This window comes from Suncus etruscus, chromosome 15 (assembly GCF_024139225.1).
Source record: "Suncus etruscus isolate mSunEtr1 chromosome 15, mSunEtr1.pri.cur, whole genome shotgun sequence".
Taxonomy (NCBI): domain Eukaryota; kingdom Metazoa; phylum Chordata; class Mammalia; order Eulipotyphla; family Soricidae; genus Suncus; species Suncus etruscus.
The window spans coordinates 86051702-86122633 of NC_064862.1; the positions used below are offsets into that span (position 1 = coordinate 86051702).

A 70932-nucleotide genomic window follows, 5' to 3' on the forward strand; every position below is an offset into this window, starting at 1 on the left:
TGTGAGTGCCCTCAGAAATGAGGTGCAGAGCCTGAGTGAAAACACAGCGGCCTTGCACAAGGCCGACCTGGGTTTGATCCCTGACATCCTATACCGTCCCCTGAGCCTGTCAGGAGTGATTTTTGTGTGCAGAGCCAGGAGGAACCTCTGAGCAGCACTATGTGTGTCCCAGAAACAACAGCAATAAAAAAGAAACAGGGTGCAGGGTTGGGGAGACAGTACAGAGAGTAAGGCGTTTGTGTGCCTTACTCATGGCCCAGGAAAGTCTGCTTTACACATCCTTGATGCAGGTTTGGTCCCTGGCATCCCATATGGTCCCTTGAACACTGTCTGGAGTGATTCCTGAGTGCAGAGCCAGGAGTAAGCCCTGAGCATCTCCAGCTGTGGAGGAAAAGAAAGAAAAAAGAGGGGCCAGAGAGGTGGCACTAGAGGTAAGGCATCTGCCTTGCAAGCGCTAGCCTAGGATAGACCGCAGTTCGGTTCCCCGGCATCCCATATAGTTCCCCCAAGCCAGGGGCAATTTCTGAGTGCATAGCCAGGAGTATACCCTGAGCGTCAAACTGGTGTGCCCCCCCCCAAAAAAAATAACCCAAAAAGCAAAGAAAAAAGAAAAGGAAAGAAAAAAAATTAAAAAGGAAAAGAGTAGGGAAGAAAGGAAGAAAGAAAAAAAAGAAAGAGGGCTGGAGAGACAGCACAGTGGTAAGGCATTGACTTACTAGGAAGGACGGTGGTTCGAATCTCGGCATCCCACACAGTCCCCTGTGCCTGCCAGGAATGATTTTTGAGCACAGAGCCAGGAATAACCCCTGAGCACACAGGGTGTGGCCCCTAAACAAAAAACAAACAAAACCAAAAAAGAAATATTCACTCAGGCATGGAGTGGAAGCCAGAGGAAGCTCCTTGCTGGGAGTATTTTAGGTAGTACAGTCTCCAAAGCAAACCGAACCCCAACAATGCTGAACTTCCCACCCATGCATCCACCAGTCCAAAACTGCAGCAAAAGTGACTCACACAGGGATTAAGTGATCTTTATCAGACAAATACGGGAGCCACACCTTGCTTTGTTTCTTGATCAGTTTCTCTTAGATCTCTTAGCTCCTGGAGAATTTTTGTTTGTTTGTTTGTTTTGTTTTTTGGGGGGTCACACCCGGCAGCGCTCAGGGGTTACTCCTGGCTCTACGCTCAGAAATCGCTCCTGGCAGGCTCGGGGAACCATATGGAATGCCGGGATTCGTGCCACCGTCCTTCTGCATGCAAGGCAATTGCACTACCTCCATGCTATCTCTCTGGCCCCTCCTAGAGAATTTATGATTTCTTGAGTACAACCAGGAGTGATCCCCAAGCACAGAGCCAGGAGTCAGCCCTGAGTACCACCAGGGATGATCTCTGAGCACGAGCACAGCCAGATATGGCCCCCAAACCAAATAAAATAATACTAATAACAATAGTAATAATAATGGGCCTGAGTGAGAGCACAGAGGGGAGAGAATTTGCCTTGCACATGGCTGACCCGGGTTTGACCCTCAGCATCCCATATAATCCCCCCAAGCCTGCCAGGAGCATTTCTGAGTGCAGAGCCATGAGTAACTGCTGAATGCCACTGGGTGTGATCCCAAAACAAAAACAAAGTAGTCATAAATATTGAACAAATCAAAAGGAGCCATCATCTTGTCTCTTTTAATGACTGACTCTTGTTTCAGCGTGTCAAAATAAATTACACGAGAATCTCATATCCTCAGGAAATGCAGAATATTTGTCTCTTTGCAAGTCAGTTTTACCACTTCTTGTTTTGTTTTTTTTGTTTTGTTTTGTTTTTTTGTTTTTGGGCCACACCCGGCAATGCTCAGGGGTTACTCCTGGCTGTCTGCTCAGAAATAGCTCCTGGCAGGCACGGGGGACCATGTGGGACACCGGGATTCGAACCAACCACCTTTGGTCCTGGATCGGCTGCTTGCAAGGCAAACGCCGCTGTGCTATCTCTCCAGGCCCAGTTTTACCACTTCTGAGAAAGCCTGGCAGAGGGGTCGTGGCCCGAAGGTTTGTGGAACTAAACTCATATTATTCCAATATTCATGGGACAAAAAAGCACCTGGTTCAATGGTAAGTAGACGCCCCTTCAATAATGGGGCCACTTTTGTTACACAATCACTAACAATAGTCATATTTTTTTAAAGTTGTACCAATCCCCGAAGAATCTATCTCCTTCACCATGAGATTTTTCCCCTAAGATGGGGTGTGTGTGTGTGCATTCAAAGAGAACCCTCAATTTGATTTCCAGCACCCCCAAAAGTCCTCTGAGTGCTGCGAGGATTGATCTCTAAGTACTATTGGGTGTGATTTCCCCTACCTGCCCCCCAAAAGTCTGATTGCTGTGCTGAGGGTCTGTCCAGAGAGACTAGGAGGTAAAGCATTTGCCTGGCATGCAGCTGACTCTAGTTCTAACCCTGGCATTATATAAGGGTCCCCAAGTACCTCTAGGGTTCCCTCCTGAGCATAGAGCTAGGAGTAAGTCCTGAGCACCACTGGGTATGGTCCCCAAAACCAAGACAACAGAGATAATTTAGAAACATCCACAAAGGAAAAAGGGTGACAGTGATTTATAGATCTTCCTAGAAATGAGCAGGTGGAAAGGTGTGACTCCCTTCCCCCCCAAAAAAAAGGATAAACAGGGACTGAGGGATTCAAGGAATTGAGCACAGACTTTTTTGGTTTTGTTTATGGGCCATATCGAGTGATGCTCAGGGGTTACTCCTGGCTCTGTGCTCAGGGATCACTTCTGATATTGCTTAGGGGACCATATGGGATGCTGGAGATCGAACCTGGATTGGTCATTTGCAAGGTAAATACTCTCCCCACTATACAATCTTTCTGGCCCTTGGGATGAGCACAGACTTTGCCCTCAGGGTCCAAGTTCAATCCCAAGCATCACATGATGTTCCAGGACTGTGTGTGGGTGAAGCCTCATTGATCCCAGGTCTGTTCTGTTCCTGGGTTTCCTCCTCCCCAAACCTGGGGCCTCACACTATTAATCTGAATACCCCTGATTAGATTGGGACAGATTCCAATTTCAGAAAAAAACATATTCCCTGCCCCCCCCCCAGGGGCTGGAATGATAGTACAGTGGGTAAGGTGCTGGCTTTGTACCTGGTTGACCTGGGTTCAATTCCTGACATCCCATTTGGTACCCCCAGACCCTGTGTCTCATCAGAAGTGATTCCTGAGCTCAGAACCAGAAGTAACCCCTGAGCACCATCAGGTGTGACTCCCCACCAAACAAAACCGAAGAAGAAAACGCATTTTTTGTAGGGTACAGAACCAAAAAGATACCAGGGTTCAAACCCCAACCACTGTATCCGGTCCCCAAAATATTGGAAGTCAGTCCCAGCATCTCCATCTATGACCCAACACCCCAGAAATAAATAAAATAAAAAGAAGAAAAGAGAAAGAACAGAGAGTACAGATCGTTTAGACACAGGCTATTTTGGGATGTAGGATTCAGGAATTGGACCGCTGGCTTCAAAGCAGAAGCAATCTTAATGGGCCGTGAAATCTTAACTCCAAAGTCTGGAACAAACCTTTCCTGCTATCTTAGGACCAACTGTTCCTTAGGACCAACATTTACATGCCAGTCTGGAAACTGGGTCTTGTCTTTTCTTTCTTGATTTTGAGGCCACAAATGCTCTTGCGGAGGGATTACTCCTGGCAGGCTCAGGGGACCCTATGGGATGCCTGGGATAGAACCCAGGTCAGCTATGTGCAAGACAAATGTCCACCACCCCCGCTGTGCTATCTATCAGTCTGGCCCTACCGGCTGGTCAGCCTGCTATTAATGAAGCTGTTAATGATGGGAATGATAATGATGATGATGATAATGATGATGATGATGATGACACACACATGCACCCCACAAGACAGCCCAGGATGCCCACAAACAAAAATCAAACAGCAAAAATCAAACCTAAGCTTGCTTGCCTAGCATAGAAGAGGCTTGGTTGGGCCTCATGTCCCCTCTCCAGGAAGTCAGCCCCAAACACTCCATGCTCCAAAGTCAGTTTGGGAGAAAGACCTGAGCAGAGCGCTCAAGGAATTACCCAGGTGCCATCTCTTCCCACCAGCCTGGCCCCTTTCCTCACCACACTCCCACTTTGCCCCTGAGCTCCCACCTGATATCTCCTTCAACCTTGGTACTCTCCCCACCATCTTCTATGGGGGTTTTGCTTTTGATCTTTACACCCAGGGGTCCAGAGAAGCTTCCTCTCATGGGGGAGGGTGTGTAGAACCCTCCTGTTCATTTTGGGAGGAAGAGGAACACTGGTTGGTTTCAGAATCTTCCTGGCTTTGTGCTTAGGAGTGATTCCTGGTGGTGCTCAGGCATTGAACCCAGTACAGCTGCCTGTATGCAAGGCAAATGCCTTCCCCTATACTGTCTCCCCAGCCCCCCCATTTCTTCGTCCTGTGTGCCCCAGAGTAAAGTGGGGCACACATGGAAAATTCCCAAAGTCACCCTTGAGAAGATGAACTTCAGGGCTCACTCCTGGCAGTGCTGGGGTGGAGTGGGATGGAGGGAATTGAACCAAGGTCAACGTCATTCGATACCAGTACCCTCCTGTTGCAAGTCAGCCCTTGATGGGGTTGACTGATGAAGGGATGGAGGATGAGGTCTTTCCCCTTCAGCTCGATGCACGCGTCTGCCACCCTGTCTAGCAGATAGTTCTGAGGTGAAACGGTGGGTAAACAGCTCGCAGACAGTCAGGCTTGTGGAAATATTAGCTTTATTCGGTGGGCAACACTGAAGTCCAAAGCCTCAGCATCAGTTCCTGCCAAAAGCCTCTCGCCTTCCATAGACCCTTGTTTTTATCCCCCAGAATCAGGTACCACCCCAATGGTGGGATCAGATACCACCCAATGGTGGAAGCAGAATCAGGTACTACCCAAGGGTGGGGGCAGAATGCCAGGTCACACCCTAGGGTAGGGCACAATCACCGATCAGGTTAGGGTCAGTCACATAATAATCTCCTAAAATATTTACATACATAACACCCTCCCTGCCATCCTGTCTCTCTCTCTAGCCCCAGCTCTGGGTGGCAGAATAGGAGTGGGGTGAAGTGAGTTGTGCAAGTGAACAGGAGCTGGAGAGACAGGCAGAGGCTAGAGGTTTGGGGTATCCCAACTTGCTCTTCCAGCCCTGCCACTCTGCATCTTCCTTCCCATTCATCTTCCTGGGAAATACAATCCAGAGCCTTGAAAGCAATGGTCTGGGGGAGTGGAGGTGGGGGGACACAACCAGCAGTTCACAGCTTCCCACACATTCAACTCAGTAGTACAAAAGGAAAACCAGGTTTCAGGGCTCATTCAGACCAAACCCCAAATTCTTCCCCCACCTCCTCCAGGCTGCTGCAAACCCTTTGCATCAATCATCTTGCCTTTTTTTTTTGGGGGGGGGGTTGGCCACACCCTGTGACACTCAGGGGTTGCTCCTGGCTTAGGGGACCATATGGGACACCGGGGACACCGGGGATCGAACTGCAGTCCGTCCTAGACGCCTTACTGCTTTTTGCCACCACTCCGGTTCCCCCCCCCTTTTGGCTTTGTTTTGATTTTGGCATCATACCTAGCAGTGCTCAGGCCTGACTCCTGGCTCTGAGCTCAGGGATCACTCCTGGTAGGATTCAGGCAACCATAAGGAATGCTGTAGATCGAACCCAGATCAGTGGCACTCAAGGCAAGCACTCTAACCACTGTGTTTTCTGTGTCTCAGGTCTTGTCTCTTCTCTCTTCTCTTCTCTTCTCTTCTCTTCTCTTCTCTTCTCTTCTCTTCTCTTCTCTTCTCTTCTCTTCTCTTCTCTTCTCTTCTCTTCTCTTCTCTTCTCTTCTCTTCACTTCTCTTCTCTTCTCTTCTCTTCTCTTTCTCTTCTCTTCTCTTCCCTTTCTCTTCTCTTCTCTTCTCTTCTCTTCTCTTCTCTTCTCTTCTCTTCTTTTCTCTTCCTCTTCTCTTCTCTTCTCTTCTCTTCTCTTCTCTTCTCTTCTCTTCTCTTCTCTTCTCTTCTCTTCTCTTCTCTTCTTCCCTTCCCTTCCTTCCCTTCCCTTCCCTTCCTTCCCTGTCCCTTCCCTTCCCTTCCCTTCCCTTCCCTTCTCCTTCCCTTCCCTTCCCTTACCCTTCCCTTCCCTTCCCTTCCCTTCCCTTCCCTTCCCTTCCCTTCCTCTCCCTCTCTTGCTATTTTCAGAGTTCAGCTATGGCACTACTAAAACTGTAGGTGTGTGTTTTATCTTTTGGAGTATGGAGGCTTTTTTTTTTTTTTTTTTTTTTTTACATTCTTGGCAAGAGACCCAAGAATAGCATTATTGGGTCATACTGATATTCTATTTTTAATGTTTTGAGAAGTCTCCATACTGTTTACCACAGAGGTTGAATCAATTTGCAGTCCCAGGGAAAGAAAATGGAAGTCAGGGAGCCCGAGCCATGGTACAGAGAAAGGGCACTGGCTTGGCAAGCAACCAACATAGATTTGGCATCTCAAACGGTCTTCCAAGCACTTCAGGAATGAGTCCTAAATGCACCAACCTGAGCACCAACGGTTGTAGTTCCAAAAACAAACAAACAAACCAAAGAAAGGATTCCTTTTACTTCATATGCTTACCAATAAAATGTTTCTGATTGTTTTTTTTTATAAGGATGGCTTGCTATACCCAGCAGTGCTCAGTCCTTACTCCTGGCTCTCTGCTCTGGGATCAATCCTGGCTGGGCTTGAAGACCATATGGAAATCCTGAGATAAATCAGGTCTGCTGCATGTAAGGCAAATGCTCTACCCACTGAACTATCTGTCTCTCCAGTCCAGAAAATGTCTTTCCTTCACCCCATGCCCTTCATTCCTTTGGCATTGGTGAACTGTTCATTTTTTTCAAGGCTCTCAATTGTAAGTCAGTGGTCTTGAAAGCTTGCCTGGATTTTCATACTGGTTTCAGTGTGATAATCTTTTGAAGCCAGAAACTGAATTGCTTCCTTCCATCTTCTTTTTCAGAAACCTGCTTTTCAAGGAGTTTTATGAAAGTCAATGGTATTTCTTTGAAAATTTGTCCTTGGGATACTTTTGAAATTATTTTTTTTTGGGAGGGGGCTCACCTGACTATGTTCAGGGGTTATTCCTGACTCTCTGATCATATGAAATGCCAAGGATCGAGGTCAAGTTGGCTGTGTGCAAGGCCAGTGCTCTAACTCTATTATCATCCCAGCCAGCAATTGGAATTTTGAAAGGAATTGTACTGAATTGTACTGAATCTGTACAATGGTTGGATGACATTTTGACTCTGTTGATTCTTCTTCTACTTTATAAACATTGGATATTCCTCCATTTCCCAGAGTCTTTCCTTCCTTCTTTCCTTCCTTCCTTCTTTTCTTCCTTCCTTTCTTCTTTTCTTCTTCCTTCCTCCTTTCCTTCCTCCCTTCCTCGCTCCCTCCCCCTCCCTCCCTCCCTCCCTCCCTCTCTCCCTCCCTCCCTCCCTCCCTCCCTCCCTCCCTTCCTTCCTTCCTTCCTTCCTTCCTTCCTTCCTTCCTTCCTTCCTTCCTTCCTTCCTTCCTTCCTTCCTTCCTTCCTTCCTTCCTTCCTTCCTTTCCTTTCTTTCTTCTTTCATAAATGGTGGTGCTCAGGGATTATTCCTGGTACTGTGCTCAGGGATCACTCCTGACAGTGCTCTGGGGACCATATGGATTGCAGAGATGGAACTTGGGTCTATCATTTGCAAGACAGTACTGCTGTACTATCACCCTAGCCCCACTTCTGTTACATTTAACCGACTTGCAGTTTTCAGTGTATAAATCTTTTTCCTCGTTTTTTTTTGGGGGGCACATCCAGTGACACTCCTGCTCTGCATTCAGAAATCACCCCTGACAGGCTTTCGGAACCATAGGAGATGCCAGGGGATGGAACCCAGGTCAGTCCCGTGTCAGCCGCGTTCCAGGCAAAAGCCCTATCGCTGTGTTATCTCTCCTGGCCCAAGATTGGCTCTATTTTCAGTTCTGCCTGGCAAGAAGGATGTCCTGGCAGGACTTATCTGCCCAGCAATATGTCTGGCCCCTGCACCTCACCCCACCAAAATGTCACTTCTCCTAAGGGACCATCAGGCTCCCAATTCTGAAGTTGACTTCCTGGGTACGCCTGAACACACACACACACACACACACACACACACACACACACACACACACACACGCACGCGCGCGCAAAGGGTGGGGTCGGGCAGAGAACTTGTAGTTCAGGGTTCAAAGCAGAACCTAGAAACAGGAGCTGGATCCACGCCCTGAGCCCCTTGGGGCAGAGGAGATGGAGAAGGGGAAGGAGTTAGGGGCGGAGTCATAAGTCATCAATGGGCGGGGCCTACACCGAGGCTCAGTCTTCTGGGGCGGGGCGTTGTCAGTCGGGGCGGGGTCTGATTGGGGGAGCTGATGTCTGATTGGAGCACAGCCCTGGAGGGCGTGGCCGGAGTGAAATTTACCAAGGGGCTTGTCCACAGAGGGGCTTAGGGGCGGAGCTTATCCGGCCAGGGGCGTGGCCTTTCGGAGAAGGGGCGTGTCCAGCAGCTGGGGAGCAGGTCCGAGACGCAGGTCGGTGGTGCAGAGAGTTCGAAACCCCGGAGGACCTTTGGCCCGGGCCCGGCCTTTCTTGGACCCGCCCCGTGGCCCCTAGGCAGTTTCTCTCACCCCGTACCCCCAGTCTCCAGCCGGGTCCGGAGCCGAGGCGGTGCCAGGAGGGAGCTGAATTCAAGGCTTGGCGAGGGCTGCGCCTGTCCCCAGCATCTCCACTGCTGCGACCGGGTTCCGGAGCCGGCCCTCGCCGCCCTGCACACCTGCGCCCCCCAGGTAGGTGACCCCCGGCACCCCGATGTCTCTGGAAGGCCACCCGCAACTCTCCAGCTCGGGCTGTGCCTCCGCGATCATGGCGTCGGCGGCTGCCCCGGCCCGTGCCTTCCTTGCCTGGCCTTTTCGGGGACTCCCATAGGCACCCCCCAAGCCCGAACCACCTGCTCGAGAGCGCCCCGGTGCGTGTGGGGGCTCTGAGCACCGCTGCCAGGCGGGCTGGAGGCCAAGGGAGGCGCGCTGGGCAGGATGACGTGGTTTGGGGGGAATCCAGATGTGGGGGGTTGTGGGGGCCCCCCAGCTTGGACCCCTTGGGTTGCTGATAAACACCTTTAAACCATCCAGCTCCGGATGGCACCCGGCTGGGGGAGACCCGACGCGACAGGGAGAGGGAATCTGGCACCAGGAGTGATTTCTGCATACGGGGAACCCCAGGGCACAGTCTCTCGGACAGCTGTGTATAGGGGAGAGGGAGTTTTTACAAAGAATTAAAAAATAATAATAAGGGCCCGGAGAGATAGCACAGCGGCGTTTGCCTTGCAAGCAGTCGATCCAGGACCAGCGGTGGTTGGTTCGAATCCCGGTGTCCCACATGGTCCCCCGTGCCTGCCAGGAGCTATTTCTGAGCAGACAGCCAGGAGTAACCCCTGAGCACCGCCGGGTGTGGCCCAAAAACCAAAACCAAAACAAAACAAAACAAAACAAAAAAAACAACCAGTGGGGCCAGAGCGTGTCAGTACAGTGGGGAGGGCGCTTGCTTTGCATGGGGCTGACCCAGGTTCCATTCTGGGCATCCCATATAGTTAGTTCCCTGATCACCACCAAGGACTGATTCCTGAGCACAGAGCAGGGAGTCAGCCCTGAGCAATGCCAAGTGTGGTCTAAAGAAAAAGGAACAGGGGCCTGAGAGATAGCATGGAGGTAAGGCGTTTGCCTTTAATGCAGAAGGACGGTGGTTCGAATCCCGGCATCCCATATGGTCCCCCATGCCTGCCAGGGGCGATTTCTGAGCCTAGAGCCAGGAGTAACCCCTGAGCACTGCCAGGTATGACCCAAAAACCAAAAGAAAAAAAAAGACAAAGGAACAAAATCCCCCCAATCAAAAAGCCTTTCCTCCTCTGCTGCTGCAGGCCTGAGATGAGGGAGGTGGGCGCTTTGGCTAGCAGATGCCCATGCAAGAAGTGTGGGGCCCCCTCTGAGCCCCAGAGCAGCGAGTGCCACGTGGCTGTGTTATGTTTGAGGAACAAGGAGCTAGGGCCATGGGCAGAAGAGCCCCGAGGACTCTGTGGGTTTGGATGGGACAGAAAAGGGGTCTGGCAAATGGGTGGGGACCCCCAGACTTCCCTTCTTGTTTAGAGTACAAATTTTTTCACCTGGGCATCAGGAAGGGAAGCAGTGCCTTTAGGAGCAGAGATGGAGAAACTTCTGGAACTGGAGTGGGGAGGGCATTTGTCTTATACAGGGCCGACCAGAGTTTGATCCCCAGCATCTCATAGGTCTCCCCACTTCCCAAACAATGCCAAGAGTGATCCTGGAACCCAGAGCCAAGAGTAAACCCTAAGATAACCTACCAGTTGTGGCTCAAAAACCAGATAGTAGATTAAACAAGTAGATAAGTTGATAGATAAAGAGAGAGTGAGCGATATAGATAAAGAGAGGGAAGAAAGGGCCCGGAGAGATAGCACAGTGGCGTTTGCCTTGCAAGCAGCCGATCCAGGACCAAAAGGTGGTTGGTTCGAATCCCGGTGTCCCATATGGTCCCCCGTGCCTGCCAGGAGCTATTTCTGAGCAGACAGCCAGGAGTAAGCCCTGAGCACTGCCGGGTGTGGCCCAAAAACCAAAAAAAAAAAAAAAAAAAAAAGAGAGGGAAGAAAGCCTTAGCAAGATAGATAAAGAGAGAGAAGAAAGCCTTAGGAGAGTGCAAGGGAACATTGCTTTTTTCATGCACTGAAGTCTATGACTTTGGAGACACCATGATAGCATAGTGGGGATGGCACCTGCCTTGCATGCAGCCAACTCGGGTTCAATTCCCAGCATCCCATAGAGTCCCCTGAGCCTATCAGGAATGATTCCGGAACCCAGAGCCAGGAGTAAGCCATGAGCTCAAAGCGTGGCTCAAAAACAAATCCCCGAACAATGCTTGCTTGGCCCAGTGCCTGCAGGGAACCCCACGAGCTACTAGTGTGTGACTGGAGGTGACCAGGGGCTACAGGCCATGGTCCGTCTTTCACTACCCACCACCCTCACCCCAATACCAACAGGAACAGGAAAGCAAGCTGGTGAGGGGGGAACTCATGCCTCTTTATCTGGGCATTGCATGCTGTCTCCCCTTTCCTGATCTCTCTCTCTGTCTCTGTCTCTCTCTCTCTGTCTTTGTCTGTCTCTCTCTCCACCTCCCACCCCCCCCCCCAACCTGCTCCTACCTGTTTGAGTTTGAGCCCTCAAGCTAGTGACCTTACTTCCTCTGAGCTGTACTTTAATTGCCTGTAAAATGGGCACCATGGCACTTACATGTCCAGGAGCACTGGAACTGGTTAATGAGTATCTGGGGCCCCAAGAGTGAGGCAGAGGGAAGGATGGAGGGAGGGGGAAAAGAAGGGGGAGAGGAGAGTGACCTGCTTTAACCTGGGAAGTGGTCTGGGAGGTCCTCCTGGCAGAGGTGACTCAGCATGATTGGCAGAGAGACCAGCTCAACCAGCTGTCTCGTGAACATGTGAAGGGAAATTAAGATGCTGCTAATAGCAGGGAGGGTGTTTGCCTCACCTTGGGCTCGATCCCTGGCATCCCATAGGGTGCCCTGTGCCTACCAGAAATGATTCCTGAGTGCAGAGCCAGGAGTCACTCCTAAGCACTCTGGATATGGATCCCCCAAAAGAAAGATTCTTTTTTGTTTGTATTTGTTTTTGTTTTTGGGCCACACCAGGTGATGCTCAGGGGTTACTCCTGGCTATGCATTCAGAAATCGCTCCTGGCTTGGGGGACCATAAGGGATGCCGGGGGATCAAACTGCCGTCCGTCCTGGGCTAGCACACGCAAGGCAGACAGACGTCTTACTGCTTCCACCACCGCTCTGGCCCCAAGAAAGATTCTTTATGTCATAGAGAAGCTGCTCATAGAATCCCCTGAGAAATGCTTGGTGGGGAGGGGAGGGTCAGAATCTAGATTTGGGAGGGGATGAAATTGTTTTGGTTCCAGATAAGCTGGGAGGGATGGGCTGGATTCATTCAGGTGTGACAGAAGTGGCCCAGTGGGTACATGGTTTGCAGCTGAACAGACAACCCTGGACTTGATCCTTGACATCACAAGTAATCCCCTGGACCCTGAGTCAGGCCTAGCCCGGGGACCTCAACAAACAAAACCCACATGGGTGTGTTTGTTAGTCATGCCTTTAAGTGTGCACGCACATTGTGGAGCAGGGATGTAGCCAGCCTGCGAGTCAGGACCATGTGGCAAGATGCTGGGGTGCAGGCAGGCCAGGGCTATGGAGCTGGCGATGGGAAAGATGAAGAGGGAGTGGCGGGGAAGGGCAGAGGAAGGAACCCTGGAGTAGAGCAGCCAGATGTGAAAGGAGCTGAGTTTTGGGGAAGTTCGCTGGCAGCTCCGGGAATCCCCCCAGAATCTATGAGGGTGGGTGCTGAACCCCCCTTTTGGTTCCATTTTGTCACCTGGGCGCCTCTTAGTCCTTCTGAAAATGGCCATTTTATTTTTTTATTTTTTATTTTTGGTTTTTGGGCCACACCCGGCGGTGCTCAGGGGTTACTCCTGGCTGTCTGCTCAGAAATAGCTCCTGGCAGGCACAGGGGACCATATGGGACACCGGGATTTGAACCAACCACCTTTGGTCCTGGATCAGCTGCTTGCAAGGCAAACGCCACTGTGCTATTTCTCCGGGCCCGAAAATGGCCATTTTAGACTCAGCCTGGCTCTGCAGACTGAGACACTCCCTCAGTCTGGAAGGTAGATCTTGGTTGATCACATCTTGGTTCATCTGTTCCTGTCTCTATCAGTTGCTTGCTCTATCTCGTGCCCCATTTCCTCTGGGGCTTCCCCAACCCCAAACTCCTGACTGTGTTGGCAGGAGCCAGCCCCTGAAAATTGGTCCTTCTATGTGACTCCATCTTCCATCTACTTCAACCTGTGTTCGTTCCTTCTGCACTTGTGTGTGTGTGTTGCCTGCATTGGGGTTGCTTGGAAACTCCCCATCTTTGTGATGTTAAAGTGTGTCAGGGGAGTCTGGAGAGCCACAGGAGCAGACCGGGAGGAGGGAGGCGAGCGGGAGCCTCTGGGCAAGGTGCTGACTCCCAGCATGTGGAAGTTTCCAGAGGACCCCTTTCCCCTCCTAGTCCAGTATCTGAGGCTCCCGGAAAGTTGCTCTTGCTGTCCTTTGCGGGGGGGGGGGGGGGGTTGTTCCTTTGTCCCCTGTGTATTGGAACCCAGTGGCCAGGTAGTATTCACTCCTCTCTGGTTTCCCTAGAAGACTTTTTGGAGAAAGCTTGTGATGGGGGGTATGACAAGAAGGAAGAAAGCAGAGATGCGGCAGGCCTAGGATGCAGCTTGGGGTTCTGGGGAGAGAGACAGAGTGGGAACAGGGTCCCTAAGGGATGAGGCTGGTTGGCAGGCAGTGCCTGGCTGAGCTCCGAAGGCAAAGAATAGAGCAGGAAGGAGAGGGGAGGGGGCCCCAGTGGCAGAGCGCATGCAGGCATGTACCAGGGGCCTGGTTTTGAATGTGGCACAGCCTACGCCACTCTGAGCACAAGTGGGAAACTCCTCAAATAAAGACAAATTGGGGCCAGAGCAACAGGACAGCAGGGAAGGCACTGGCCTTGCACATGGTGACCCAGGTTCAATCCCTGGAATCCAACAGGGTCCCCAGAGCACGACTAGGAGGGATCCCTGAGCACAAAACCAGGAGTCAGTCCTGAGCACTATCACAGGTGTATCCTGACCCCCAAAATACAGATCAGGAGCATTTTTTATTTTCAGGTTTTTGGGCCATACCCAGCAGTGCTTAGGGGGTGATTCCTAGCTCTGTGATCAGAAATTACTCCTGGTGATGTTTGGGGGACTCTATGGGATGTCAGGAATTGAACCTGGATCAGCTGTGTGCAAGTTAATTGCCCTCTCCACTGTGCTATTGCTCCAGCCCCAGATCAGGAATATTTTGAGAGAGTCCTATCATCATGGTCTCTCCTTTTCCAGGCAGATAAGAAACCGCTCCCTGTACCCTTAAATAAACAAGCACTAGTCATCTCTCCAAAATATCCCTTCCCCACTGTCTCTTAAATTCTGATGCTTGGGCTAGAGAGACAGCACAGCAATAGGGTGTTTGCCTTGCATGCAGCCAATCCAGCACAGATGGTGGTTCGAATCCTGGCATCCCATATGGTCCCCTAAGCCTGCCAGGGGTGATTTCTTTTTTTTTTTTTTTTTTTTTTTGGTTTTTGGGCCACACCCGGCAGTGCTCAGGGGTTTCTCCTGGCTGTCTGCTCAGAAATAGCTCCTGGCAGGCACGGGGGACCATGTGGGACACCGGGATTAGAACCAGCCACTTTTGGTCCTGGATCGGCTGCTTGCAAGGCAAACACCGCTGTGCTATCTCTCCGGGCCCGCCAGGGGTGATTTCTAAGTGCAAAGCTAGGAGTAACCCCTGAATGCCATCAGGTGTGACCCCAAAAACAAAAACAAAAAAACTTAAATTCTGAAGCTTGGGGCTGGAATGATAGCTCAGTGGTAGGGTGATTGCCTTGCACACGGCCAACCTGGGACAGACCTGGGTTCCATCCCCAGCATTCCCTATGGACCCTGAGCCTGCCAGGAGCAATTTCTGAGTGCAGAGCCAGGAGTAAACCCTGAGCACTGCTGGGTGTGGTCTTCCCCCCAAAAAACCCCCAATCCAAAAACAATATGCCAAAGCTTCAACAGCTTACAGGGATGGGGGGAGAAGAGAGTGATAGAAATATGGGGAGGGTGCTTACCTTGCATAAGGCCAACCTGAGAACCATCCCCAGCATCCCATAGGGTCTCTTGAGCAACAAGCCAAGAGTCATCCCTGACTGGGGATGGCCTGCGGTGGCCCCAAAACAACAACAACAACCCCCCCCCCCAGAAGGTGAGGTCAGATATGAGGTTGTGTAGATTCAGGATGAACAGACTATCTCCCCTGATACTCTACTCCCCAGCATTTTGTGCCAGCTCAGTTCATGGCACAGAGACAAAATTTCTCCCCTGTGACCCCATCCTATGGGTACTTTAAGGGCATGGAACAATGACAGGGCACAGGAATAGAAGAGAGAGAGTAAAGCACTTCCTTATCTTTCAGGCCTTCCACCCCACATCCATCTCCTGGATCAAATAAGGGTTCTCTCTCCAGCACTGCTGGGGGGCAATCCTGAGCACAGACCCAGGAATAATAGCACTTGAACACCCCAGAGTGTACTACAACCCTCTTCCATAAAAGGGGGGTAAACTCTGGGGTCACCTGCAGCTGAGGTGTTGCTTAGGAACCTTCTCATCTGCCCACTCTGTCCTCTGCCTCGGTTCGATGGAGGTCTCACTGTTCCCTCAGTCCTGCATGCCCCAAGGCCTTTGCACAGACTGTTCTCCCTGGGAGAACTCACCATCCCACATAAGCTACACTCACCTGTCCCAGGAAACTCTAGGCTTTTCTGTTGGAAACAGCTGGGCTTGGCTGCTGATTTTTCTTCTTTTTTTTTGGCAGGGGTTTGGGGGTTTGGGGCAGGTTGAACTAAATTAGTCATGCTCAGAAATTACTGCTTTAGGATATTACTCAGAAGGGCTCAGGGGGCTGGACAGTGTTGGGGATGGGGCCTGGGGTCTGCTCTCAGCCTGCCTTCTTCCCTTCCTCAAAAAAAAAATTTTTAAGGGGTTGGAGCAATAGCAGAGTGAGTAGGGCATTTGCCTTGCACATAGCCGACCTGGGTTCACTTCCCAGCATCCCATATCCCCTGAGCCTGCCAGGTATAGCCTAAACACCAACAAAACAAAACAAAACAAAACAACAAAAATAAACAACCCCCCCAAACAAAAACAAAACAAAACAAAACAAAAAACCTTAAGGGGCTGGAGAGATAGTATAGGGGGTAGAACACTTGCTTTTCATGTGGCCAATCCAGGTTCAATCCTTGTTATTTCATAGGGTTCCCCTGAGTACTAGCAGGAAGGATCCCTGAGTTAAGAACCAGGAGTCAACCCTGAGCATCATTGGGCATGTCCCCCAAACTCTTAATAAATTAAAAAGGGGCCAGTACAATAGTATAGTGGGGAGGGCGCTTGCCATGCACGTAGCTAACCTGGGGTTGATCCCTGGCATCACACCATAGAGTCCACCGAGTACCACCAGGAATGATCCTTGAGCACAGAGTCAGCCCTGAGCTTCACCAAGTGTGGCCCTGAAATAGAACTGAAGACCCCACCTGGGGCAGCCCTGATCTCCCAAATGAGGTTACTTCTCCCTGTTGTCATGGGGTTGGAATCCTGGACCATGTAGTTGAGCAGCAGTCTCCCTGTCTCCCTACTGTTCTCTCCTTGGCTTGTGTGTGTTTCCTGGAAGATGAGGTTCCTGGAAGACGAAGCCATTAAAGAGGCCACCCACTCATAGAACTGGGTGAGGTGTTTTGTCTCTGTCATGTTTATTCTCACAAGGTCTCAGTTCCTCAGTTCAAGGGCAGAGTGGGGTGCTGAGGCAGAGCTGGTTTTGAGAAGATGCTGATGTCCCCCAATCTTCCTCCCCCCACCCATACACACACCATTATTACCCTTCCGCTCTCTCAGAGCAAACTTTCTCCAAGAGCCACACCTCAGATTTTTTTTGGGACCATAATTGGCAGAACTCAGAGCTTACTCCTGACTCTGTGCTTAGAAATTACTCCTGATGGGACCAGAGTGATATCACAGTGGCAGGACATTTGTCTTGCATGCAGTCGACCTGGGACAGACCCAGGTTCGATACCCGGCATCCCATATGGTCCTCTGAGCCTGTCAGGAGTGATTTCTAAGCTCAGAGCCAGAAGTAACCCCTGAGCAGCATCGGATGTGGCCCCCAAACAAAAACAAACAAACAAACAGAAATCACACCTGGCAGGCTGGAGATGAAACCTGAGTTGGCTGCATGCAAGGCAAATGCTCTCCCCACTGTGCTATTGCTCTGGCCCCACAGTTGGGTTATTATTAATTTTTTAGTTACAGAGTTGTTCATGATTGAGTTTCAGTCATACCACATTCAACATCCTTCACCGGGGCACATTTCCTGCCTCCAATGTCCCCAATTTCCTCCTCCCTCCCCCCTGCTCTCTCCCCTACCTGCCTCTGAAGCAGAATTTCTCTCTCTCTCACTCTCTCTCTGTCTCTCTCTCTGTCTCTGTCTGTCTCTGTCTCTCTGTCTCTGTCTCTCTCTGTCTCTCTGTCTCTGTCTCTGTCTCTGTCTCTGTCTCTCTCTCTCTCTCTCTCTGTCTCTCTCCTTCTCCTTTTCCCCTTTTAGACACTGTGGTTTACAATACTGTGTATCACTTTACTTTCTTTCAGCATCCTGTTCTGGTCCAGAGCAATCATTTCCAACTCTCATGGTCACAGTGCTTCCTTCTATGCCTTCCTCCACTACGAGACTAACCTTTGCTGGTTTTACTTATTTATTTTTGGGCTACTCCAGTGGTGCTCAGGGTTTACTCCTGGCTCTGTGCTCAGAAATCACTCGAACCCAGCTCTGTCCTGGGTCAGCTGCATGTAAACAAATCCCTATCACTGTGCTATCACTTTGGCCCTGCTTGTTTGGATTTTGGGCCACACTTCTGGTTGTGCTCAGGCCATCCTCCTGGCTTTGCACTCAGGAATCACTCCTGGCAGACTCAGGGGATCCTATGGGGAATCGAGCCCAGGTTAGCTACATGCAAGGAAAATGCCTTCCTATTGGGCTATCACTGTGCCCTGCTCCCAAGGTTGACCTGTGAAGTCACATCTCTCTCCCCTCCCCTTTCCTGGGCTCTGTGTTCCTGAAATTCCTGCCCAAGCAGGGGATTCCCAGAGCAACCCCAACACTCCCCACTGCCCCCATTCCTGGAACTCAGACTCTCAGGCTCTGTCCCACACCTTAGGGCACATGCGTGTCCCAGATACCAGCCCCAGCCACAGGGTGATGTGTGTGATGAGGATGGGAGTAGGGTGGGTGGGAGGGGACACATCACCCCATTGGAGACGCACCAGTCACGTACTGAGAGTACTCATAAAAGCTTTGCCTTTTTTATTTTTGGTTTGTGGGCCACACCCGGCAGCACTCAGGGGTTACTCCTGACAGGCTTGTGGCCCCTATTGGATGCCTGGGATTCAACCCGGGTCTGCCACATGCAAAGCAAATGCCCTCCCCTCTGTGCCCATAAAGGCCATGCCTCTGGGATATCCAGGTCTTTGCTCCCAATCTCCTCCTTTGCCCAGTCTGGGGCCCATGTTGGTGCCAGCCTCTCCCCAAACAAGGAAGGATCTGGTGTGAGCTGGCAGCCCATGTGTGGTGCCCATCAGAGCTGAATATTGTTTTGTTTTCATCGCTTTGATTTCACTTGCCCTTATCTGCATGTGATGCTTGGGCTGGCTTTCCTGGCTGGAGTGAAGAAACTTACCGTATCTTTAGAATAAATAAACTTCAGTGGGGTTGGGGGGAAGCCAAAGAAACAAACAAACAACCCCCCCCAAATAAAACAAAACCTAAAACAAAACCTAAAATAAACAAACAAATATTCAATAACTTTTTTGGGGCCAGAGTTCAAATTGCCCTGTGTGGATTCCAGGTTGATCGCCCCAGCACTGTGTAATCTTTGGAGTACCTCCAAAGCAGCTCCCCAAATTTGCTTTTCAAAAAAGTCCTGGAGGCCTGAGAGATAGCATGGAAGTAAGGCATTAGCCTTGCAAGCAGAAGGTCGGTGGTTCCAATCCCGGTATCCCATATGGTCCCCTGAGCCTGCCAGGAGCGATTTCTGAGCATAGAGCCAGGAGTAATCCCTGAGCGCTGCTGAATGTGACCCAAAAACAAAACAAAACAAAATAAAAAAGAAATCTTGGAGATGGAGAGATGACTCAGTGGGGGTGGAACCACACTTGATTTGCCTGCAGGAAATTCAGGATTAATCCCCAGTCCTGCTGAGTCCCCTGAACACTGCCAGCAATGTCTCCCAAGCTGGAAGTAATTCCCGAGTATAGCCTCCTTATAAATAGGGGGAGGCCAGAGAGATATACAGAGGATAAGGCACTTGCCTTGCACATAGCTGACCCAGATTGGATCTCTGGCACCCCAAAGGTTCCCTGAGAGCTTTTCAGGAGCCATTCCTGCATGCAGAGCCAGGAATAACCTTTGAGTACAAGATGGAGTGGAGAGAAGGGGTGGGAGGTGGAGAGAAACAGAGAGACAGAGAGAGACAGAGAAAGAGACAGAGACAGGGAGAGAGACAGAGAGAGGGTGTTTGCCTTGTGTGCTACCGACCCAGGTTCAATCCCGGCATCCCATACGGGTCCCCTGAGCACTACCAGGAGAGATTCCTGAGTGCAGAGCCTTGAGCACCCTATTCCCCCCCCCCCCCCAAAAAAAAAAAAAAAAAGAATGCAAAGGCTGGGAGATTTTGTTCGGGCTGTCAAGGGCTCAGAATCATGCTTCCAGCCTCGGCTCACCTGTGTGACTCAGTTTCTCTGGGACTTGGGATGATGCTATGAGTGTCGTGGGCCACACCTGAGCAGGCATGTCCTACACCTTACCCGCCCCGTCGTTGGGCAAGGCCCGCAGTCCCAGAAAAGCCGGTAACTGTGCTGGTGGGGCCCCAAGTTGGTTGCTTGGTACATGCCAGGAGCATTTGCCTGGCAACAGTATCCATCTGGGAAAGACCCCGACTTTTTTTTTTTTTTTTTTTTTGTTTTTTTGGTTTGGGGCCACACCTGAAGGCTGACTCCTGCCTCTGTGCTCTGGAATCCCTCCTAGTGATGCTCACGGGACTCTAGGAAACTCTGGAAATGAATCCTGGGTTTGCTGCGTTCAGAGCAAGCGCCCTTGCTTGCTGGCACCAAAGGGCTAATTTATCTTGCCTGGAAATTGGTTTCACACATGAGGGCTGGTGCTGGCTAGATACACCTCTTAGAGGGCTGGGAAGGTATTACAGGGGTTAATCGAACCAATCCAGGCTCAATTCCTGCCAGAAGCAGGTGGGTGCAACCCTCCAGTACTGTCAGGTACAGTTCTAGGGGACCCTGAACCCCGCTGTGGTGATTCTCCCATTGAAGGCTACAAGCAGCATTAACCCTCAGGCCCTCATCCATCCTCAGTGGATGGATGTAGGTTGGTGGGGTGAGAATGAAATGAAGGGGATCCCACCTGGGCTCTGATCCCCCACCCCTTGCCTCAACTTTCCTTCAGAGCAAACCTCTCTTCTCACTTCTCTCTCTCCCCTCCAGTCCCTATTATTGCATGTCTTATCCACTATGTTTTATTTTATCTTTATTTATTTATTTTTTGGGCCACACCCGGCGGCGCTCAGGGGTTACTCCTGGCTATGTGCTCAGAAATAGCTCCTGGCAGGCACGGGGGACCATATGGGACACCAGGATTCGAACCAACCACCTTAGGTCCTGGATTGGCTGCTTGCAAGGCAAACACCGCTGTGCTATCTCTCTGGGCCCTATCCACTATGTTTTATTATGAACCATAAACATCATCTATGTTTGAACCTTGTTTTTCCTTTGGATTTTGGGGCCACACCTGGAGGTGCTAAGGGCTCGCTCCTGACTCATGCCTGGTGAGGCTCCAAAATGGGAGAGCAATCTCTAGGGAGTACTGGGGATTGAACTCAAAGGCAAGTGCCTTTCCCTGTTTTGTTGTTGTTGCTGTTGTGTTTGTTTGTTGCTTTGGGGCCACACACACACACACACACACACACACACACACACACACACACACACACACACACACACACACTGCTCAGGGCTGACTCCTGGCTCTGCACTCAGGAATCACTCTTGGTGGGGCTCAAGGAATTTTATGGGATGCCGGGATTGAACCTGGGTCGGCTGCGTGCAAGACCAACACCTTTCCCGCTGTGCTATTGCTCTGACCCTCCAGTAAGTGAAATCTTGGTAATTTTCTTCCATTTTTAAAGAACTCACCTGGAGATTGCCTTGGTGGATGTGGTTCAAGGATTAGTGAGAAATCGTCATCATGTAGCAGAAGAATTTAGAACATTCTTTCTTCTGTTCCCAGACACCACCACCCCCCCCCCCCGCACCCCCAGTGAATGTGTGGTACTTCCACTGTTTCTTTTTCTTCTGCCAGTCCATTACTTTGAAACTCTCTAAAAATAATGTATGTGGGAAACTTCACATTGCAAACCTGAGAGTAGATTAGAATTCTCTTCTGAGGTTTAGCGAGGAACAAGATCTTCTCTTGTCCCTGCTAGTTCTTTGCAGGAAATGTGACAAGGAACAAAACCTTCTGTTCTCCCTGCTGGCTCTTTGCAGGAAATGTGACGCGTGTGACCCAAATTCAGGAATAGATGTAAGCAGAAGCAAGGTTATCTAAGAACCCCCAGATAGGGGCCTGAGTATTATTAGCACAGCGGCAGGGCATTTGCCTTGCACGCAGCTGATCCAGGACAGACTGTGGTTCGAATCCCGGCATCTTATATGGTCCTCTGAGCCTGCCAGGAGCGATTTCTGGGTGCAGATCCAGGAGTAACCCCTGACCGCCGCTGAGTGTGTCCCCAAAACATAAATAAATAAGTAAATAAATAAATGCAAAAAACCCAAAAAGAATTACTGGGGCTGGAGCGATAGCACAGTAGTAGGGCGTTTGCCTTGCACACAGTCAACCCTGAACTGACCCTGGTTCGATTTCCGGCATCCCATATGGTCCCCTGATCCTGCCAGGGGTGATTTCTGAGCACAGAGCCAGGAGTAACCCCAGAGCACAGCCAGGTGTAACCCAGAAACCAATTCCCTCAAAAATATCCCCAGATAAAGCTCTCCTTGAGGCCAGAGTGATAGGAAAGTGGGGAAGGCGCTTGCCTTTTACACGGGTTTTTGGTTCCTGGCACCCCATAATGTCCTTGAAGCCCTGCTGGGAGTGATATATAATTATATATGTAATTTTTAATTATATTATATTAAAATATTACTTATATTAAATTCATCTTTTTGGGGTTTTGGGTCACAGCGGCGGTCCTCAGGGATTACTTCTGACTGCATTCAGAAGTCGCTCCTGGCAGGCTTGGGGAACCATATGGGATGCCGGGATTCGAACCAGGGTCTGTCCTGTGTTGGCCATGTGCCAGGCCAAATGCCTTACCGCTGTGCTATAGCTCTGGCCCAACATTCATATTATTTATATCATTTTATGTTATTAAATTAATTAATTATATTAGTAAACCAATAAATAATATTAATAAGACTGGGAATGATACCTGAGCATAGAGCCGGGAGTAAACCCTGAGCATTGCCAGGTGTAGCCAAAAGCCAAAATAATAACAACTTATTATTATTATTATTCTTTTTTTTTTTTTTTTTTGGTTTTTGGGCCACACCCAGTGACGTTCAGGGGTTACTCCTGGCTATGCGCTCAGAAGTCGCTCCTGGCTTGGGGGACCATATGGGACGCCAGGGGGATCGAACCGCGGTCCGTCCAAGGCTAGCGCAGGCAAGGCAGGCACCTTACCTCTAGCGCCACCGCCCGGGCCCCTTATTATTATTATTCTAATAAGGCCCTCCTTGCATTATACCAGCACGAGAAATATCACAGTGGCTCAAGTGTATTAGAACCTCAGGAAATTATCCCATTCTGGGGAGCAAATTTGGGTCCTCACAAATGCAAGCTGGGGCTCCATCCCTGGGGCTTTCTTTCTGGCCCTAAATAATACCATTTTCTCCCATTGGGGAGACCCATGTGGTACTTACTTCTAAGTACTCTAGGTACTTGGTTTTGTTTGGAGGCCACATCCATTCATGTCCAGGGCTGACTCCAGGCTCTGTGCTCAGGGGTCATGAGCATCAGGGATTGAACCCAGGTCAGTTGTGTGTAAGGCCAGTGCCCTCTCCACTGTCCTCACAGTCCAGCCATGGTAAGCTTTTCTACAGCCCATTATCAGGGCATCTCCCATACAGAAGAGGAATCCCAGAGATTCTGCTTCTTTTGGGTGCAAAGACCCAAGGCTGCCAGGGCTAGAGGGCTGCAGGCTTCAGAGGCCCAAGGCTCAAAGGGGCCTATGGGGCCCAGCTGCTAGATGGAGCCCAGAGCCCACTCAGGGATGCCAACATGTAGAAACCGCCTGTCTGGGACAGAGAGAGAAGAGAGGAGAAAGAGAAACCAAGTACACATTTTTGTTTCTTTGGTTTTGTTTTTGGTTTTCGGGTCACACCCGGTGATGCACAGGGGCTATTTCTGGCTATGCACTCAGAAATCGCTCCTGGCTTGGGGGACCATATGGGACGCTGGGGGATCAAACCACAGTCTGTCCTAGGTTAGCTGCGTGCAAGGCAAATGCCCTACCGCTTGCGCCACTGCTCTGGTCCCCAAGTACTCTTTTTATTCCTCCTGGAATCTGAGGCCTGCTGCCACCGTTCTGGGATCCTGCTACACTGAGGATGGGGGCGGGGGGGCGTGGATTCATCAGCCAGAGGTAGCCAGGGAGAGCCTGGGTTCAAAGAAGAAAGAGAAAGTAATAGGTACAAAGCAGGCAGCATCTCTTTGATGCAACCCCTTTGATCCAACAGGTGCTGTTCTGGTCATTCTCCTGCCCCCCCCTCCCAAAAAAAAAAAACAGTCCAAGTTTTTCCTTCTATACCCTGGCACGACAGGGGGTGTGTCCAGGTGCAATAGTCATTACAGTGGGGTTATCCAAGGGGTCTGTTCAAGTCCAACTGCCATACATTTGCTAGATGTTGGTGTCCCTGGGTGGGTTCTTGGCCCTGGCAGCTGGGCCCCATAGACCCCTACAAGAGTCGTGGCACCTGACCCTGGCAGCCTTGGGCCTCTGCAGCCTGCAGCACTGCAGCCCTGGCAGCCTTAGGCTTTTGCAAATAGCACCTTTAACAGGTCAAGTAAACCCTGGCTTCTATAAGGATTTCAGAAAAAAAGAAAAAAGTAAAAGCAATTCTCTTGGTTTAGAGCTTCTAAATGAACTATCAAGAAGAGAAATGCAGGTGCTGGAGCAGTGGCGCTAGAGGTAAGGTGTCTGCCTTGCAGGCGCTAGCCTAGGAAGGACTGTGATTCGATCTCCTGGCGTCCCATATGGTCCCCTAAGCCAGAAGCGTGCATAGCTAGGAGTAACCCCTGAGTGTCAGTAAGTGTGGCCTCAAAAAACAAAAACAAAAACAAAAACAAAAAAAAAAAAAGAGAAATGCAGCTGACAACCACCATGGCTTTTTTGTTTGTTTGTTTGTTTTTGTTTTTTTTTGGTTTTTGGGCCACACCCGGTGATGCTCAGGGGTTACTCTTGGCTATGTGCTCAGAAGTTGCTCCTGGCTTGGGGGACCATATGGGACACCGGGGGATCAAAACTCGGTCCATCCAAGGCTAGCTCAGGCAAGGCAGGCACCTTACCTCTAGCGCCACTGCCCGGCCCCCCACCATGGCTTTTGTAGACCATCCCCTGAATGAATTCCACTGATTGCTAAGGATAACTCTCCATATATATATAAAAAAACAAACAAAAACCATAAAAGGTGGAAATCCTGAAATCCCAGAGGTTCTGCTTTGTTTGGGGTCAGACCTGCTGGTGCTCAGGGCTGACTTTTGGTTCTATGCTCAGGGATCACTCCTGGTGGGTTTCAGGGGAACTTTTTGGGGTCCCGGGAATCAAATCTGGGCGCAAGGCCAGTGCCCTCCCTTTTGTCCATCACTTTTGTCCCTTCACCTTTATTAGTCCTTTGCTGTTTCTATTGTTCTGTGTGTGGGGCATCCTCTGGAGCTGCTGGGAGCCACTCCTAGCTCTGTGCTCAGGGACCATCTGTAGAACCGAGGATTAAGCCAGTATCAGCCACATGTTGGGCAAAAGCCGAAACCTCTTTTCTATCTCAGCAGGCCTGGGGTGAAGAAGGCCCCCAACCCGTGTTCAAGGAACGCACAGGCCACTTCCCTCAGCCAACCTGGTTAGTTCAATGTTTGGGTCCAGTGGTATATGTGTGTGTGTGTGTGGGGGGGGTGACAAGGATACAGCAGCAGTGCTTGGGGTGGGAAGTGTCATGTAAGAGCAATCGAACCCTGACCTTGGCACGTGCCATTCTGTGGCTTTTTTTGTGCTACACCCAGTGGTGCTCAGGAGTTATTCCTGGCTCTTCACTCAGAAATTGCTCCTGGTGGGGCCAGAGAGAGCACAGCGGTAGAGCATTTGCCTTGCACGAAGCTGACCCAAGACGGACCTGGTTTTGAGTCCCTGCATCCCATATGGTCCCCCAGCCCTGCCAAGAATGATTTCTGAGTGCAGAGCCAGGAGTAATCCCTGAGTGCCGCTGGATGTGGCCCCAAAACAAAATACAACAAACAAAACAATAACAACAACAACAGAAGAAGAAATTGCTTTTGGCAGGCTTGCGGGACCTTATGGGATGCTGAGGATAGAACCTGGGTTAGCGTGTGCAAGACAAAAGCCATATCAGCTGTGCTATTTTTCTGGGCCCTCCCGTCTGTGGCTTTGACACACTGCTATGGCCTCCCTTGCCCAGTTTCTTTTTTTCTGCTCTTGGAGTGTTGGGATGATGGGTTTGTATATACTGGGCTCTGATTTTCTTGTTTGTTTTTGTTTTTTTGGGCCACACCCGGCGGTGCTCAGGGGTTACTCCTGGCCGTCTGCTCAGAAATAGCTCCTGGTAGGCACGGGGGACCACATGGGACACCGGGATTTGAACCAACCACCTTTGGTCCTGGATCGGCTGTTTGCAAGGCAAACGCCGCTGTGCTATCTCTCTGGGCCCTCTGATTCTTAAATGCTGCTTTGGGGGGGCATTTGCACATAGGCTTAAGTGGCATTCATAATGATCTTTTTGCATTTGGGTTTATAGTGCTGTGGGGGACCTCGCATGTTTGGCTTGAAAGGAAGGAAGGAGGGCCCAGAGAGATAGTACAGCGCATTTGCCTTGCAAGCAGCGATCCAGGACCAAAGGTGGTTGGTTCGAATCCCGGTGTCCCATATGGTCCCCCGTGCCTGCCAGGAGCTATTTCTGAGCAGATAGCCAGGAGTAACCCCTGAGCAATGCCGGGTGTGGCCAAAAAACAAAAAAAAAAAAAAAAAAAAAAAAAAGAAAGGAAGGAAGGAAGGAGAGAAGAAAGGAAGAAAAGGAGGAAGAGAGGAAGAAAAGGAGGGAAGGAAAGAAGGAAGATTGGTTTATATTCTTGATCCACACCCAGCGGTACTCATGGCTTGCTCCTGGCTCTGTGCTCAGGGCTCACTCCTGATGGGGCTGGGGTGACTATGGGGTGCTGGGGTTCTGACCCAGCTTGGCTGCTTGCAGGCCATCACCCTACCTGCTGCCCCACTGCTCCAATTTCCTTCTTCCAGTTTTGGCCCAAAGCTGCTGGAGGGAGGTGCTCTGGAGGAACACAGACTTTAGGACAAGGTGTTGCTTATCTTTTTTGTTTGTTTGGTTGGTTTTTGGGTCACACCCAGAGGTGCTCAGGAGTTACTCCTGGCCCTGTGCTCAGAAATCGCACCTGGCAGGCTTAGGGGACCATATGGAATGCTGGGATTCTAACCACCAACTGTCCTGGGTTGGCTGCATGCAAGGCAACGTCCTACCGCTGTGTTATTGCTCAGATCCCCCAGTGTTGCTTATTTTGATTGTTGCTCTGCCATCTGGGCACCAGCCTCTGCCAAACTGTCTGCCTCACCCGATGCCTGTCCGGTGACACCTCCTGACACTGTGGGTGTCATTATTCTGATTGTTCTAGTGCGGTGAGCCTCCTGCCTCCCATGCATATACCTGTCAGCTCGGCACCCCACCCCGCTGGGTCTCCCCCTTTTCCTCCTTCAACCTCTCAGACTTGATTCTCAATTCTCCCTGTCTCGAGCCCCACTTCCACTCCCGAGGCAGGAGCTGGAGTCCTAGGGCAGGGCGCTGGCTGACCCAGGTTCAGTCCCTGCACCCCCTAGGGTTCCCCTGAGTCCTGCCAAGAGTGATTCCTGAGCAGAGAGCCCAGAGTCAGCCCTGAGCACTGCAGGTGTGACCTCTCCTAAAAGAAGAATGGATGGGCCCGGAGAGATAGCACAGCGGTGTTTGCCTTGCAAGCAGCCGATCCAGGACCAAAGGTGGTTGGTTCGAATCCCGGTGTCCCACATGGTTCCCCGTGCCTGCCAGGAGCCATTTCTGAGCATAGAGCCAGGAGTAACCCCTGAGCACTGCTGGGTGTGACCCAAAAACCAAAAACCAAAAAAAAAAAAAAAAAAAAAGAATGGAGAATCTAGGCATACAAGTGCCTTGAGGGGACATTGTGGGGGCACTGTGCACCCTACTCTGGGCTGCCTGAGCACCCTGTGTTTGGGGACCCTCCCATGTTGATGTGTGAAGGAGTCAAGGAGAACATGGACCCAAGGTCATGCCTGTGTGAAGGGCTGGAACCCCAAAACTGGGGGGTTTGTAGAGAGCTGCTGAGGTCAGGCTGGGATGGGCAGAATGAGTGAGTACCCCAAGGTGACCCTCACCCAAAGTCTATGACTGGCTGGGCTGGGACCAGCTCTTGGTGGCTGAATCACATGCGAGTGCCTCAGGAGTCAGATGACAGGGTTTGGAGGAGAAAGGGAGAGATGGTGAGAGATTGGGGAGGGAGGGAGGGAGGAAGGAGAGAGAGAGAGAGAGAGAGAGAGAGAGAGAGAGAGAGAGAGAGAGAGAGAGAGAGAGAGAGAGAGAGAGAGGAGAGAGAGAGGAGAGGAGAGGAGAGAGAGAGAGAGAGAGAGAGAGAGAGAGAGACTGTGTTCTTGAGTGCGTGTGGCTGTGTGTGTGTGGTTTGCACTGACTGTGACTGTGTGTCTCTGTATGTGTTGATGTATGTTTCTATTTATCTCTGTGTGAATGTGTCTCTTTGTGTGTCCTGTGCATCTCTGTGCGTCTGTATGATTGTGACTGTGTGCATCTTGTGTGCTTGTTTGTATTTTGCGTGACTGTGTGACTATGCCTGTTGGTATGCGTCTGTGCGCATCTGGTCTGACTATGTGTCTGTGAAACTATGACTGACTGTGTGTGTCTTTGTGTTCTGTGTGTGACTGTGTGTACACAGCTACTACACTAGGTACAGATGGACCTCCTGTCCCCATTTCTGGTGCTGGCAGAGGAACCAAGCAAACCTGCCCCTTAGGGCTTGTCTACTGGTGATATTGGGGTGTTGGGGTACAGAGAGGATCAGGTGTGCCCTCTCACTTCAGACACCCCTGGCTAGCTACATCGAGGATTTTTTTTTTTTTTTTTTTTGGTTTTTGGTTTTTGGGCCACACCCTGTGACGCTCAGGGGTTACTCCTGGCTATGCGCTCAGAAGTTGCTCCTGGCAACATATGGGGACCATATGGGACGCCGGGGGATCGAACCGAGGTCCGTCCTAGGCTAGCGTAGGCAAGGCAGGCACCTTACCTCCAGCGCCACCGCCCAGCCCCCATCGAGGATATTTTTAGCCCTTGAGATGGATTATCTGCCTGGCTGCAGGTGATTGTGCAGGCTGGGCCAGATGCCAGGGATGGTGGCAGTGAAGGAAAGGACAGGCAGGCTGCTCTGAGCTGGGCACCTTGCCCAGCACTTCTTCTCCCCCCCACCCCCAGCTCTTCTGACCCAGCTTTGCCTGGACACATTAGCTGGACCTTCTTGCCCTGGCAAATACCAGACCTGATCCCTTTTAGAATGTTCTATACTCTTTTTTTTTTTTTTTGGTTTTTGGGCCACACCCGGCGGTGCTCAGGGGTTACTCCTGGCTGTCTGCTCAGAAATAGCTCCTGGCAGGCACGGGGGACCATATGGGACACCGGGATTCCAACCAACCACCTTTGGTCCTGGATCGGCTGCTTGCAAGGCAAATGCCGCTGTGCTATCTCTCCGGGCCCTGTTCTATACTCTTGGCCTAGGTGAAAGAATAGTGGTGAGGGCTCTGGCCTTGCATGTGGTAACCCAGGTCCGATTCCCAGCATCCCATAGGGTCCCCCAAATTCCTGCCAGGAATGATTCCTGAGTACAGAGCCAGGAATCACAATCCTGAGCACCACTGGGTTTGGCAAAAACAAAAACAAAACGTTCTAGACTATCCCCCAGCTACTCAGGACTCTTTCCTTACGGTCCTGGGTCCCATTGGCGTGTCCTGGCCCTAGCCTTGTTCCTGACCATATGACCAACGATGTCCCCTTGTACCATTTTTTTCCCAAGAATTTGGATTCTTATTTTTTTGTTGATGGTGTTTTGGGGCCACACTCAGTGGTGTTTAGGGCTGACTCCTGACTCTGAGCTCAGGAATAACTCCTGGCAGTGCTCAGGGGACCCTATGGGATGCCAGGGATGGAACATGGGTCAGCTGCATGCAAGGCAAAACTTTCCCTGCTGTGCTATTGCTTCAAATCCAGGCTTTCTGCATGCCAGCCTGTGCCCTAACCACTGAACAACACTCCTAGCTTCCTAGCACTCCATTTAGCAGGTGAAAACAACTGAGACCCAGAACTCGGGATCATGCCTGACAGCATTCTGGGCTTCCTCTGACTCTGCATTCAAAGATCAGCCCTGAAAGGGGATCGAACCTGGGTCATCTATGTGCAAAGCAAATGTCATCCCTACTGTCCTATCATTCTACTGCATCCTCTTTGCTCACACCCATATATTCTTTTTTTCTTTTTTTGGTTTTTGGTGTTTGGGTCACACCTGGCAGCACTCAGGGGTTACTCCTGGCTCGACACTCCAAAATCGCTCCTGGCAGGCATGGGGGACCATATGGGATGCTGGGATTCGAAACCACCAACCTTCTGCATGCAAGGCAAACACTCTACCTCCATGCTATCTCTCCCCTCACACCCATATTCTTTACTCTTTCAACCTGTGTTTCCCCATCAGAAGAATAAAACTCCCAAAAGTGCAAATGGGATCGCAGTTAATGGTCTGTGTGTTCAGAATAAATTGGTGCCCGAGGCTGCATTGGAAATGGGTGTTCTCAAGCTCTGGGTCACAAAGATAAAAAGCTCTCATCATAAATCTGTCCTGCATTGCGTACGTCTGAAAGATTTATTGTGAAACGATGACTCATAACTCCATGGTGCCCATTGCCCAGATCCCAGCACAATCTTCTCCTCTCCATCTCCCCTTCCGCTCTCATGGTCTTCCACAAGCTCCTACCTCCCTTGGGTGGGGGGGCTCAGAAGGGATGCCTCCACCTCTCTGCTGCAGAAACCCAGACTTTTCTCACTTTTTTTTGGTGGAGGACATACTCAGCAGGTCCAAGGCTGACTCCTGGCTCTGAGCTCAGGGATCACTCTGATGGGGTTTGTGAGACCCTATGGGGTGTCAGGGATCAAACCCAGGTCGGGCACATGCAAGACAAGCACCCTGCCTGCTGGAGATGGTAAAGACTGCTTTTTCAGCTTGAGGGGTGACCTCAGTGTGTCCCCTGGAAGAAAACCTCCCTGCCTTTAATTTCCCTGCCCCTTCTTGTTTGCTACTCCACTTCCACCCACATAGGGTTAGCTCCTTTGGTGATGAGTCTCTTTGCTTTGGGGGGTAGGGGTCAGTGTGTTCCAGGGGGAAATAGAATGTCTATTGTGTCCCCAGCCCAGACTGTTGAATGGAAAGGTGGATACTTATGGACAAATGGAATGGACTGATGGTTGGATAGACAGACAGATGGATGGATGGGTGGGTGGATGAATGAATGGATGGATGGTTTTGATCCATCTCTCTCCCATGTCCCAGTAGAGGGAACATTGTTTGGATTCTTCGATAAAGCATCTCTCTTCCCTCATATCAGCTGAAATGGTTTCAATATAGCTACTGCTGAAACACTGCCTCCCCCTTGCCAGTTTACTGCTGCATTATCTAACCAGCTTGGAATAACCAGGGCAGGAACGATGTGTCCCAAAATCCTTCTACTCTAAGCTTGGGTAGAAATAGCTTCCTGGGCCCGGAGAGATAGCACAGCGGCGTTTGCCTTGCAAGCAGCCGATCCAGAACCAAAGGTGGTTGGTTCTAATCCCGGTGTCCCATATGGTCCCCCGTGCCTGCCAGGAGCTATTTCTGAGCAGACAGCCAGGAGTAACCCCTGAGCATCGCCGGATGTGGCCCAAAAACAAAAAAAAAAACCAAAAAAAACCAAAAAAACAAAAAGAAATAGCTTCCTGTCACATAAGGACTTAAGTAATAGTGGGCTGGAGAGATAGTGCAGGGGTAAAGGGATCTATATTAAGCTGCATGCAGCCAATCTCACTCCAATCCCCGACACCCCAGAAGTTCCCCAGACATGATCTCTTAGGACAGGGTCAGAAGTCAACCCTGAGCACTGCTGGGTGTGACCTAAACACCAAAAGCCAAACCTTGCCTCTGGATCCCTGAGATTTGGGGATTCCAGGAGGATCATTTTGCTGAGTTCCCCCACTCACTAGAGCCTTTCCCCAGGATGTGGTCCACCCTGAATGAATGGTTCTGGTGGGAGACACTCTGGCTTCCATCCGATGTCAAATGGGCTGACCTGGAGGACCGTGATGGCCAGATATATCCTCACCCCCGGGACCTGCTGGCCTCCCTGCCCACGGCACTCGCCCTGCTGGCCCTTCGCTTCGTCTTTGAGAGGTGAGTGTTCGCCCTCAGGGTCCTGCAGCCAGTCCCCACGTGTCTGTATTTTGTACTTATGTGTATGCATGTGTGTCCCATGTATGTACTGTGAGTCAATCATGAATGTGGTTGCATTGTATGCGTGTGTGCTGTATATCTGTGTTCATGTATCTACATACATGTTTGTGTCTTGTGTGTTTATCTTTCATGGGTGACACCTGAAGTGAGCTGCTTCTCCATCCTCCCTCCTGCCCTCAGCTGTCCCCCGCTCTGCCTTCTGGTACTTGACAGATGCTTGATCAGAATAGGGGGGTGCAGTTCAGGATCTTGGGGTATCTTCCGCAGAGCATGTATCCTGATGGCTCCTCTGGAGGCTGGCGGGTCATGGAATAAACCCAAAAAAAAAAGCCTCTCAGCTCACCCCACACCATGGGCTGGACTCCCACTGCCCCTGCTGAATTCACTGTCCCCCCTAGATTGTTCCCCATCACCTACACCAGTCCTTCTACTCTTTCCTGGCCTCTGACTCCTTGCCCTTGCCCTAACATCCAACTTTGCCCCTCCTCCCTGTTCAGACCCTTACCACCCTGCCCATCCTAACACCCCTGGATTCTTTTGGCACATTCTGTCTTCCCTTCTACCTTTCTGGAGCCAGTGCCATATGCGTCAGTTTCTCGAGAACCTCCTGGTGGCCACCTTGTGGGACTTCCTCTTTCATCCTGTGACCCAGATGCTGTTGAAAATTGACATTCTGGCCTGGAGCGACAGTACAATATGGAGGCACTTGCGTTGCATGCAACCGACCTAGGTTCGATCCCCAGCACCCCATAGAATCCTCTGTGCCCCTCCAGGAGTGATCCCTGAGCATAGAGTCAGAAGTAAGCCTAGAGAAATGCCGGTTGTAGTCCCACCCACCTCTCCAAAAATAAAACAGTGCCTTCTGACCCCATCAACACTGAGTCTGAAATAAGGTCCCATAGGGTGCTGTTCTCAAAGGATGATGAGGGCCTGGAACCTTGGGGCTCAACTCCCAGGCTGGGGCACCCCCTGGTGTGCTGACTGACTAGGGCCTGGCTGTTGTGAGTCTCTGCCCTGGAATGGGGTGAATGTAAGGGGGAGCCCCAGTCTGCTGCTGGGCAGCCCAGAAGCCATAAGACAGACGATGGGGAACCACTCATCCCTGATTATGCTGAAAGGGACCCCATGTATTGTGTTAATCTTTTGTTTCTTTTGGGTCACAATGGGCATTGCTAAGGTTTTCCTCTGGCTCTGCACTCAGGAATCACTCCTGATGAGCTTGGGAGGACCCTATGAGATGCTAGGGATCTAACCCAGGTCAGCTGAGTGCAAGGACAGGGCCCTGCCCACTGTGCTCTGGCGTCATCCCCAAGTCGTATCAATTACACCCATGTCCCATGCCTGACGCAGCTTTTCTGCTCAGCATAGAGTATCCACAAGCAACCTCCCCAAGATGTAGCCTCCTTTCACCTGCTCCATCTGCCCTGCACCCCCAGATTTGTTGCTCTGCCCCTCGGCCGGTGGCTGGGGTTGAAAGATCAGCTTCGGCGGCCAGCCAAGCCCATCCCTGTGCTGGAGAGACACTTCATCACAGCTGGACCGAAACCCAAGAAGGTGCGAGCCCAGAGCCTCCCAGCCTCACCTCCCAGCAGCCCATTCCCCACTCGCTGGGGACCCCATCATGGCCCCCATTGCCGAGGAGCCTATATTGGGACAGGTGGGGTGAGGAGGAGGTACCCTTACTTCTATGATCCCCTTACTCCCATCTACACTATGGCTGCCCAGTTGGCAGAGTCTAGCATCCCTAGATTGGTACCCAACATCGTTTGAGCAGTAGAAAGGACTGGATTTGAACCCCCAAACCCTGAGTTCTAGAGACTCTTCTAGTCTCCCTTTCTTTCCCATTCCCAGTTCTGCAAAGCAGGGACAAGCTCTAATTGCTTCCTAGAATCAGGGTGAGACCTGATTCTTCTTGGGAGCCCTGAAGGCCCCCCCCCCCATCCTACTCACTTGCCCAGGAGTGAAGGGCCAGAAAGATATTGCAATGGGAAGTGCACTTGGCTTACACATGGCCAACCTAGGTTCGAATCTAGGCATCCCATAACGTCCCTTGAGCACCTTCAGGAGAGGAATTCAGAGCGTAAAGCCAGGAGTCAGCGCAGAATATCACTGGGTGTAAGCAATCCTACCCTCCGAATAAAACATGAAAGAGGCTGAGTGTTTACCTCCTGACACCCACCTTCATAAGAAGATCATCTACACTAGAAGCGGGATGTGGGGATCTACAGACCAAAGCAGGGACAGGGGCCCCGAGTCACCCCATCACCCTGGTTCACCCCGTGACCCCCTTTCAGGCCCAGTTGGCGCTTCTGGCTGCCCAATGTGGGCTCACACAGCATCAGACTTGGCGCTGGTTCTGTAGACGCCGCAACCAGGACCGGCCCCCACTGAGCAAGAAGTTCTGTGAGGCCAGGTTAGCCCTGGAAAGGGTGGGGGAGCTGGGAAAGGGTTGTCAGGGGAGGCATCTGGGGGGCTATTTCTGTGGGCATTCTCTCACATGCACCCCACCCCTATGTGTGCAGCTGGAGGTTCACCTTCTATCTTTGCTCTTCCATTGGTGGTTTTTTCATCCTGTATCACGTGAGTGTTCTGGTGTTACTGAGATGAGGGAAAGGGGAGTCGAGATTGGGGGACGGGCTTGAGAAGCAGGCTGTAAGTCAGAGAGAAAAGGGTATAGTGAGGGGTGGAGGGACAGTACAAACGGGGGGAGGCACTGGCTTTCTAGAGGGAAGACCTTGGTTTTGTTTCCAGCACATGTAGGGGGGGTCCCTGAGCCTCACAAGAAAGTGATCCCTGAGCAAAGAGTCAAAAGTAACCCTCTGAGCACTGCCAGGAGTGATTCCTTGGTGTAGAGCTGGGAGTATAGCCTGAGTACGACTACAGAAAGAGAAAAAAAGAAAGGTAAGGGAGAAAGGAAGGAAGGAAAAAAGGAAAGGAAGGAAGGAAGAAAGAAGGAAAGAAAGAAAGGAAGAAAGAAGAAAGAAAGAAGGAAAGAAGGAAGGAAGGAAAGAAAGAAAGAAAGAAAGAAAGAAAGAAAGAAAGAAAGAAAGAAAGAAAGAAAGAAAGAAAGAAAGAAAGAAAGAAAAAGAAACACATGGTGACTGTACCCTTGCAAAGCATCTTAAAGAGTCTCCTGCAGGCCATAAACTGGGGATACTGTAGCTGGGACCTAACATAAACATCAAGAAACAGGATGCCATAGGTTGAGTAGGAGCTGGGTCTAGACTTGAAACAGAAGGTGGGTCTCCATTCATGTGCCTTCTCCCCTTTCCTAGGAATCCTGGTTGTGGAAACCAATTATGTGCTGGGACAGTTACCCAAACCTGGTGAGTGGTGAAGGTTCTGGAGGCTGGAGGTCGGAGTTGGGATTCTTGTAATAGCCAGTGGAGATATCTCCGGTCTATTCAGCACTGTCATTGGACCTCAGTGCCGTCTGTCACTCTATTTTGCTTTCCCCTTGCTCAGAAGAGGGGCCAGGCTCAGCACACTTGAAGCAGGAGCTGCCATTCAGGTGCTCTTGATTACCTCCAGAGATGGGGGGCTCATGCCTTCAGCTCTCACTGGGATTCTGGGGTGCTGAGCCCAACACACACAAACACATACACGCACAGAGCCATGAGCTTCGGAGCTAAACTGCTCCACCCCACCACAGCCCCTGAAGCCCGCCCTGTACTGCTGGTACCTCCTGGAGCTGAGTTTCTACATCTCGCTGCTCATCACGCTGCCTTTCGACATCAAGCGCAAGGTGAGTGAGGCCAGGTGGAGAGCCTGGCTGGCCAGTGGCCACTTCACTGCCAGCTACATACTTGCCAGCCCCTGCCCTATCCCAGGAGAGAAGCGTGGCCGCACCCCACGCTCTCAAAGCCAGTTGGCGGGATCAGAATGGCCCCTCCCTGCCGCTGGCCATCCAGGGTCCAGCCATGACCCTCCATCTCCCGCAGGACTTCAAGGAGCAGGTGGCCCACCACTTCGTCACCATCACTCTGATCGTCTTCTCCTACAGCTCCAACCTGCTGCGTATCGGCTCCCTGGTGCTGCTTCTACATGACTGCTCCGACTACTTGCTGGAGGTGGGCACGGGGGGCTGCCAGCCATTCTACCTGCTCTTGCCAGTGTCGGAGATGAGGCTCTACCTCCCTAAGGCTACTGACATGAGGCTCCTCCCCTTAGCTTTCCTGGGAGATGAGGCTCCGCCCCTCTCAGGCTAACTAGATTATGCCATCCTGCCCCTTTAGGAAACTAGTTTCTGAGCACCCCCCACCCTTGAGCAAAGTCGTTAATGAAGCCATGCCCCCTTTAGGTTACTAGTTGATGAAGTCTCCTCCCCTCACAGCCTAATTTTTAAACAATCGTAGGCAGTGCAGAAAGATTAGTTCCTCTCCCCAAAACTCCCCTGGTCCTGCATCCGTGATGTTTTTGCCTTGAACCAGAGCTCTATCACCTCCTGGGCTGCTCTGTCCTGTCCCTCTGAGCACATGTCTCCCCGTTGCCCTCCTCAGGCCTGTAAGATGTTCAACTACGTGCGGTATGAGAGAGTGTGCAGAGCTTTCTTCTATACCTTCTCCTTCGTCTTCTTCTGCACGCGTCTGGTGATCTTCCCCACCCAGTGAGTCAGTTTTTCCTTGCAGAGTGGGATATGGGCTGGTCGAGGGGGTCGGGCACCGGTGGTGCCTCTTTCTCTCTTGGAACTCTGGCCCAAGGCGTGGAACATGGCACCTGGCCAAGAAGGCAAAGATGGGCACTAGCTCGGTTGACTGGTGAAAGTCCTGACTGCCAACCTTCAGCCCAGCCAAGGCTCAACCTACTATTCTTGGTCTTGGTTGGCTAGAAACAGGCAGGGAGGGTCTGGAGCCGTAGAATAGTGGGAGGGCTCTTGCTTTGCTGCTCCTCAGCATCCCCTTGGGGTCCCCCAGCCCACTGGAAATGATTTCTGAGTGAGCTCTGACTGAACATTGCCAGGCATTGAAGACTCAAAGAAAGCAACACTCGACTTCACTCTAGGGGTCAGTAGTGATCCATGGACATTGTTGGCATGAAGGTGACACCTGGCAAGGTAGAAATGCCCAGAAGGAGGCAAAAGGGAGGAGGGCGGCGGTAGTGAAGCTTGTCCCCCACCGCTGACTGTAGGATCCTGTACACCACCTACTTCGAGTCCATCGTGGGCAGAACGCCCTTCTTCGGCTACTACTTCTTCAACGGGCTCCTGATGATGCTTCAAGTCCTGCATGTCTTCTGGTTCTACCTCATTCTGCGCATGTTCATCACCTTCGCCTCCAAGGGGGAGGTAGGCTGGGCCATGGCAGAAGTGGGGCTCTAGAGCATAGCCAATAAGGGCATGTGGGCAGGACCAGTTTAGGGGGGCTCTATAGCTTCACCATGAAGGATCATGTAGGCAGGGTGAGTTGCACCAGGGACACCAGTTGCACCACAAAGAGCCAGGTGGGGAGGGCAAGGGTAGAGGGTGTGGCTGGTCAGCTGTCCCTCCTATGGGATTTCCTTGGTCCCCTTTACCTGAGTTCTGTCCTTTCTCTTTCTTGTGCCGCAGATGAATGATGTTCGCAGTGATGCGGAAGAGTCAAATTCGAGCGATAGCGAGGTGGTCAAGAAAAATCCTTCTTTGCAGAATGGGGTGGCCCACCGGCCAGGGGTGATCTCAACCTCTGATGGGCCTCGGAGCCGGGCAGCAACGCATCAGGCCAATGGACACATGGGGCCACGTATTAGCTGAGCAAGGCCTGGCCCGGAAAGGGTGGACAGCTCCCCACAAACTGGCCAGCTGGACTGGTGGTCCTGGGGACCAACTTGAGCCAGATGGGAAGGCCCCAGGGTGCTTGGGGCCATGTGATCCTGCCTTGATGATCCTGCCCAACCTCTCTCCTTTGGGATGAAATGGAGAGAGGGAAGCAGGTGGGGGTTGCCCTAGCTGTAAAGGGTGGGGGAGGGGAATAAAACTTGAGTAGAGTCAAATTCTCTGCCTGAGACTTCGGTCCCTGCCACACAACCTCTTATTTCTCTGAGGAGACTTCAGGGCTCAGTTTGCAAATCCCCTTCCCTGCAGACTGGACAAAAAAGCTACTTCTGGGGCTGGAGAGATAGCATGGAGGTAGGGCATTTGCCTTGCATGCAAAAGGACAGTGGTTCGAATCCCATATGGTTCCCCGAGCCTGCCATGAGTGATTTCTTAGCGTGGAGCCAGGAGGAACCCCTGAGCACTGCAGGGTGAGACCCAAAACCAAACCAAAACCAAAACCAAAACCAAAACAAAATCTACTTCTAGGCACCTCCTTAGTTCCCTCCAGTCCCAGAATATGGGCCATTACCGGAAGTTGCAGTTCCTCATTCTACCACCAGGGGCGCAATGCTCAGAGTCCTGCAGGCTCAAACCCAGGGTAATAAGGTTCAGATTGCGGGTTCATGGAGTAATGAAGTACTCCCAAAGGAAGTTCGGTTTGAGGTGCCTCCTATTCCTGTTCAAGACTGGGCTGCTTCCCAGTCCAGCCCTCTGAGCTACCCGGAAATGTCTACTTTTCAAGATCAGCATGGGTGAGGGCCAGTACTCTAGAGAGAGGGATAGTTTACAATGTCATGGGTGGTGCAGAGTGTGGGGTGTTACTGGAAAGAGCTTTGAGAGAGGAGGGAAAGAGGAAGAGGGGAGGAAAAATGGGAGAAGGAAGAGTGAGAATGGAGAGAAAAAGAAGGGAGGGGTGCTAGTTTCCTCTAAAAGAAATAAACCAAGGGACAGAATAATAGGACAGGGTGTTTCCTTTACATGTAGCCAACCTAGCTTCGATCTCTGGCATCCCCTAAACACTGACAAAAGTGATTTCGGAATGCAGAGCCAGGAGTAAGCCCTGAGTATTGCTGGATTTAGCCCCAATCCTCCCTCACCCCCAGGAAAAAAAATGAAATAAAAAAAGCAGAAAGATACTCAGGTTTTTATTTTTATGTTGTAGTTTCTGAGTCATACCCAGTGGTGCTCAGGGTTTACTCCTGGTAGGCTCAGGTGACTCTATGAGATGTTGAGGTTGAACCCAATTAGACTGTGTGCAAGGAGGCAAGCACCCTTCCCTGCTCAACTATCTTCCCTGGCCTGAAGACTCAACCTTTTAAAATGTCAGTTCAGCACACTGCATGCACCTGACCCAGGTGCATCTCTGGCACCCATCGGGTTTCCTAAACTCCACCAGGAATGATCCCTGAGCACAGAGCTAAGAATAAACCCTAAGCTATGTCTGGGGTGGCACAAAATTCAAAGTAAAAATTTAAATTAAAAATGAAAGATCAGATACTTCTATGTAAAACACAGGAGCATAAACTTGCCAAGAGAACCCAGGAGGCAGTAAACACTTGGGGTGTGGTGAGGTGAGCATTTCCTATCAGACCATAGGCCTCCTAGAAAGGGAAAGCAGTGAAAGCTCAGCATCATTAAAATTTAAATTTCTATTCACAAGATGCTATCAGTGGTGGGTATAAATTAGATGGAGCAGGGAAGCAAATATTTGCGGGAGCTGATAACAGACAAGTTCAGATAGAACGGAGCTGGTTTCTAGAGAGCTGCTCACCATTGGAAGAGACAGATTGATACTTGACATATTTCACCCTTAACTTTGTTTAGATTATTCCCTGGGTGACATTCTGCATTTGAGGTCATTATACACAAGGTCACCTGAGGTTGCTGGAAGGATGCTGATGCCTGAGCACTGCCAGTGATGACCAAAAACTAAAAAAAAAAAGAAAGAAAACAAAACCATTAGGTTAAAAAGGAACCAGGTATTTTATTGTTTATTTTTTATTTTATTTTATTTATATTTTATTGTTTATTATTGTCTTTATTATTTTATGTTAACTTTTTACTTTTTATTTTATTTTAATTTTATTGAATATTATTATTATTATTATTATTATTTGGTTTTGGAGCCACACCAGTGATGCTCAAGGGTATGCACTCAAAAATCACTCCTGGCTGGGGGAACATATGGGATGCTAGGGATTGAACCCAGGTCCGTCCTGGGTCAGCCGTGTGCAAGGCAAGCATCCTACCATTGTGCTATTACTTGGGGCCCTATTTTTATTTTATATTTTATTTTTACTTTATAAACATGGTAGGTTACAAAGTTGCTCCTAGACAGTTGTTTCTAGATTTCTGTATTAAACACCAGTGTAAGCTCCCTCCACCATAGTCCCCATTTTCCCACTCATCTCCAAGCCTGACTGGGAAGAAATAATTACTTCTTACAATGAAATATGGTAATGGAATTATTGAGAGAATAAAAATAACCATCCTCAGAAACCCTCAGGAATGATCCCTGAGTAAATAACTCCTGAGTATCACAGGTGTGGCCCCAAATACCCTGTGATCCCCACCCATCTTCTATAAAGTAGCCTGAGTTTAATTCCCTCCCGCACTACTCTCGGCCCTATTTCTAGTCAAGTTATACAAAGACACACACAAGGCCAACCAACATAACACACAATTTTTGCTGAATTCAAACCAAATTCTACCAATTCTAAGGGGGTTGGCATTCTTCCTAGAATTTCTCTTCATGTTCTGACCAGACAAGCTAGAGAAACCACAGAACGACAGACACACAGACAGAGACACAGAGTGATGGAATTCTCAGTGGGAGTTAAACCCACAGGAGCTCCTGTTGCATCAACCCCACATATCACCCCAGCGCTGGACACAAAGACAGAAACAGACAGACAGAAGAGACAGATAAATTCTCACAGGACTTTCTAACACCTACTGGCCAGTCCATGTCAACTGTCTCAGGGGCGAAGAGGCTCGATTCACACCACCAATGCAGACCCTGGTAGCACTGGGCCTCTGCAGCCTGCAGCCTTGCAGCCCTTGGCATCTCTTTGGTGGCTTTGGGCCACTGCACACAGCAGGAGTCATTCAACATTCAGTGTTTGAGCATTCCCTGCTTAAACAAACAAACAAACAAACAAACAAACAAACAGAGTGTGCTTGCTTTGGTTCTGCTCAATTCTGTTTGAAAAGCTGAGGGCTCAGAATCTCTCTTCAGGGCCAGAACTTTGTGTGACTCAGTTCCTCCAGGACATGGGCTGTTGTTAACACCTTGTTAAACAGAGAAAGAGTAAAAGAATTATAGACCATTCCTTACTCGCCCCATCATTGAGCTATGCTCACTGTTCCTAAATAAAGAGTTATTGTCTCATGGAGCCCCATATATCTGCTTGGTACATGCAAGGAGCAACTGAGAGGCAGTTTATTTTCAAGTCATGCCCAGGATGGCAAGGAAGAACATTTTTTGGGTGCAGATTTGAGTCCCTACCTGGAAGACGGTAGATACATCCCAAAGATCACTGGGGAGAAATCTGCAATGTAAGACTGTTAGGGTCGGGAATTTCTCCCCATCTCCTAGTCGATGTCTTAAGCTGTTTCAAAGAGGACAAAGACCATGCAAACAGCAAAGGTGGTTTATTTACTGGCCAGGGTCCCCGCCAAAAGCAAGAGACCACGACTCACAATTTTGACAAGTTTGTATAAGGTTGCTTTGGAAGGTACAGCATCAGTATTATCTCATAGACCAGCTGTGATCTTAAAAAAACATAGTAACTCAGGCATCCTAACTCAGTCAGAAGAAAGGAACATTTATCACAACAAAGAAACGACCATAAAACTTAACAGTGTGGGGTCCGGAGAGATAGCACAGCGGGCCTTTGCCTTGCAAGCAGCCGATCCAGGACCAAAGGTGGCTGGTTCGAATCCCAGTGTCCCATATGGTCCCCCGTGCCTGCCAGGAGCTATTTCTGAGCAGACAGCCAGGAGTAACCCCTGAGTACTGCCGGGTGTGGCCCAAAAACAAAAAAACAAAACAAAACAAAACAAAAAAAAACTTAACAGTGTGTTATAAAATCCAAGGGAGGTTACATATTATTAAAACCTAAGAGAGGTGTTTTATCATGCAGGGTAAACATTACATCTAGGGTTGCATTCCTATCCTAAAGGATGGGGTGGTGGTGGTGGTGGTGGCTAGCTTAGTGGAATCTCTTAGAAGTAATCTTTTTAAAACAGACCATGTGTGAATTGAGAGCTTATGGCCTTCCCTTGAGCAGGGTCAGGCCTTTTCCACTTGCGATTGCTTGCCTTTTGTTGTCTCTGGTTTGTAACAGCCAGAGTCAGAGTCACTGAGAGTTTATGAAGAGTTTTAAAGCTAAGTTGCACTCAAAAGGGGAAACTTTTAAACAAAGAGAACTCCTTATAGGGAAAACTCCAAACTTTTTTCCTTCAAGACCAATGAGTGTCGGGGCTTAAATCAAGTTCTTCTTCCAAAGATAGAGACCATGTAGAAGTCCATGAAAGATCCAAAAGTGACGTACGAAGTACAGGGAAATATGGCCGATGTCTTAGTGATAGAACTTACTTCAAAAACCAAAACAAGATGTTTCAGGCTGGGAACTTTCCTGTGTAAATAAATAAATTGAAGTTCCATCCAAAATGGATAAAAACTCCTTTGAACCTACAATATTTTTTAATTAATTTTAATTTTTTATTTTTAATTATGAGAACAAAGATGCAAAGAAATAGGACAAGGTAAAGTTACAGTGGAAGGACAATCACCCATAAACAGAATTCTCAGAAGAAGTCCCCTTGCTGATATCTTAACTTTGAACTTTCAGCCAAAGAACATTAAGATAAATAAAACAGAACCCATGCACAATTACTTTGTCCCTCAAGTCCCAGATTGTAATATATTATAATATTTCTTAGCAGCACACAAATCAATCTAAAGCCATAAAACTTGTGTAATTCCTTAAACATTAAAGGCATAGTATTTTTTTACATTTCCATGCACATGCATATTAGTTTAAGTTAACCTCAAATGTTTAAGTGGGTTTTATTAAGGATTAGAGTCAAAAGAGCACAGTAAAAACCGTGTTAGAGTGGCAAATATTGTTTGCATAGGCCCACCAAAATATGAGGGACATGGAAAGGAAAAACCTTGGCCTAATACAAGGAGACCTTACCCCTGAAGGTTCCTGGCATAAGACCAACTCTAGGCTCCAGGCAAGCTAGTTTGTCCAATCCAAGACATTGTCTGTAGTGCCAACACACTTTTATTTTTCACACAGTCTCTGTTGTTAGTATCAAGTTTCTGTATTAAAGATCCTGGACTCTGCATATCCTTCATTGAAGTCAGGATGTGGAGCATCCTCTAGTTTCACTTCACAATTGAAGGGCAATGCAGAGAGCCCTGTCCTGTAAGCAGGGCGTCGTTGTTGTTAAGTGTTAAGGGAAGTCTCTTTTGAGCAGGTCGATGTCAGAGCAGTGGTGGGGTCTTCCCTGGTAGAGGATTGCTTGCAGGTGATGTTATAGACAAACTAGGATGTTTCGTGGATGGCTTCCCTGGTTCAGGGGTGAATGGAGAATGCCCATTCTTCTGAGGCCTGTGCCAGGTCATTATGTCAATGTTCAGGGTGTAAGGTCCCATTGCACTACAAGATTTGTGTGTTCCAATCTCTATTAGATAAGATATTTTTGTATGTATAGTATTTACCCATTTTAATGTGCCTATGCAAACAAGGAACAATGCCACGTGGCGTTATTGGGGCATATAGGGGCCATAAGAACAAGTCCAACAATCCTCATGACATAGTTCAATCATAAGCATTAAACTGAGGGACTCTTTCACCAAAATTCCTTATTGAACAGCTCACAAAGAGAAGAAAAGATAAAACATGGTTAGAATCGTCACTGTATAAGAGAATATTTAGTAAGACTTATAGCTGTCAGAGAAAAAAACACATAAAATATTCAAAAGACATACGTGTCCATTTTATGTCTTTTGAAATAGTTGGGGGTTGTTAGATCCAATGCATAGCTTTGGTCTGTGATTAGGATTGTGCAGTACTGAAGGTAAAAAGAATAATGTGTGTTATTGATGGTTGGGGTGAGAGAGTTAAGGAGTAAAAATGAGCTTTGTAGGGATGATCGAAAGGGCAGAATACAAGATGAATATTCTGCATACGCAAAACATAACTTAAGGATAGGGAATACTCCTAGAATATACTGTACGTGCGGGGGCACTAGCCCCCACGCGGTTTTGAACATGTAGACTGGTATAAATTGCCAGTGACAACCTTTGTGCAACAGAGGGAGGCACCCAGGGAAGGCCTGGAAGCCGGGGGCAGAGGAGGGGATGGCTGGGGGCCTATCAAGGCTCCCAGCACACCCAAGTTAGGGAGAAGACCTAAGATATGGGGTCTCCCCAAACCCCATGCCGGCTAGAGCTAACCTCCAGATCAAGAAAGGATTTGGTAGACTTGAACCTACAATATTTTTAAATAGGATTCGCCTAAGCAAAAATTCTGTCCATATGCAAGGGCATCGTTTGGGAAAATAACAGCAGGACAACAAAACCACTAACCTAAAATTATTATAAGAAATAAACCATAAAATGTTATACAAAATAAATACCTTTAAGTAACAAATAAAATGGGAGAGAACTATAATTGTAATAGTCAAAAGGAGGGGCCAGAGTGGTGGCTCAAGCGGCAGGGTGTTTGCCTTGCATACGATAACCTAGGACTGACCACAGTTTGGTCCCTGGTGTCCTATATGGTCCCCCAAGCCAGGAGCAATTTTTGAGCGCATAGCCAGGAGTAACCCCTGAGAATCACGGAGTGTGCCCCCCCCCCCCCCGAAAAAAAAAAACCTCTCCCCCACAAAAACAAGACCAAAGGAGATTAACATAAACATTGTTGCTTTGTAATGTTAGAATTCTCACCTTTGGCCAGCAGAGGTTAGGAAAACAAAAGTTTTGTAATCTTGTCTCATTTTTTTTTTTTTTTAACAAAGAAGGTGGAATTGCCACCCAACTTTCTGCCTATCTCTCTTAGAAGGTGAGAACCTCCCACAGTTAAGAGGGGTTTGTGCCTGGTAATTAAGGTGTTGCCTGGTAGGGAGAGAGAGGGAGATGCAGCAAAGGGAGAGATCAGACACAGGGTGGGTACAGAGCAGCAGGAAGAAGGCTGCTGATCTTAGAGACCATGTGAAAAAAGAACATGGCGATTAGGACTTAGTAATAAAGCTGGATGTCTCCTGAAACTTCATCTAACTGCCTGTGGATCATTTCTTTGAGGTCACCATGCCCCTACAGAACCTCCGGCCAAAGGGGCTGCAGGCATTGGGCCAAGCTGATAAAGGCCTCACCATTCATCCACACCACTAGGACTATATAATTAATAACTAATACAACAGTCCCCAGTTTCCCACCCGTCTCCAAGCCTGCTTGGGAAGAAATAATTTACTTCTAACAATGAAGGAACTCAGGAATGATCTCACAGTAAGTAACCCCTGAGAATCATAGGTGTGGCCCCAAACATCCAGTTCTCCCCCGCTCCACAAAGTGACCTGTGTTTAATTCCCTACCCTACTGCTCTCTGCTTTGTCTCTAGTCAAGTTACACACACACACACACACACACACACACACACACACACACACACACACGGCCAACATAACATACAATTTCTGCTGAATTGAAACCAATTTCTACCAACTCTCCCTAGAATTTCTCTCTGTGTTCTGACCATACAAGCTAAAGAAACCACAGAAAGACAGACATAAAAACAGACACAGAGTGATGGAACTCTCAGTTGGGAGTTAAACCCATGGGGGCCCATGGTGCATCCAAACCCATATATCATATGTGTATGATGCCATACACAAAGACAGACACACACAGCCAGAAGGAGACAGATCATCATCATCTAACAAAACAATACTCACAGGACTTTCTACACTGGCTGATCCAGGCCGATACTCTCACAGGGGCAACGCAACTCATTCACACCACCAAATCTAGGCCCTGGCATTGCTGGGCTTCTACAACCTGCAGCCTTGCAGTCCTGCCAGCTTTGGGCCACCACACACAGCCAGTAGTCATTCAATATTCAGGGATTGAGCATTCCTCACCTCAAAAAAATAAAAAAGTGGAATCTCTTAGTTTTGGTTCTGCTCAATTTGGGTGTAGTCAGCACCTTGCTGATTATAGAAAAGAGTAAAAGAATAGTAGACCACACCTTACCCGCCCTGTCATTGAGCTATGCTCGCTGTCCCTAAAAAAGCCAGTAATTGTCCCACAGAGCCCCATCTAGCTGCCTGGTACATGCAAGGAGCTACGGAGAGGTAAAATTTGGGGGAAAGGAGCCAGGGAGCACAATGTGGGGGCCCTCAATGCTTTATCTACTTTAGAAAGACTCTTTTGATTTTTTCGTTTGGGGGCCACACCCAGTGATGCTCAAGGTTTACTCCTGGCTCTGTGTGATTTGGATTCTCTTCTGGTGGTGCTAGGGAACCCTATGGGATGCAGGCGATTGATCCCAGGTCAGCTGCGTGCAAGGCCAGTGCCCTCCGCTCTGTTCTATTGTTCCAGTCCCTTTACCTTTGTTAGTCCTTTGCTGTTTTTTTTTTAATTGTTCAGGATATAGGGCAACCCCGGAGATGCTGGGGGCCACTCCTCGCTCTGTGCTTAGGGACCATGTGTAGAACTGAGGATTGAACCAGGACCACTGTCACGCAGGGGGAAAGCTTTAGCCTCTTTTCTACCCCCCAGCCACATAGACATATTTTTATGTAAATATTTTTTATTTAGTGGGTGTAGAAGAACTCCCAATCAGTGCTCAGAGAGATCACAGACCACCCCCTGGATCCTCAACCAACCTGGTAAGTTCAATGTTTGGGTTCAGCTGTGGTGCGGAGAGGGATACAGCGGCAGTGCCAGGGGTTGGCATTCATGTTAGATAGAGTTGGAACCCTGAACCTGGTTCATGCCAGGCTGTACCTTTGACCCACTGCTGTGGTTTCCCCAAGACTAGACCCTTCCATTTCTGCTCTTCATGTTGGGGTAGCTGGTGAATCCTCACTGGGCACTGGTGCTTAATTGCTGGGTCAGGGTTGTTCACACACAGGCTTATGTGGCATTCGCAGTGATCATGCTCCTTTGGCATTGTGGTGCTTTAGGGAGGTCAAGTAGTTGGTTAGGAATGAAAAAAGGAAGGGAGAAAGGAAGGAGGAAGAGAGGAAGAAAGGAAAGAAGGGAGGAAGGAATGAGTAAAAGAAGAAATGTGGGGAGATTGGAAAGGAGGAAGGGAGGAAAGAAAAAGAAAGAAGAAAGGAGAAAAGGAAGACGGGAATAATGAAAATTTGGAATTAAGGAGGGAAGATGAAAGGAAGGAAGAAAGAAATATAAAAGAAAAGGAGAAAAGGAAGGAAGATTTGAGTAAGAAAATAGGAAATTAAGAGATGGAGGGAGGAAGGAAAAATAAAAGCAGGAAGAAAGCAAGAAAGAAGGGAGGAAGAATGAAATATGAAAGTAAGGAAGAAGAAAGAAAAGAAGATAAAAACAGGAAAGAAGGAATAAAGAAAATAGGGATGTAAGAGATAGAGGAAAGAAGAGATACAAGTGAAAGGAAGGGAAGAAGGAAAAAGGAAGAAAAAATGAAGGAAGGAAAGAGGGAGAGAGGAATGGACCAAATAAGGAAGAAATAAGGAAGGAAGAAGGAATAAAAAGGAAGAAAGGAAGTAGAAAAGTAATGGAAGGAAGAAATAAAAGTAGGAATGAATGAAAGAAGGAAGAAGGAAGGAAGAAAGTAGAAAATTAAGGAGGAGAGGGAGGAAGGAAGAAATGAAAATAGGAAGAAAGGAAGGAATGAAATAGGGAAGGAAGAAAGGAAGGAATAATAAGAGAAAAAAGGGAGAAGGAAGAGAAAAATAGGGAAGGAAAGGAGGAAGGAAGAAATAAAAGTAGGAAGTAAACAGCAAAGAGATGTTGCAATTAAGGTAGAACAGATGGGAGGAAGGAAGGTAGAAGGAAGATTGGTGTTTTGGTCTACACACAGTAGCACTCAGAACTTCCTCCTGACACTATGCTCAAGGATCACTCCTGACAGGATCGAACCTGAGTTACCCACATGCAAAGCAAACATCATTTCTGCTGTTCTGTCACAGCACTGCACCCACTTTGCTCACACCCACATTCTTCACTCTTTCAACCCGTGTTTTCCTATCAGGTGAATCAAAACTTCCAGAAGCAGAGGTGGGAGCGCAGTTAATGGTCTGTGTGTGCTGAATGAAGCGGTGCCTGCAGCTTTATTGGAAAAGGGATTGGAGAAGCAATCTATGAGGGCGGGTCGCAAGCTGCAAGGTAAAACCAGAGAGTCTGGTTCTCACTATAAATTTGTGCTGCGTTGCCCAGGTCTGAAGGATTTGATTGTGAAATGCTGACACAATTCCACGGTGCCCATTGCCTAGATCCCAGCACAACCTTCTCCTCTCCTTCTCCACAGCTGCCCCCACGGTCTCCCACAAGCTCCTTGGATAACCCCTACTCAGTTCTGCCTTCTTGAGGGGCCTGGGAAGCGATGCCTCCACCCTATTTTGCTGCAAAACCCCACATTTTCTCAGCTTTTTTTTTTTTTTTTTTTTTTTTTTGATGGGAGGACACACCTACCAATGCCCTGGGCTGACTCCAGGCTCTGAGCTCAGTGATCACTCTGTTGGGGCTTGCGACAACGTATGGGATATCAGGGATCAAACCCAGGTTGGCCAGGTACAAAATAAGCAACCTGCCTGTTGGAGATATTGCTTTCTAAACACTCAAAGAGTGTTGCCAGGAAGAGACCCTTCCTGCCTTTAATTTCATTTCCCTTCCTTATTTGCTCCCCCATTTCCACCTACACAGAATGAATTCATTGGGTTATGAGTCTCTGTGCTTGCTGGCTCAGGTCTAGAGTGTTCCAGTGGGAAATGAAATGTCTTCTGTGTCCCTGATACAGAGCCCAGACTGTTGAATGGGAGAGTGGGTAAGTGGATGGATGGATAGATGAGTGGTGGATGAATGTATTTATGTACTCGTGGGTGGATTGATGGATGGAAGAAAGGATGGACGAACAGATCGATGACTGGGAGGGTGGGTGATGGTTGGATGGGTGATACATGGATGGATGAAATAAAGCGGGGCAAGTTGATTGATGGATGGATTTGTGGAATAAAGTTGATGGATTGAAGGGTGGGGAGATGGGTATGTGGATGGGGCAAGAAATAACAGGTGAATTAACAAATGGATAAGTGAACAAGACAAGTAGATTCAGAAGATAGATATGTGGGTAAACAGGTAGATGAATGAGTGGATGGGTAGGTGTACGGATGGGTGGTTGGAAGCATAAATGGGTGGGTGGAAAGATGATAAACTGATTGATCAATGGATAGATAGGTGAGTGGCTGGATGGACAAACATAAGCATTCACACGGGGATTAATTTGGGGATCTAGGCATGTGACTTGAGAGATCAGGAAAGAAGATAAGGGATGTGACACAGTGGTGACAGATTCCTCCCAAGCATGAGCTGTGCTTGATCTCTCATGTAAAATAAAAATATAAAAATCCATGAGTTGAATTTTTGGGTGAGATTGACCTAGTCACCATGTTCCTAATCCCTTAGGCAGACAAGTCTGATGAAGCAGGGTAGAGGCAGAGAAATAATTCCAAGTAGTCAGAAAAGATATTCACTGGAGTAAGGTCTCTCTGCCATGTGCATTCTCTGCAGAACCCAAATCCAGACTTTTTTTTTAAAATTCAAACTAACTCCCCATTTCAGGTGGGGGAAGGTAAGTCAGATACAAAAGCAACTGTCCAGTGGGTTCTTACATCTCAATGGAAGAGGTTAGAGAAAAAAGAAGTTGGGGGAAACACTTTTGTTTAGGGCTGATAGATGGGTATTATCTTATACGCTCATACATAAATGCACACATATCTCAGAAGAGGGAAAGTTGTTTGGGTTCAGTAAGAAAGCTACCCCTGGGCCCGGAGAGATAGCACAGCAGTGTTTGCCTTGCAAGCAGCCGATCCAGGACCAAAGGTGATTGGTTCGAATCCCGGTGTCCCATATGGTTCCCCCTGTGCCTGCCAGGAGCTATTTCTGAGCAGACAGCCAAGAGTAATCCCTGAGCACCGCTGGGTGTGGCCCAAACCCCCCCCCCCCCCAAAAAAAACCCAAAAAGAAAGCAACCCCTTCCATCATGTTAGCTGGAACTGATTCCCCTATAGCTGCTGCTGAAACACTGCCTCCCCTGCCACTTCACTGCTTCATTATCTAACCACATTGGAATGACCATGGCAGAAACTGTGTGTCCCAAAATCTTTCCACTCTAAGCTTCAGTAGAAATAACTTCCTGCCACATATGAACTTAATCATGGTGGGTCGGACTGATAATGGAAGGGTTAAGGGATTCACTTTAATCTGCATGCGGCCAACCTCAGTCCACTCCCCAGCATCCCTATGTACTTCCAGACATGATCTCTGAGCACAGAGCCAGGAGTCAGCCCTGAGCACTGTCGGGTATGACTCAAATACCAAAAGCCCAAAATAGACTCCAACCCTTGCTCCAGAGTCCTGAGTTTTGGGGTCTCAGAGGACTCTTCAGCTGAGCTCCCTACTCAATGGCGCCTGTTCCCCAGGATGTGGTCCAGCCTGAATGAATGTTTCTGGTTCGAGAAACTCTGGATTCGGCCCAACTCCACATGAGCTGACCTGGAGGACCGTGACGGCCAAGTGTGTCCTCATCCCCGGGACCTGCTGGCCGCCCTGCCCACTACACTCGCCCTGCTGGCCCTTCGCTTTGCTTTTGAGAGGTGAGTGTCCGAGTTATGTGGCCCTACGGTGGGTGGCAACACATGCTTGTGTGTTTATTATTTTAGTGCATACATGATGCATTTATCATCAATGTGGCTGTTTGTATATGTGTGTGTTGTTGATCTGTGTGTGCATGTAAGTGGGTGCATGTCTGTGCACAGATACACACATATGTATGTTTATATTTTATAGGTGGCATCTGGCTTTGAGCTTTGACTTTTCTTTGGGGGGTCACACCCTGAGATGATCTGGGATTACTCCTGGCTCTGTGCTCAGAAATTGCTCCTGGCAGGCCCAGGGGACCATATGGGATGCTGGGATTCGAACCACTGTCCATCCTGGATCTGCTGTTTGCAAAGCAAACACCTTACTGTTGCATTAAATAATTAACGATGGTGGTGGATAGTGAAGGATGGAGGCCTTTGTCCTCAGGCCCCGGCCACGTGGCTTTATCCTCCATCAACCTGCGGGTCTGGGGTTCAGGAAAGCGACGGGTATTGAACTCACTCACAGGCAGGCATCAGGAAGCATCAGCTTTATTCATCCCTATTCACCACACGTGTGGCCTCTATCATAACCTTATAAGCAGTCATTCTTAGCTAGCTCTGCATCTTAATTCCTTTCAGCCATTTTCCCTTTGACCTCCATACTGGCCAAAGACCAGAAGCGCACGAGAGCCAGCCAAAAGCCCTAATCCCCTCTGGTCCATACCTTATCTACCTTTTCCAAGACCCCTCCCAGTAATGGACGGGGTCTTGCAGGTAAGGTCAAGTTACCTAGGGAGAAAGGGTGGGGGATGAGGCTTCACCTTACCACTGTTTTATCTCTTCAGCCGATGGCTTTGAGCTTTGAGCTCTGCTCCCGCCAGGAGGGATCTCTGAGCATAGTCAGGAGTAAGCCTTGAGCATCGCTGGGTGCACACTACACCCCCTCCAAATAAATCAGTCCTTTTTCCTGACCCCAACACCACTGAGTCTGGAAGGAGGCACAGTTCTCAAAGGATCATGAGGGCCTGGAACCTGGGACTCAACTCCCATGTTGGCCTGCCCTCTGGTGGTTACTGTGCTGACTGGCCAGTGTCTGGCTGCTGCTTGTCTCTGCCCTGGGATGGGTGAAAGTGAGGTGGAGCCATAGTGTGCTTTGGTGCTGCCCAGGACCCCTGAGACAGGCAGTGGGGACTCTCTCCCCAGGATTGTGCTAAGAGAGACCCCATATTTTGTGTTGAAATTTTGTTTGCGATGGGTCACCCTGGGCACTTTTTAGACTTATCTTGGACCTGTATTCACAGATCACTCCAGGTTGAGATAGAGGGGACCTTACAGGATGTCTGGATTGAAATTAAATTGGCCACGTGCATGCCCAGTGCCCTCCGCATTGTGCTCTGAATCCGTCCTGAAAATGACAGTCACACCAATGTCCCAAAACATGAAACAGCCATTTTTCTGCTCAGCTTAGAGCAGCCACCAAGCAACTTTCTCAGATGTTGCCTCTCTGCCTTTCTGTCTGTAGCCTTCTCTCACATACTCCACCTTGTTTGCCCCTCAGATTCATTGCTCTGTCCTTCAGCCATTGGCTAAGGGTGCAGGATCAGTTTCGGCGGCCACCCAAGCCCATCCCTAAGCTGGAGAGACAGTTTGTCACAGCTGGACCAAAACCCAAGGAGGTAGGAGCCATAGACTCCCAGCCCCACCACCTGAGGCCCATCACCCACCCACAGGAACCCATTATGGTCTCCAAGAAGCCATGTGCTTATCTAAGTACATGCATGGGGTGAGGAGGAGCCAACCTTATTTCGCCTTCTTATTTTCATTCATACTGTGGCTGCCCAGTGAGCAGTCTAGCATCCCTAGGTTGGTACCCAGCAGTGTTTGAGGGGCCCTCAATGGCCAAGTTTGAAAACCCAAACCCTGGATCCCACAGGATTTTCTTGTTTTGCTTTCTTTCCCATCCCTCTCTTCAGCAAAGCAGGGACAGACCTAAATGCTTCCAAAAATCAGGATGAGACTTGATTGTTCTGGGAAGCCAGAAGCCCCCACTCCACCTCACTTACCCAAGATTGAGGGGCCAAAATGATATTCAAATGTACAGTGCGCTTGCCTTATGCATGGCCAACCTGGGTTCGAATCTAGGCATGCCATAGGGTCCCTGGAGCATCATCAGGACAGTAATTCCTGAATGTAGAACTAGAGACAGCACAAAGTATCATTAGGTTTAAACAACCCTTTGCAATATTAAAAGCAGACAAACAAAATAATCAAAACAAAACAAATTAATTACATGAAAATAGCTGAGTTTTTTTTTTTAATGCATAATTTTTTTTTATTTAACACCTTGATTACATACATGATTGTGTTTGGGTTTCAGTCATAAAAGGAACACCACCCATCACCAGTGCAACATTCCCATCACCCAAGTCCCAAATCTCCCTCCTCCCCACCCAACCCCCGCCTGTACCCTAAACAGGCTCTACATTTCCCTCATACATTCTCAATATTTGGACAGTTCAAAATGTAGTTATTCTCTAACTAAACTCATCACTCTTTGTGGTGAGCTTCCTGAGGTGAGCTGGAACTTCCAGCTCTTTTCTCTTTTGTGTCTGAAAATTATTATTACAAGGGTGTCTTTCATTTTTCTTAAAACCCATAGATGAGTGAGACCATTCTGCGTTTTTCTCTCTCTCTCTGACTTATTTCACTCAGCATAATAGATTCCATGTACATCCATGTATAGGAAAATTTCATGACTTCATCTCTCCTGACAGCTGCATAATATTCCATTGTGTATATGTACCACAGTTTCTTTAGCCATTCGTCTGTTGAAGGGCATCTTGGTTGTTTCCAGAGTCTTGCTATGGTAAATAGAGCTGCAATGAATATAGGTGTAAGGAAGGGGTTTTTGTATTGTATTTTTGTGTTCCTAGGGTATATTCCTAGGAGTGGTTATAGCTGGATCGTATGGGAGCTCGATTTCCAGTTTTTGGAGGAATCTCCATATCGCTTTCCATAAAGGTTGAACTAGACAGCATTCCCACCAGCAGTGGATAAGAGTTCCTTTCTCTCCACATCCCCGCCAACACTGTTTATTCTCATTCTTTGTGATGTGTGCCATTCTCTGGGGTGTGAGGTGGTATCTCATCGTTGTTTTGATTTGCATCTCCCTGATGATTAGTGATGTGGAACATTTTTTCATGTGTCTTTTGGCCATGCGTATTTCTTCTTTGTCAAAGTGTCTGTTCATTTCTTCTCCCCATTTTTTGATGGGGTTAGATGTTTTTTTTCTTGTAAAGTTCTGTCAGTGCCTTGTATATTTTGGAGATTAGGCCCTTATCTGATGGGTATTGGGTGAATAGTTTCTCCCACTCAGTGGGTGGCTCTTGTATCCTGGGCACTATTTCCTTTGAGGTGCAGAAGCTTCTCAGCTTAATATATTCCCATCTGTTAATCTCTGCTTTCACTTGCTTGGAGAGTGCAGTTTCCTCCTTGAAGATGCCTGTAATGTCCTGTAGTGTTTTTGCCTATGTGCTGTTCTATATATCTTATGGTTTTGGGGCTGATATCGAGGTCTTTAATCCATTTGGATTTTACCTTTGTACATGATGTTAGCTGGGGTCTAAGTTTAATTTTTTGCATGTGGCTATCCAATTGTGCCAACACCACTTGTTGAAGAGGCTTTCCCTGCTCCATTTAGGATTTCCTGCTCCTTTATCAAAAATTAGATGGTTGTATCTCTGGGGAACATTTTCTGAGTATTCAAGCCTATTCCACTGATCTGAGGACCTATCCTTATTCCAATACCATGCTGTTTTGATAACTGTTGCTTTGTAGTACAGTTTAAAGTTGGGAAAAGTAATTCCTCCCATATTCTTTTTCCCAATGATTGCTTTAGCTATTCGAGGGTGTTTATTGTTCCAAATGAATTTCAAAAGTGTCTGATCCACTTCTTTGAAGATTGTCATGGGTATCTTTAGAGGGATGGCATTAAATCTGTATAATGCCTTGGGGAGTATTGACATTTTGATGATGTTAATCCTGCCAATCCATGAGCAGGGTATGTGTTTCCATTTCCGTGTGTCCTCTCTTATTTCTTGGAGCAGAGTTTTATAGTTTTCTTTGTATAGGTCCTTCACATATTTAGTCAAGTGATTCCAAGATATTTGAGTTTGTGTGGTACTATTGTGAATGGGGTTGTTTTCTTAATGTCCATTTCATCCTTATTACTATTGGTATATAGAAAGGCCATTGATTTTTGTGTGTTAATTTTGTAGCCTGCCACCTTGCTATATGAGTCTATGTTTCTAGAAGCTTTTTGATAGAGTCTTTAGGGTTTTCTAAGTAGAGTATCATGTCATCTGCAAACAGTGAGAGCTTGACTTCTTCCTTTCCTATCTGGATTCCCTTGATATCCTTTTCTGCCTAATCGCTATAGCAAGTACTTCCAGTGCTATGTTGAATAGGAGTGGTGAGAGAGGACAGCCTTGTCTTGTGCCAGAATTTAGAGGGAAGGCTTTCAGTTTTTCTCCATTGAGGATAATATTTGCCACTGGCTTGTGGTAGATGGCCTTCACTATATTGAGAAAGGTTCCCTCCATTCCCATCTTGCTGAGAGTTTTGATCAAGAATGGGTGTTGGACCTTATCAAATGCTTCTCTGCATCTATTGATATGATCATGTGGTTTTTATTTTTCTTGTTATTGATGTTGTGTATTATGTTGATAGATTTACGGATGTTAAACCAGCCTTGCATTCCTGGGATGAAACCTACTTGATCGTAGTGGATGATCTTCTTAACGAGGCATTGATTCCTATTTGCCAGGATTTTGTGAGGATCTTTGCATCTGCATTCATCAGTGATATTGGTCTGTAATTTCTTTTTTGGTAGCGTCTCTGTCTGGTTTAGGTATCAAGGTGATGTTGGCTTCATAAAAGCTATTTGGAAGTGTTTCTGTTTGTTCAATTTCATGAAAGAGTCTTGCCAAGATTGGCAGTAGTTCCTCTTGGAAAGTTTGATAGAATTCATTAGTGAATCCATCTGGACCTGGGCTTTTGTTTTTCGGCAGACATTTGATTACTGTTTTAATTTCATCAATGGTGATGGGGGTGTTTAGATATGCTACATCCTCTTCCTTCAACCGTGGAAGATTATAAGAGTCCAAGAATTTATCCATTTCTTCCAGGTTCTCATTTTTAGTGGCGTAGAGTTTTTCAAAGTAGTTTCTGATTACCCTTTGAATCTCTGTCATATCAGTAGTGATCTCTCCTTTTTCATTCCTGATACGAGTTATCAAGTTTCTCTCTCTCTCTTTCTTTGTTAGGTTTGCCAGTGGTCTATCAATCTTGTTTATTTTTTCAAAGAACCAACTTCTGCTTTCGTTGATCTTTCGGATTGTTTTTTGAGTTTCCACTTCGTTGATTTCTGCTCTCAGCTTTGTTATTTCCTTCTGTCTTCCTATTCTTGGGTCCTTTTGTTGAGCATTTTCTAGTTCTATTAGCTGTGTCATTAAGCTACTCAGGTAAGCTCCTTCTTCCTTCCTGATGTGTGCTTGCAAAGCTAAAAATTTTCCTCTCAGTACTGCTTTTGCTGTGTCCCATAAGTTCTGATAGTTTGTGTCTTTATTGTCATTTGTTTCCAGGAACCTTTTTATTTCCTCCTTGATTTCATCTCGGACCCACTGGTTATTGAGCATGAGGCTGTTTAACTTCCAGGTGTTAAAGTGTTTCTTCTGAGTCCCTTTGGAGTTCACAAATAATTTCAGAGCCTTGTGGTCAGCGAAGGTAGTCTGCAAAATTTCTATCTTCTTGATCTTATGGAGGTATGTTTTATGTGCCAGCATGTAGTCTATCCTGGAGAATGTCCCATGTACATTGGAGAAGAATGTGTATCCAGGTTTCTGGGGATGGAGTGTCCTATATATATCCACTAGGCCTCTTTCTTCCATTTCTCTCCTCAGGTCTAGTATATTCTTGTTGGGTTTCAGTCTGGTTGACCTGTCCAGTGTTGACAAAGCCGTGTTAAGGTCCCCCACAATTATTGTGTTGTTGTTGATATTATTTTTCAGATTTGTCAACAGTTGTATTAAATATTTTGCTGGCCCCTCATTTGGTGCATATATGTTTAGGAGAGTGAATTCTTCCTGCTCTACGTACCCCTTGATTAATATAAAATGTCCATCTTTGTCCCTTACCACCTTCCTGAGTATAAAGTTTGCATTATCTGATATTAGTATGGCCACTCAGCTTTTTTATGGGTGTTGTTTGCTTGGATAACTTTTCTCCAGCCTTTTATTTTGAGTCTATGTTTGTTCTGACTATTCAGGTGCGTTTCTTGTAGGCAGCAGAAGGTTGGATTGAGTTTTTGATCCATTTAGCCACTCTGTGTCTCTTAACTGGTGCATTTAGTCCATTGACGTTGAGAGAAAGAATTGTCCTGGATTTAACGCCATCTTTATTTCAAAATTTGGTGTGTCTTTTGGGTAGTCTTGTCTTAGATTAGGTCTTTCAGTTTTTCTCTTAAGACTGGTTTTGTGTCTGTGAAGTTTCTGAGCAGTTTTTTGTCTGTGAAACCATGTATTCTTCCATCAAACCGGAAAGTGAGTTTTGCTGGGTATAGTATTCTGGGTGAAGCATTCATTTCATTCAGTCTTGTCACAATATCCCACCACTGCTTCTGGCATTGAGCGTTTCTGGTGACAGGTCTGCTGTAAATCTCAGGGAAGCTTGCTTGAACATGATTTCCCCTTTTGATCTTGCTGTTTTCAGAATTCTGTCTCTATCTGTGGGATTTGTCATTGTGACTAGGATGTGTCTTGGGGTGGTTTTTCTGGGGTCTCTTTTGGTTGGTACTCTTCGGGCATGCAGGATTTGATCACATATATTCTTTAGCTCTGGGAGTTTCTCTTTAATGATGTTCTTGACCATTGATTCTTCCTGGAAATTTTCTTCCTGGGTCTCTGGGACTCCAATGATTCTTAAGTTGTTTCTGTTGATCTTATCATAGACTTCTATTTTCGTCTGTTCCCATTCTTTGACTAATTTTTCCATTGTCTGCTCATTTGCTTTAAGTTTTTTGTCCAATCTCTCCTGCTGTATGGAATTGTTATGTATCTCATCTTCCACAGCACCAAGTCTATTCTCAGCTTCTGATACCCTGTCCCAGAGCTTATCCATTTTGTCATTCACTTCGTTTACTGACTTTTTCAGTCCTGTTAGTTGACATGTTATTTCAGTTTGGAGTTTTGTCATTTCTGCCTTCATATTTTCTTGGTTCTTATTAGTGTTCTGTTCAACTCGATCCATGGTTTCTTGGAGTCTGTTGAGCACCTTCCATATTGCTAGTCTAAAGTCCTTATCTGAGAGGTTGATTAGTTGTTCAGTCATTATCTGGTCCTCAGAATTGTCATCTTCATTCTCTATGTCTGATGCTGGCCTGCGTTGTTTCCCCATTGTCACACTTGTATTGTTGGTTTTTCTACGTGTTGTAGTGGTATTCATTGTCTATATGATGTAGGCAGCACACTCCTCTGGCTCCTCCCTTTCTGGATGGGCTGACTTGCCTCTGAGGGAGGGGAGTCCTCCGTGGATGAAGCCTCACACTGGGTCAAATCTTAGGCCCGAGCATGCAACAGAGAAGACAGTTCAGAGAGAAATGTTTGCTTCTGTGATATAGCGCCGTTCTTAGTGTGATTTTTCCTTCTTGTTGCAATGGAGTTCTTTCCTTAGAAAGAGTGCACGGCCGCGTAGTGAAGCGGAGCGGCCGTGCTCCTCTGAGCCTCTTTTTGCCCCACTCGCAAGAGTTTCACGCAAGAGGACAGTAGACAGACATAGACAGGTCACACTCACAGTCTTTCACAGCTGAGCCCCACTGGGCCGGTGTACTTTCGCGGATTTTCCCCGCCTGGTGTCACACACAGGGAGCCAGCTTTTGCAAAGGTTAGCCGGTTTTTATGCTCTGAAGTCCCTCCCTGAAAATGGCGTCTGGGCGAGCGAGGTTTCTGGAGGCTCTTTTTGCCCCACTCGCAAGAGTTTCACGCAAGAGGACAGTAGACAGACATAGACAGGTCACACTCACAGTCTTTCACAGCTGAGCCCCACTGGGCCGGTGTACTTTCGCGGATTTTCCCCGCCTGGTGTCACACACAGGGAGCCAGCTTTTGCAAAGGTTAGCCGGTTTTTATGCTCTGAAGTCCCTCCCTCTTGTTTTTGTTTTTGTTTTTGTTTTTTTTTTAATCTGGACAACCCAATCCTTATAAGTAGATCTTGTCATACCACAGGCAGTATGTGGAGACCTACAGAACAAAGTAGCGATAAGGGGGCCCGAATTATCCCATCAACCTGCTCTACCCTTTGTGCCTCTTTCAGGCCCAGTTGGCGCTCCTGGCTGCCCAATGTGGGCTCACACTGCACCAGACTCGGCGCTGGATCTGCAGACGCTGCAACCAGGACCAGCCCCAACAGAGCAAGAAGTTTTGTGAGGCCAGTTAGCCCTGGAAAGGGTGGGTAGCTGGGAAATCATCCTCTAGGAGAGACCTGGTATGTGTGTGTGTGGGGAATTTTTGCAGGCATCCCCTGACATGCATCCCATTTCTGTATATGCAGTTGGAAGTTCATCTACTACCTTTGCTGCTCCCTTGGTGGTTTTTCCATCCTCTACCACGTGAGTGTTCTGGTTTTCTGAGATGGAGTTACTGGGAAGTGGGAAGTGGGGTGGGGCAGGTATGGAGATGCAAGTGTAAAAGCAGATAGAGGACAAGTGAGCAGTGAGTTCTGGAGGACTGTCCATGGAGGAGGGTGCGCTGGCTTTCTAGATGTGGACCTGAGTTTGCTTCCCAGCAGTACATGGGGTCCCCAAAGCCCCACTAAAAGTAATTCCTGAACACAGAGCCTGGAGTAACTAAGTTCTCAGCTACACTAGACATGATCCCTGAGCACAGAGCCAGAAGTTATCCCTGAGAGCTTCTAGGAGGAATCCCTGAGCACAGAGCCATGAGTGATCTGAGTGTAGAGTTGGGAGTAACTCCTGAGCACTACTGACAAAAGGGAAAAGTAACTATGAATCTGTATGGTATTTTAAAGGGATTCCTGCAGGCCAGGAACTAGGGATACTATAGCTGGGAACTAGCTTGAACCCCAAGATGCAGGATGGTACAGTCTGAGTAAGAGCGTAACTTACAGAAATGGCTAGCTCCAGTCCAGAGACAGAAGATGGGTCCTGGTCTCCATTCATATGCCTTCTCCCCTTTACTGGAGTCCTGGTTGTGGAGACCAGTTATGTGCTGGGAGAGTTACCCAATCCAGGTGAGCAGGGAAGGTTCTGGAGGCTGGAGGTCCTGGATAGAGGCCTGTAAGAGCCAGTGGAGACATCTTTGGCTTGAGTTGTCCATCATTGCCGTCTGTGGCTCTCTTTGCGGCTCCTCTTGCTCCCAGAGCAGGAACAAACATCACCAGACTCATACAGGGTCTTTGATTTCCAGTGCTCTTGATTTCCTTCAGAGATGAGAGAGGGGCTCATGCCTTAAGCTCTTACTGGGATTCCGCGATCCTGAGCCCAACACACACACACACACACACACACACACACACACACACACACACACACACACACACACACACGAATTTGGCCTAGTCCCTGAATTAACCAGGCCTGCGCATCACCTACCTCCTGGAGCTGAGTTTCTACATTTCGCTGCTCATCACGCTGCCTTTTGACACCAAGCGCAAGGTGAGGCAAAGTGGACAGTTCAGTTGGACAGGCGCCACTTTGCAGCCACAAAAGTGCCTGCGACCTCCTGCCCCAGGAGAGAAGTGTGGCTACAGACTCAAAGCCATTCAGTCTGCCACAGCGTGTCTGTGGAGTCTGAATTGGCCTCTCCCTCTCGCTGGCCATCCATGATCTGGCATGACATACCATCTCCCACAGGACCTGAAGGAGCATGTGGTGCACCACTTCGTGACCATCACCCTGATCTTCTTCTCCTACAGCTCCAACCTACTGCGAATCGGCTCGCTAGTGCTACTCCTGCATGACTGCGCTGACTTAGTTCTGGAGGTGGGCGCTGGGATGCCAGATGCCCTCTCCTGCCACTGCCCCCAATAAGGCCCCGCCCCTCATTGGGCTACTCCCAAATATTCCTTCTTTTGGGTTTCCTGGGAGATGAAGCTCCACCCCTCACAGGCTAACACTCACATACTAATGTATAAATTATTGTAGGCAGTTCATAAATAAGTTCTTCACCCAAGAAACCCCTGGTCCAGCTTCCGTGATGTATTTGCCTAGAGCCAGACCCCACTTATCTCTTCAAAGGCTGCCCTCTTTTTCCCTTTTGAGCACATGTCTCCCCACTACCCTCCTCAGGCCTGTAAGATGTTCAACTACACGCAGTATCAGAAAGTGTGCAGAGTTCTCTTCTATACCTTCTCCATCTTCTTCTACACGCGTCTGGTGGTCTTACCCACTCAGTGAGTCAGTCTTTCCTTGCAGAGTGGGATATGGTCGGTCGAGGGTGGCAGGCACCATTGGTGCCTCTTTCTCACTTGGGTCTCTGGCCCAGGGCGTGGAGCATGGCATCTGGCAAGTAAGACACTAGCTCGGTTGATTGGTGAATGTCCTAACTGCAAACCTTTGAGCCCAGCTACCTACTATTCTTGGTCTTGGTTGGCTACGAACAGGCAGGGAGGGGCTGGAGCCATAGAACAGCGGGAGGGCGCTTACTTTGCACGCCTTAGCATCTCCCTCTGGTCCCCCAGCCCCACTGGGAATGGTTTCTGAATGAGCCCTGAGCATCACCAGGTATGCACCCCCCCCCCCCAAAGACAGCAATAAGGCAGGGAGACCCCTGCAATGCCTAGCTTCCCTCTTGGGGGCAGTAGCGAGCCATGGAAAGTGGTGGCATGGTGACAACTGGGAAGGTAGAAATGCTCAGATGGACGTCCCCGCCTCCACTGACTGTAGGATCCTGTACACCACCTATACGACTCCATAGAAGGCAGCAGCCCCTTCTTTGGCTACTATTTCTTCAACGGGCTCCTGATGATGCTTCAGGTCCTTCATGTCTTCTGGTTCTACTTCATTCTGCGCATGCTCTACTATCATGTCTCCAAAGGGGAGGTAAGCTGGGCCATAGTGGGAGGTGGAGCTCTAAAGCATAACCAGTAAGGGCATTTGGGCAGGGCCAGTTTAGGGGGGCTCTATAGCTTCACCATGAAGGATCAGGTAGCCAGGTCGAGTTGCACCATGAACACAAGTTGCACCAGGAAGAGCCAAGTTGGGGGGGCCAGGGTAGGATGCCAGGCGGTCACTTTCTTCAGAGCCCCTCCTATGGGATTTCCCTGGTCCCTTTAACCCGAGTTCTGTCCTTTCTCTTTTCTGTGCCGCAGATGAAGGATGTTCGGAGCGATGCGGAGGAGTCAAATTCGAGCGACAGTGAGGTGATCAAGAAAAATCCTTCATTGCAGAACGGGGTGGCCCACCAGCCAGGGGTGATCTCAACCTCTGATGGGCCTCGGAGCTGGGCAGCAACGCATCAGACCAATGGACACAGACAGACCACGTAGAAGCTGAGCATGGCTTGGCCCCAAAATGGTGGGCAGCCCCCCACAAACTGGTCAGTTAAACTGGTGGCCCTGGGGACCAACTCGAGCCAGACAGGAAGCGCCCAGGTGGCATGGGGCCACATGATCCTGCCCTGATGATCCTGTGACCTTCTCTCCTTTGGGATTAAATGGAGGGAGGGAAGCAGGTGGGGGTACCCCTAGCTGTAAAGGGCAGGGAAGGGGGAATAAAACTTGAATAGTCAAATTCTCTGCTTGAGACTTCAGTCCCTGTCACATAGCCTCTTTTTTTTCTGGGGAGACCTCAGGGCTCCGTTTGCAAATCCTCCTACCCGCATACTGTATGAAATAGTCACTTCTAGACACTTCCATAGTCCCCTGCAGTTCCAGAATCTGGGCCATTACCGGACATTGTAGTTCCTCTTTGCACCGTAGGGGCACAGTGCTCAGAGTCCTGCAAGCCAAAATTCAGGGGTTAAGGTTCAGATTGCGGGGCCATGGAGGAAAGAATTACACTCAGTAGAAGCTCTGTTTGAGGTGCCCCCCTGTTCCTGTTCAAGACTGGGCTGCTACCCAGCCACCCAGAACTGTCTCCTTTTCAAAGTCAGCATGAGTGATGGCAAGTTCTCTAGAAAGAGGGACAGTTTACAATGTCATGGAAGGTGCAGGGTGTTACTGGAAAAAATTTTGAGAGAAGGGAAAGAGGAAGAGGGAAGAAAAAATGGGAGAAGGGAGAGTTGGAATGGAGAGAAAAAGAATGGAAGGGTGCTAGTTGCCCCCCAAAGAAACAAACTGAGGGTCAGAATGATAGAAGAGGGTGTTTGTCTTGCATGTAGCCAACCTGGCTTCAGTCACCGGCATCCCCCAAGCACTAATAAGAGTTATTCCTGAGGGCCCGGAGAGATAGCACAGCAGCGTTTGCCTTGCAAGCAGCCGATCCAGGACCAAAGGTGGTTGGTTCGAATCCCGGTGTCCCATATGGTCCCCCGTGCCTGCCAGGAGCTATTTCTGAGCAGACAGCCAGGAGTAACCCCTGAGCGATGCCGGGTGTGGCCCCCCCCCAAAAAAAAAGAGTTATTCCTGAGTACAGAGCAAGGAGTAACCCCTGAGCATTGCTGGGTGTGGAGAGCAAGAAACAGACAGAGAGAGACAGAGAGACAGAGAGAGACAGAGACAGAGACAGACAGACAGACAGAGTGAGACAAAGATAGAGAGAGACACAGAGAGTGTTTTTATTTTCATCTTGTAGTTTCTGAACCATGGCCAGTGGGGGAGAGAGAGAGAGAGACAGACAGACAGAGTGAGATAGAGATAGAGACACAGAGAGTGTTTTTATTTTCATCTTGTAGTTTCTGAACTATGGCCAGTGGGGGGTGGGGGGGGAGAGAGAGAGAGACAGAGAGACAGAGAGACAGAGAGACAGAGAGAGACAGAGACAGAGACAGATAGACAGACAGGGTGAGACAGAGATAGAGAGAGACACAGAGAGTGTTTTTATTTTCATCTTGTAGTTTCTGAACCATGGCCAGTGGTGTGCAGGGTTTACTACTGGTGTGCTCAGCCGACCCTATGCGATGGTGGGATTGAACTCAGTTTGACTGTGGGCAAGGTAAGCCCTTTCTCTGCTCTACTATTCTTCTATGCCCTGAGACTCAACCTTTTAAAGTGTCAATTTAGCACAGTGCACGCACCTGATCAGGTTTCATCCCTGGCATTCATAAGGTCTCCCAAACCCCACCAGAAGTAATTCCTGAGTACAGAATAAAAACCAAGCAATGCCCGGAGTGACAAAAAAACTAAATTAAAAATTTTAATTGAAAAAAATATCAGATACTTGTATGCAAAACTCAGGAGCATAATGTTCCCAAGTGAACCCAGAAGACCAGAAACACTTTGGGGTGTTGTGAGGTGATCATTTTCTATCAGGCATAGGCCTCCTAGAAAGGAAAAAGAGTGAGAGCTCAGCTTCATTAAAATTAAAATGTTTTACTCACAAGATCTCTCAGTGGTGGGTGGAAGTTAGATGAAGCAGGGAAGCAAATATTTGTGGGAGCTGATAACAGACAAATTCAGATAGAACAGAGCTGGTTTCTAGAGCTGCTGACTGCTGGGCGAGACAGATTGCTACTTGACATATTTCACCCTCAGTTTTTTTTTTTTTTTTTTTTTTGATTATTTCCTGCGGTGTCCCTTGCTCCAGACCCATTTTACCTGGATAAAAATATGGCATTTTGGGCCATTATATACAAGGTCCTGAGTTTGCTGGAGGGACTCTGATGCCTGGGCACCAACAGTGTGGCCAAAAACAAACAAACAAAAAAGGATGAGAAAGAAAGAAAAAAAGAAAATAAACCGTTAGGCTAGAAAAGGAGCTATTTATTATTATTATTTGTATTATGATAATTTTTATTGTCTTTATTAATTTACTTTAAATAAACATGGTAGGCTACAAAGTTGCTCCTAGATGGTTGTTTCTAGAATTCCATGTTAAGGGCTGGAGAGATAGCATGGAGGTAAGGCGTTTACCTTTCATGCAGGAGGTCATCGGTTTGAATCCTGGCATCCCATATGGTCCCCCGTGCCTGCCAGGAGCAATTTCTGAGCACGGAGCCAGGAAAAACCCCTGAGCACTGCCAGGTGTGACCCAAAAACCACAAAAAAAAAAAAAAAAAAAAAAAGAATTCCATGTTAAATAATAGTGTAAGCTCCCTCCACAGTTTCCCATCCACCTTCAAGCCTACCTGGGAAGAAATAATTTATTTCTTACAACTAAAAATGGTAATTGAATAATTGAGAGAATAAAATTAAGCACCCCTAGAAACCCTCAGGTATGAGCCTTGAGTAAGTAACCCGAGTCTCATAGGTGTGGCTACAAACATCCCATTTTCTCCCCATCCATAAAGTGGCCTGAGTTTAATTCTCTCCCCTCAATGCTCTCTGTCCTGTCTCTAGTCAAGTTACACACACACACACACACACACACACACACACACACACACACACACACACACACACACGACCAACAACACAACACACAATTTCTGCTGAATTAAAACCAAATTCTACCAACTCTAAGGGGGGGCATTCTCTGTAGAATTTCTCTCCATATTCTGACCAGACAAGATTGAGAAACACAGAACGACAGACAAGACAGGGGAGAGCACGAACGCAGTCCCCCACTACCACAAATTATGCAGACGAGTTTCCCACATTTGGGGAAATCGCAGGGGTCAGCACATCCGGAGTGCAATGGATAAGCCTCACCCTGGGAAAACCACCTTCGTGATCATGGTATCTCCCCTGCCAGGTAAGTATATATTTCTTAATGCTTATTTACCAAGCACTATCCTGGAACTTTCTTGTTCCTATTCTTTGTTGCTGTTGTTGTTTTGTTTTTGGGTCACACCTGGCAGTGCTCAGGGGTTACTCCTGGCTCCACGCTCAGAAATCACTCCTGGCAGGCTCAGGGGACCACATGGGATGCTGGGATTCGAACCAATGACCTTCTGCATGAAAGGCAAATGCCTAACCTCCATGCTATCTCTCCGGCCCCAGTTCCTATTCTTTTTAATGCTGTTCAATCAAGTATTTTTTCCTGTAACTTTTTTGTTCCTATTAACCTTTCCCTAAACAAAATTACAAGAACGTTTATACAGAACATACATTTCGAAAACAGGCTACTACATTAAAATACACAATAAAACATTCTGCAATTGGGAACATTAATTTTGGAAAACTATAAAGCACATTTACATCAGCAAGAAAATGACTTAGATCAAGAGATACACCTGAAACAAAATTAGATGCAGTTGGACTTCACTGTTTTCTCCTAATTTTTAAATTTTTTCTTTATATCCTATCACCTAACACCACGTTGTCCACGTGAAGTCTGTGAGTTCTCCATTTTATCTCTTCACCAACACCAATTGTCCAGACGCTGGGCTTCTCAGGCCTCTCACCACGTGGCTTCACTTACATGGAGTCCCAGGCCCCGAAGCTGGGTCTGGGAGGGAGCCCGGAGTTCTGTTCCACTTGCCTGGTTCGGAGGGCGGGTCCCAGAGGAGCCTCGAGACCTGCGCCTCTGTCCTCTTCGGCTCAGCTGCTTCTCTGCCCTGCTGGGCCTCAGGGCTGGAGCCAAAGTGGCCTGCGTCAGGAGGAATGGAGCAGTCTCCAATGCTTCTCACTGAGAAAGTTAATGGTCGACAATGCCACAGCAGCAGCCTCTCCCCTGATGCAAGGGCAGCACTCTGTCACTGCAGTCGCCGTCAGGGTGCTGAAAGCAACTAGGGTCATCTGAGTCCAAAGTCCGAAGTTTCAAATTTGAAATCCATGTCCAGGCTGAAGGTGACAATCAGAAATCAGTCTGTCTTCTCCCTTGTCCAATTAGTGCTCTCCATCAATTTCTGAGGAGGCTGAGGTTCTTGGAAAAAGGACTTTTTGCAGAAAATTCTCAGTCCTGGGCCTCGGGTGGGGGTGATGCAAGCTTTCACCTCCCATCGTTCACTGGCCCTTCCCCCAGAAGGGAACTAGGCCATCTTTGAATCAAACATCACGTGGCCCAATATTTTGGGCTCACTCCAGCCGAATAGAGCCAAAATTAAACACAAGAACCATGATCTCAACATGATCGCTGTCCTCTTGGGTCCAGGGTTCAAATTCACGTTAGGGTGCCAGTTTGTAGAATAACAGATTAATTATGGAGTCCTGGATGTAGGTGGATGATGGTGAGATGGATGGAGGGGCCTTTCTCTACCAGGTTGAACCACACACCTGCAACTTTCTCCAGCCAGCAGGTCTTAGCATGACGGAGAGGAAAAGACTCACAGCAATCAGGTTTTAGGAGACACCAGCTTTATTCAGGCCCTAGCCACTATATGTGTGGCCTATCATAAGCTTTTAAGCCATGTCCATTATTAGCTCTGCATTCAATCTATCTCTTTCCTGATCATTCTTCTTACTCCATCTCTCTTGCTGAATACTCAATCAATCCCCATTCTGCCCCCGAAGAAATCCTTTTGTTATCTACCAAGGACCCCTCCCAGAAATGGACAGGTCATAACGTTAGGTAAGGGTATGCTGAAGATGGGGTGGGGTGACAACTCATCATTAGGGAAATCCAAATCAAGACAACAATGAGGTACTACCTTACACCATTGAGGATGGCACACATCAAAAATAACGGATTGGATGGATGATTCATGGATGAATGGAATAAAGCATGGCAAGTTGGTTGATGGATGGATGTGTGGAATGTAGTTGATGGATTGGAGGGTAGGGATATGGGTATGTGGATGGGGCATGAAAGGGCAGGTGAATTAACAAATGTATTGACAAGACAAGAAGATTCTGGAGAAAGACAGGTGGGAAAGCAGGTAGGTGAATGAGTGGATGGATGATAGATGGATGAGTAGGTGAATAAATGGGTGGTTGGTAGCCTGGATGAGTGGTTGGGAGAATGATAAACTGATGGATTGATCAATGAATAGATAGGTGAGTGGCTGGATGGACAAGCATAAACATTCCCACATAGACTAATGTGGGGATTTGAGCATGTGACTTGAAGGAACAGGAAAGAAGGTAAGGGATGTGACACAGTGGTGAAGCACTTTCCTCATACATGAGATGTGCTTAATATCTCATGTAAAATAAAAATATAAAAATCCACAAGTTGGATTTTTGGGTGAGTCTTGCCTAGTCACTGTGTTCCTAATCCTTTCGGTAGACAGGTCTGATGAAGCAGGGTAGCGGCAAAGAATAATACCTAGTAGTCAGAAAAGATATTTACTGGAGTCAGCTCTCTCTTACATGTGCTGCCTGTGTGTCATGTGCTTTCTCTGCAGAGCCCAAATACAGACATTTTAAAAAAAAATTCAAACTAACTTCCAATTCCAGGTGGGGGAAGGTAATTCAGATACAAAAGCAACTATCAGGGCCAGAGTAGTGGTGCAAGTGGTAGTGTGTTTGCCTTGCATGCGCTGACCTAGGATGGACCACGTTTCAATATCTTGGCATCCCATACAGTCCCCCAAGCCAGGAGCGATTTCTGAGTGCATAGCCAGCAGTAACCCCTGAGCGTCACCTGGTGTGGCCCACAAACAAACAAACAAAAACCAAAAACCCAAACAGAAGCAACTATCCAGTGGGTTTTTACATCTCAATGGAAGAGGTTAGAGATAAAAGAAGTTGGGGAAACACTTTTGTTTAGGGCTGATAGCTGGGTATTATCTTATACTCTTATACATAAACACACACATGTCTCAGAAAAGGGAAAGTTGTTTGAATTCAATGAGAAAGCAACCTCTTCCATCATGTTAACTGGGACTGATCCCCCTATAGCTGCTACTGAAACATTGCCTCTTTCTGCCAGTTCACCGCTGCATTATCTAAGCAGATTGGAATGACCATGGCAGAAATTGTGTGTCCCAAAAATCCTTCCACTCTAAGCTTCAGTAGAAATAATTTCCTGCCACATATGAACTTAATTATGGTGGGTCAGAGAGATAGTAGAGTGGTTAAAGAATTTACCTTAATCTGCAGGTGGCCAACCTCAGTCCAGTCCCCAGCATCCCTGAGCACTTCCAGACATGATCTCTGAGCACAGAGCTAGGAGTCAGCCCTGAGCACCTCCAGGCATGACTTAAATACCAAAAGCCCTAACCCTAGCCTCCACACCCCTGAGTTTTGGAGTCCCAGAGGACTCTTCAGCTGAATTCCCCACTCAAAGGTGCCTGTTCGCCAGGATGTGGTACAGCCTGAACGAATGGTTCTGGTCAGAGAAACTCTGGATTCGGCCCAACTCTACAGGGGATGACCTGGAGGACTGTGACGGCCAAGTGTATCCTCATCTCCGACACCTGCTGGCAGCCCTGCCCAATGTACTCGCCCTGCTGTCCCTTCGCTTTGCTTTTGACGGTGGGTCACCACACATGTTTGTATGTTTATTTTAGTGCATATATAGTGCATTTATCATCAATGTGGCTGCTTGTCTATGTGTGTGTTTTGTACCTGTGTGTGCATGTCTGTGCACAGAAGCACATATGTGTATGTTTATATTTTATAGGTGGCATCTGGCTTTGAGCTTTTATTTATTTATTTTTTTGGGTCACACTCCAAGGCACTCTGGGATTCCTCCTGGCTCTGTGCTCAGAAATCACTCCTGGAAGGCTTGGGGGACCTTATGGGATGCTGGGATTCAAACCACCGTCCGTCCTGGATCTGTCTTGTGCAAGGCAAATGCCCTACCACTGTGCTTTCTTTGGCCAATGGCTTTGATCTTTGAGCTCTGCTCTCGCCAAGAGTAATCCCTGAGCACAGTCAGGAGTAATTTCTGAGCATCACTGGGTGTGACAGTACACCCCCTTCAAAATAAATCAGTCCTTTTTCCTGACCCTAACACCACTGAGTCTGGAATGAGGAGCAGTTCTCAAAGGATCATGAGGGCCTGGAACCTGGGGACTCAACTCCCATGTTGGCACGCCCTCTGGTGGTTATTGTGCTGACTGGCCAGCATCTGGCTGCTGCTTGTCTGTGCCCTGGAATGGGTGAAAGTAAGGTGGAGCCCCAGTGTGCTGAGGTGGAGCACCCGTGTGCTTTGGTGTTGCCTCAAACCCCTGAGACAGGTAGTGAGGAATCTCTCACTCCAGGATTGTGTTAAGAAGGAACACAAGTGTTGTGTCAACATTTTGTTTGTTTGAAGTCACAGTGGGCAACTTTCAGACTTACCTCTGGCTCTGCTCTCAAAAATCACTCAAGGTTGATCTAGAGACGATCTTATGGGATGCCGGGGACCGAACCCTAGTTTGCCATGTGCATACCCAGTGCCATTTCCATTGTGATCTGAAATGTCCCTGAATAATGTCAATTACATCATTGTCCCAAAACATGAAACAGCTACTTTTCTGCTCAGCTTAGAACAGCCACCAAGTGACTTTCCCAAGATATTGCTTCCAACCCCCTCTGTTTGTAGCCTCCTTTCATATACTCCACCTTGTTTGTCCCTCAGATTTATTACTCTGCCCCTCAGCCATTGGCTGGGGGTGCAGGATCAGCTACGGTGGTCAGCCAAACCCAACACTGAGCTGGAAAGACACTTCATCACAGCTGGACCAAAACCCAAGGAGGTAAGAACCAGAACTTCCCAGCCCCACCACTTGAAGCTTATCACTCATCCACAGCAAGCCCATCATGGTCTCCAAGTAGCCATGTGCTTATCTAAGTACCTGTGTTGCTGGGAGCAGCTTGCTTCCCCCAGCTCTAATGGAGAACTGAGACCAGACAAAGGGATTGTATGGGGACCCACATTATGGCAAACATGTAACAAAATTTAATTTCCATGCTGGGAATAAATGTAGGGCAAAACCACAGTTTTAGGCATGAAAAGAATTTCTGCATTGACAAAAGGTGGAAGTTTTAGAACACAGAAACACTAACAGCAGGGCTGTTGGTATTTATATGATAACTATGACTGGATAGGTTGCTCAGATGAAAAGGATCTTATAACAAAAGGTTAAAAAACTTCTTTGACTGCTATTTGGGAGCTGGGCCCAGATGGCAGGCTCTGTAGGCTATCAGTCAAGATGGAAACTGCTTGCTATTTAGAATGTGAATTCAGGGGCCGGGAAGGTGGCGCTAGAGGTAAGGTGTCTGCCTTACAAGCGCTAGCCAAGGAACGGACCGCGGTTCGATCCCCTGGCGTCCCATATGGTCCCCCCAAGCCAGGGGCGATTTCTGAGCACATAGCCAGGAGTAACCCCTGAGCGTCAAACGGGTGTGGCCCAAAAACCAAAAAAAAAAAAAAAAAAAAAAAAAGAATGTGAATTCAGAATGTCAGGTTTTGCGAGCTGACTGCTAGCTTAAAGAAATTTAAATTTTTGGGGGCCGGAGAGATAGCATGTAAGATAGCATGTAAGGCATTTGCCTTTCATGCAGAAGGTCATCAGTTCGAATCCCAGCATCCCATATGGTCCCCCGTGACTGCCAGGAGCAATTTCTGAGCATGTAGCCAGGAGTATCCCCTGAGCACTGCTGGGTGTGACCCAAAAACC

The 70932-nt window shown here is 48.3% G+C and overlaps 1 protein-coding gene, 1 non-coding gene and 1 pseudogene across 2 annotated transcripts; 2 read left to right on the plus strand and 1 right to left on the minus strand.

The window, feature by feature from the left end:
• The first annotated feature begins 8837 nt into the window (after positions 1-8837).
• LOC126031201 (ceramide synthase 4-like) lies at positions 8838-37593 on the plus strand. The gene is made up of 11 exons (XM_049789488.1): positions 8838-8855; positions 31450-31623; positions 33120-33237; positions 33978-34096; positions 34206-34263; positions 34959-35009; positions 35336-35428; positions 35625-35753; positions 36183-36289; positions 36811-36967; positions 37229-37593. Exons 2-11 carry the CDS (start codon positions 31451-31453, stop codon positions 37409-37411), a joined length of 1188 nt encoding a protein of 395 aa, XP_049645445.1. The 5' UTR covers positions 8838-8855; position 31450; the 3' UTR covers positions 37412-37593.
• Positions 37594-50171: 12578 nt separating this feature from the next.
• On the plus strand, positions 50172-61891 carry LOC126030084 (ceramide synthase 4-like; annotated as a pseudogene).
• Positions 61892-65039: 3148 nt separating this feature from the next.
• On the minus strand, positions 65040-65203 carry LOC126031627 (U1 spliceosomal RNA). The gene has a single exon (XR_007503459.1). It is a non-coding gene; the product is annotated as a U1 spliceosomal RNA (small nuclear RNA).
• Positions 65204-70932: the final 5729 nt, after the last annotated feature.

Bases quoted from the DNA above. Each gene is read 5' to 3' on its own strand.
- LOC126031201 (XM_049789488.1), top strand. From the start codon at position 31,451: ATGTGGTCCACCCTGAATGAATGGTTCTGGTGGGAGACACTCTGGCTT. The intron at 33,238-33,977 runs GTGCGAGCCCAG...ACCCCCTTTCAG, and splicing joins CTGGACCGAAACCCAAGAAG to GCCCAGTTGGCGCTTCTGGC. The intron at 35,754-36,182 runs GTGGGCACGGGG...TGCCCTCCTCAG, and splicing joins GCTCCGACTACTTGCTGGAG to GCCTGTAAGATGTTCAACTA.